This window comes from Telopea speciosissima, chromosome 11, assembly GCF_018873765.1.
Source record: "Telopea speciosissima isolate NSW1024214 ecotype Mountain lineage chromosome 11, Tspe_v1, whole genome shotgun sequence".
In the NCBI taxonomy this organism is placed as follows: Eukaryota; Viridiplantae; Streptophyta; class Magnoliopsida; order Proteales; family Proteaceae; genus Telopea; species Telopea speciosissima.
Window position 1 is genome coordinate 56,342,192 of NC_057926.1, and position 72,089 is coordinate 56,414,280.

Sequence of the window (72,089 nt, forward strand, 5' to 3'; positions counted from 1 at the left end):
CATTGTGGATTCCGGACTTGCGCTCTTGACAAGAGCCAATATTCCCAAAACCTATTGGGATCATGCATTTGGTACGGCAGTATTTTTGCTCAATAGAATGCCTACACCAATGCTGAAGAATATTTCTCCATATGAGAAACTCTTTAAGAAGGCACCAGATTATACTATTATGCGGGTGTTTGGATCTGCATGTTACCCTTGGCTACGCCCATATCAACATCACAAGTTGGATAATCGCTCATTGCAATGTGTATTCCTTGGTTATTCCATCCAACACAAGGGTTATAAATGTCTTCATCGTCCCACCGGCCGGATTTATATTTCGCGCCATGTAGTGTTTAATGAGGATAAGTACCCATTTGTGGATCCTTCCCCATTACCCACTTCCACCTCAAAACCATACTCACCAGTAATTTTACCATTACCCGTACCCATTGTGACTCAGGGGGTGCAAACAACAACCTGTTCACCATTATCTATTTTACCTAACCAATCTCCCAGCATAATACCACTACCAGCCCACCCACAATCAAATTCACCATCAACCCAGACGGATCAGTTGGAAATTATTCCTTCTCCACCATCACCTCAAATTGTACCCACTACTTCCATCATTAATCAACCATCACCACAACCTACAACCGTGGAAGCTCATCAGCCAAATCCTATTTCCACTCATCCAATGCAAACCCGGTCCAAAAATAATATTAGAAAACCAAGAGCCTTCAACTGACGAGTTACAAACTATTTGTCCACCTATATCACCCAATATCGCACCCTCGAACCAACGTGTTTCACCACGACCAATAAGGATCCACAATGGCGAGCAGCTATGGTTGCGAGAATTCAATGCATTGGTTAAAAATGGGACGTGGGAATTAGTACCATATCAACCTTCAATGAATATAGTTGGGTGCAAGTGGATTTATCGGATCAAGACCAAGTCTGATGGTACTATTGACCGATATAAAGCACGTTTGGTTGCTAGAGGGTTCACCCAAGAGCCTGATTTTGACTACGATGAAACATTCAGCCCTGTGGTTAAACCCACTACAATACGACTTGTTCTCTCTCTTGCGGTCACATACAGTTGGGACATTCGGCAATTAGATGTTCAAAATGCCTTTTTAAATGGCACCCTAACTGAGAAGGTGTTTATGGTACAACCACAAGGGTTCGTTGATAGCCGGCACCCTAATCATGTTTGTTACTTGCGTAAGGCGCTATATGGGCTTAAACAGGCACCAAGGGCCTGGTATCATCGGTTAAGCTCATATCTAATGTCAGTCGATTTTCAAGCTTCACAAGCCTACTCATCACTGTTTGTTCAAAGAGAGGCTGGTCACATACTGTTGGTACTTGTCTATGTTGACGATATAATAATCACAGGAAATAATTCAGCTAGCATCTCTTCTCTAATCTCAAAATTGGGAGTTGAATTTGCTATCAAAGATCTTGGGCGGTTGAATTACTTTCTTGGCATTGAAGTGAGTCACTCCAGCACTGGTATTCATCTGACTCAAGCAAAATATGCCGCAGATTTGCTCAACCGAACCAGCATGATGGACTCTAAGCCATGCTCCACGCCTATGGCTCCATCGGGTTCGAAGCTCACAAAGGACACAGGGTCTGAATTTGAGGATGCAACCTTGTACAGGAGCACGGTTGGTGCCCTTCAATACCTTACCTTGACACAGCCAGATCTGTCATTTTCAGTTAATAAGGTGTGCCAGTACATGCACAGCCCAACATCGGATCATTGGATGGCAGTCAAGCGTATTCTTCGGTATATCAAAGGCACAATCAACTATGGACTCTCACTTAGACCGGCTCAAAAGGTTGACATCATTGCGTTCACTGATGCAGACTGGGCAGGGTGCACCGATGATCGTAGATCAACCAGTGGCTTCTGTGTCTACTTTGGTCCAAATTTGATCTCTTGGAGTTCGAAAAAGCAACCAACTGTTGCACGCTCAAGCACTGAGTCCGAATATAAAGGAATTGCCAATGTCGCTTCGGAATTAATATGGATACAGTATCTTCTCCGTGATATGGGCTATACGCTATCCAATCCACCATTAATATGGTGCGACAATATTGGAGCGACGTATTTAGCCGCCAATCCGGTTCTACATGCCCGGACAAAACACGTCGAGATCGACTATCATTTTGTTCGTGATCAAGTGTCCAAAAAATCCCTTGATGTTCGGTACCTATGCGCCCAAGATCAAACGGCCGATGTGATGACAAAGCCGTTATCTCATTCACGGTTCAGATTTCTCAGGGACAAGCTTACTGTTCAAGAGTCCCAGTTGCGCTTGAGGGGGTGTGATAACGCACAATCTCAACGGTCACCCAAGGATTCAAAAGAAGAGTCTTCAAACAACAAAACTCTTCAAACGTCTCTCTCCTAGTTTGTAGATAACAAACTCATGTATATCTCTATCTCTTGTAACAGTCACAAAGAAGTTTAAAAATTGTTTATAAATACAAGATATCCGAAACCACCAGATAAGGTGTGAGGACAATTCAAATCCCATTTGTTTTCAAACTCTATCAATAACTACCCTGCTCCTCTAAGTGATAGATCCATGTGCCTGGGCGCAGTCTGCGCTGCAGCACAGAAAACATTCTCCCAATATTCTTAACCCTGTTGATGTTGTCATTTAAGGGTGGATATTGTATTTCTCTTTTGGATTTTAAAAGAGGGTTTTCTCAATGGGGTGTAGAGAGACAAAGAAAGGACAGACTGAAGGAGGTGGAGGAAGGCTAAGGACATGGTTGTATTATCATTTTCTTTTGACTGTAGTTAAATCTTTCTCTGTACGGGGAAAAAAAAAAGAAGCTAAATCTTTCTCTATACACTCTCATGGGGTGTCAATTCTAGGCCCGGCCTGCCCGGCCCTATCGAGCCCACCCGGTTAAAGCCTGGCCCGGCTCGGCCCGATTACTAAAATATGTCGGCTTTAAGCCCGACATGTTTAGTAATCGGGCGGTCCCGATGTGGGGTCCTAGCTTGTCGGGTGCCCGATCGGATCGACCAATTCCAGGCCTGACCTAGACCGCCCTGTTGCAGCCTGACCCTTTAACTTATAAACTCCCCCTCCCCTTCCTTCCAAATTTCCATTTTTTTGTTGGTATTTGACATTTATTGATTAGATTTAGATACACTTAAGGTAGGTGAGATGAGGCTTAATTTTAGTTTTTATTTAATTTTTAGATCTTACTTTGTTAGATGTGCTACTATTTGGTGTTGTGTTATTATTTTTTTTATTACCCTCTACTTAGTTTGTTAGAAGTGTTTCTATTCGGTGTTGTGTTGCTATTATTTTTCCCTCTACTTACTTTGTTGGATGTGCTTCTATTCGGTGTTCTACTGCTATTTTAGTTGGGATAAGTTTTATTTGATTTTGAGTTGAGGTGTACAGTGAGTGCCCAATGGTGTGATGGTTTAAACTTAAAATTCTGGTTGCATGTCAATTAGTAAGCCCACACCGTTTAGAGTTAAATGGCTCATTAGCCTGTTTTAGACCCGGTTTGAGCCCGTTTAACTCGAATAAAGCTGCCCTGATTAAAGACCGAACACCGATCGACCGAAATGAAATCGTACAATGCCCGCCTAAGGCAAGCCTGAATGTCTAAATGGTCGGACATGGTGCAACCTATAAAATTGGTGAGGCCCAGCTAGGCCCGACCGAGCCCGATCGGTTGACACCCCTCATGGATGTAGCACAATGCCAAACCACGTTAAAATTATTGTGTTATTTCTATGTTTTCATTTTACTGCATTCCCATGTTTCCAATGCATTCAAATTAAACCTGCATTGTTGGACATTGACGGCTTGGAATTTGGCCCTCAATGCTCCTTCCAATCTGGCTTTGGGTTCCTCCCCGGTTAGGTTCGTAGGTTCCTCTCATAGGGAGGACGAAAATGCCGACCTCACCCCATTCGGGCAGTGTGTTTGGGCAGGGGGTGAGGTTGACATTTTCAGCCCCTTATGAGAGGAACCTACGAACCTGACTGGGGAGGGAACCTGAGAGGAGTTAGATTCCTCTCCGGGGAGCCCAACGCCCAGGAAAAGTGCCCAATAAGGCATCCAACAGCACTGGGTTCCCTAGAATGGAGCTGAATCCTTCAATCAGACTTGATTTTCCTTCAGCCGTGGCGAGAGTGGGAGGATCCAGTCCAGCAAAAACAGAAGGGGGGAGGAGTTTGATCAGGTGGACCTGCCTGGAAAATGACCCAAACTCCCCTGTTTTTACTGGACTGGATCCTCCGGCACCCACCACGACTGGTGGAGGAGAACCGAATACCCTCCAATCTGCTAATTTACATAGGATACCTACAGTACATAGAGATTTCCATGGCTCTCGCTTGCTCTGTGATCATAATTGACATGGTTGGAATCCTGCCGGCAATCTTTTTCAAAAGGATGACATGACAGGGTATGACATTTGACATTTTTTTTCTTTTTCTTTTTGAGGAGGTTGGGTGGTGGGGGAGCTATTAACTTGTTGTGATGTATCAACATGTCCAAATTTGGTATGATGAAGTCGGTCAGATTTAAGGAGAAATGAACTATCAGTGGTTGGAAAGCAAAAGATTTTATTTCCACAACTTAATGGTTGTCCCTTTCACCAATGCACCATCCTACTCCTTGTGAAGTCTACTAAATTTACGGAAAAGTCATGATCTGTCAGTGGTTGGGAGCAAAAATCTATGTATGTTTCTACCAACCATTCCCTGATTTAAGGTAAGTTTAAATTTCAAACCCTCACGTTATGTGGAGCTTATTAAGGGTATATTAAGGTACATCCAAGGTCTCATATAATCGAGGTGGGATTATATTTTTATAACTCTCAACAGCTGCACGTTTCTTCTTCACGTGTAACTTTCAAAATATCACTTGGAATGTCTTATTCAATACCTTAAGAAATTAGGTGGAGAGATTTCTTCAAGTATATGAAGACACTAAAGACCTGAATAAACTGATATTAGACTATAATTCTATAACTCACAATACTCCTCTCACATGTGGGTGGAATGAGTAATCATCATACACGTGGAAAAGAACTGAGGAATCATGGGCTTCATTATCATGCTGAAGTATCGACCCAAAATCTTAAACCATTAAATAGAAATGATGAAGGGATATGACACATCAAAGATCTCAGATAACTGAGTGAGACTATCTTTATAATTCCCAACATCTCAATATGGTCATTTTTTCCTTTCAAACATTTTGCCAACCTTATGAACATTATTATACGAGATTTTCACTTCGAGGAGCTTCACTAGGGTGATATTGCGATATGAGTTACCAGCCAAGCCAATTTAAAGGAGTTCTAAGCTCTCTCTCTCTCTCTCTCTCTCACACACACACACACACACACACAATACATTTGACCTTATAATCCATTACAAGCTGCAAGATAAACTCTGATTTGGATCATAAAAGCATAAAATGGGATGAGCTCCAACACCAAATGATGTAGAGGATGAGTACTGTCATGCTTATTTCAGTTTACATTCAATGTTACCGAAGTGCCCTTCTAGGATTATTGGCAATTTTGCATATTCAGATTCCTGATTTTTTTTGCTTTGTTCTTTGAAATTAAACTAGACTTCCTTTGCCTTCAAGAAAGATAAAAGAAGGAAAGTGAAAATTTCAAACATAAAGAAGAAACTATTGTAATCATCACTCCACAAAATTATGTGACTAATTTCAAATCATTCCATGTTTGGTTATTAATTTTTGGAAAAAGAGTCTCTAAGCAAGCGACATAGTAGAGTGCACCAATGAGATGCATGAAAACAGTAAAGTATATTGGCAGGCAGTGAGGTCATTTCAGTTTAGAAAACCTTTTTCCTTAAATTTTAATTTACTTAGCATCTGATTATGAGGGAAATAAAGAGAAAATAAGTGAAATTAAATTAATACAAAATTAAAAAACAAAGGTTGTAATTATTACCTCCATGATGGCAATCTAACTCCAAAACATATCAAATTTGGTTATTAAATTTCACTTTACTTTGAAATCAATTTCCTTTAATTTGAAAAGTAAACTAAATTTTACATCTGAAATATATATTTAACAAGTATGAGAATAGAGTCCTACCCAAAAAAAAAATATTTATAAATAATTAAATAGGTTATATAATCATGACTCATGAGTACAAAACTTTCCTTTTTCCTATTTTAAAATGATTTCACTTTCCTCCACTTCCCTTTACTTGCAACCACACAGAGCCTTAAATTTGAAAACAAAAATAATAAACAAGGGAGAAAAAAGGACAACTGGGTTTGTGTGGTACGCTGCCCTTACGCCCAGACACAGGGGCACCCCTGAAAAATTCCACCTTTCTATGGGGTGCGGCAATCATTTTGCACACCCCTGTGTCTGAGCACAAGGGTAGTGCACTGTACGTGCCTAGTTAGCGTTCTCTTTCCCTAAAAAAAAGATCATTATTAAAAGCAAAATTAAAAGTACATAAAAAAATACCATTATTATACATGATAAAATTTAAATGTTTATACAATCATGCTTAGTAATGCTTTTGTCTTCCTACAGATCATTTGTGCCCTGGAAACTAATAAATGTAGAAGCCTCCCCAACCATTCAGGGCTAATCTACATGATTACTTGTTGGTCCCTGGTCACTTTCTACCAAAAGTCAGATCCTGATTAAACTCAACTCCCAAAAGTCTACATTCAACCTGAAGTGTGTATGGATCATTCAAAGTATACTTTCTCATTATATGAATATGTTTATTAAAAAAGCAATGAGTCACCCTACATTCCTTCCCCAATATAGTAATACACCATGGACTTTGCACCTTTTGATGACTACTCCATATTTCAGGTCTGAATGCATAGCCAAGATTAAAAATGACAATCCTAACCATCTGAGAAATTCAACAGTTGATCATTCAATAGGAATTTGTTTTGTCTGTGTGCAGTTGGTATGAAGTCAGGTGGGGTGTGTCTGAAATAAGGAACCTGCATTCAACAGCTGATTAAACGGCGTACCAAGGAGGCTCCCACCACTGCAGGGTCTTGGGAGGGTTATAATGTACGCAGCCTTACCCCTGCTTTCGTAAAGAGGATGTTTCCAGATTCAACAGCTGATTAACCAACAAAATTAAAGGAAGCTACATTTGCACAAAGAAACATTCATCTTTCTCTTTATTTTTCTTTCCAAATTGTAGGAACCTTAAAATTTCACACCAGTTCAGCTTCATTCCCCTAAAAAAGTTGGAAGTTGAATTTCAATTGCTATTGGCTTCTTGGCTCATCTATGAGGGTGGCATATTTGCATAAAGAAGAGTGTAAAAGACTTCAACTTCTGGCAACCTTCTGATGATCTGGATAAACCTGTTACTGCCAGGTTCCTCAAGCAGTAAAGGACCCATCTGTGCAACTCTAGGCAACAGCTTGGCCAGGGGAATTCCTCTTGAAGAATTGCCTCCTAGTTGTAACCCAAAATCATCCATCAAGGCATCCACCACTGTTCTCAATGATATAGTGACAACATTACTAAAATCATCACTGCAAGAAAACGAGCAAGAAAATGTATTACAAGGAAAAATAGCACAACAATCAGGCAAGCAAAGAAATTGGGGGAAATAGATTGTCAGTATACCTCAGAAGGACAGCACGTGTCTCCACCAAGAGTTGATCGAGCTTGGTAACATCAGGAAGCAGCACACTAGACGATGTTGCCATTTGATGTTTGTATGATATAGCATTTTCCGGCATTAAATAGGTCACCCAGTGATTAGGGGCCCCAACACTCATGAAAATGTCCAGTATTTGCACAATGGTTTCATGAAGTTGGGAAGTATTTAACAGATCCCTCAGCTGTTTTCTGCACATCAAGGTGACCGGAATATGTAAACAGATATCCAGTGCAGAGTCACCAAAAACTGACTTGGAACCTAAGCAACCAATAAACACAAACTCACCCCTTGAGAACTTCGGCTGCAGCTGTCTGCATGTCTGAGATCAATGTGTTCATGCCATCACCAGAAAGGTAATCAGCAGTTGCTAAAAATTCTTGCTGACTGTGTCTTTCAAATGGGTCTGTTTCTTCCTGCATACACAATCCATTCTTTTAAAAGCAATACACGATCTAATCAATACTAACCTCCTGCTAATGCTTGCCACTGCATAAAAGAATTGGGCATATTTTCATGACACATCAACACTAAAAACCTTTTTGTAATGAGTAGAATAACAAGCGTATACTGGGAAGCTTATGCCAATGGTGCATTGCACAAAGATATTAGATGGATCTGAACTTGTGAATGGGATGATGCAGTAGTAACAAAAATGATCTAGAAAACTAGGAAATGTGATAATATGGCCTCCACTCCATCCCGGCCTTGCCCCAGAAGGGGTGCAGGGTGAAGGTCCATGACCCATGAGCAACCACCAGCCAACCATAATACAACCTCGACATCAAACAAGAGCCCCCTGTAAACATAGAAAATAGCAACCCACCTATCAAAAACTGTCGGGCACAAACTACACCACAACCAACCTCCTTCGATTCTCAAAATCAGAGGCCCCAATATATATATATATATATATGTAAGTAAAAAGCACAAAATTTGGACAGAGATATATAACATTGGGGTTTCCCCTTCAAATCTGCACCTATTGCAACCTGTGACAGTAAAACCTCAACTTCCCCTTTCTTCTACACCAGTTAAGGAGTCATTGAGACTCACACCTTCAGGATAGGCAGCAGTGCTGCACATTCTCACTATATTCAATATCTTATGCAGTTTTGATGAACTTTCCAGAGCCCAAGTCTCACCAACAAATGGCGAGTGTAATCCCCTTCAAAACCTCGCCATCATCAACATCTTTAGGGATTCTATCACCTTCAACAATTACTAATGGGGGGATCTCTTTATCCAGGCATAATGGTCCAGATTTTATCAGCAGCAGTCTAAGAGCCCCTCTTTTTACAGTGACAAGAATTAAGAATTCATTAAACAGGGAGAAGGGTCTACTAGAGGTGCCACCAACACAACAGGGGAAACTGAATGTGCATTACACCAAATTCAAATGGAATAAAATCCTCTCCGGTGCCCACATCTGCCAGTGTGGTGCAGTGCGGGTGCCGGAGCTCGACACGTGGTGGATGCTAAATCCAACAGTGCCCACATCGATTAACCGAGTATTTTTTCTTTCTTTCTTTCTTCTTTTGATCCAGCCATTGGATTTAGCATCTGCCGAGCTCTGGCGCCCGCACTGCACCGCATTGGCAGATGTGGGCACAGGAGAGGATCTTTTTCCAATTCAAATGGAGATCTTGACTACATAGCTGGTCTCAATTTTCTCCATTCTCTCCGAAATAGAATTCCAAATAGATGAAGAGAAATAACTAATCCTACCAGGAATCCCCAAATAAGAAAATCAGATTACCGAACCACAACCCAACAACCGAACTCTTAAATGGTTCCCTCTTCAATACTCTTCTCCCCTTCCTTCCCCCAACCCCAAAATAATCCCACTTAAGGAAATTTTATGCATTACAATGTCAATAATGCACGCAGAAAATTCAGAATATGGATCACAGATGCAAGCAGGCCCAATGATCAAATCTGTGATCAGGTCTGAGATAAAAGAAACAACTGTATTGTTAAGGGAAGAAATCAGATCGATGGAAGGGTAGAGAAAGAGAAGAGATCAATATGCTTGGGAGGAAGAAGAGAGCAGAAGAGAAGAGAAAAGAAGACATCAGGTATGGGATACCAATCTTGTATGCATTGCTCAACACCACCAAAACTACTGAAAAAAAAAAAAAAAAAAAACTCATTCTTTACTCAAATCATCTCCAATTGATCAGGGTGTATTACATATATAAAGACTTTCTAAATTCCTAAATTGACTTATAAAAGGACTCCTAATCACTCTAACACTTAATAAAGTAAATCAACTCAAAACAAAACTCTATCTAACTATTAAGTATCCTAATCTAACCCAAATACTTATCTACTAATCTTGTACACTAATTTTATCCCCCACTTTATGGGCTTATAACTAAGGCCCATTACAATGAAACCCAAAATAAACAAAAGGCCCAACCTATAATATTACTACCCAAAAATCAAATTCAGTCCCTTGGACTGCAACCATCACCTTATGGGTCTCCCAAGCTTGCACATTGGCCTCCATACGTGATTAATGTCCAATGCAACTACATCAATTAATGCAAGATGAAAATCCAGATTATGGATCTCAGATGCAAGTTGGCCTAATGAGCAAATCTGTAATAAAAACTGAGATAAAGGAAGCAACTGCATTGTTAAGGGAAGAAATCAGATTGATTGACGAGGAGGGAAAAGAGATGAAACTGAGTAATGCATTAATGTTACCGGTAACCACTTGACAAGCCCTTCATAGGTAAGGCAGTTGCCGCTACCCACAACCACCGTTACGTTTGGTGCTGATTCCATTGGATGTCCCAAATGTCGAGCAACTCGACTTTGGATAAAATTGTGCATGCTACCTCCATCTATGAGCACCTGAATGGACGTTCCGGCAATGTGTCCGGTGAAACGAAGGGTAGTCAGTGACACCACTCCCGTTAGGGAATGATAAGACAGCTCGGTTGTAGTTCTTGGAACATCAGAAGGTGGATCATCAGGTTCAGGTTGGATTGGATCGTCAGTATTCTCTTCTCCTGCCTCATCTTCCTCGTATTCCAACAGAAACAATTGACGATTCTTGCAACAATGTCCGGGAGCGAATCTTTCGTCACAATTGTAGCAGAGACCCTTGTCTCTGCGTTGCTGCATTTCTGTGGGTGTTAATCTTTTAATTGGAATGGAAGAAGTGGGGGCCAGCAGCAAAGGAACCCTTGACGTCGGCAAAACCTCTAAATTGTGGGAGAACAGAGATACAACCCGCCACAGCCCATTTTAGCTTTCTTAGTACCATTTTCAGTGGTAACTCCTTTTCTTCAAAAACTCTCAGATTATGGGCTCGCCAGGAAAAAGATCCTGTCAATCCGGGCAGCGTGCAGCAGTGTGCAGCGCCTGGGATTGACAGGGCGCTTTTACCGCCTTACCCCCTGCCCGAGCAGGGATAAGGCAGTAAAAGCGCCTTGTCAATCCCAGGCGCTGCACAAGTGCTGCACGCTGCCCGGATTGACAGGATCCAAGTCCGGGCTCGCCATACGTTCCAAAAAGCAGCAAATGGCATCACCTTCCGAACTGTTTTAATAGCTCCTCCTACATAAGCTGTTTCCCATCTTGAAAGATGATATCTGGGAGCTCAAATGGTACATTAAAATGCTGTAAAATCTCCACCCAAATGGCTTGAGAAAAATTTGCACTGGACAAAAGGGTGGCAGACCAATTCCTCCACATTCCTCCACATCATCATATATTGCACATCTGTTTTGTGGGTTCCTACCCCTACTGATCAGAGATTCACTGTCAATATCTTCTCAAGAATCATTAATACAAAAGGCTATGCAAAATTACCTTGATCTCCCTTCTCAAAAAGTAATTAACAGAATATCCCAATTTTAAAAATAATTAATTAGAGTAGTCCTTAAGAGGGAATAAATAATCAGTTACACCTCCCCTTTCTGACTATTTCACATATAGGCATTTCTTATTTTAATTTTCCATCCCTACTTATACCCCATATTAGGGTGAGAACTTCACCTACTTTTGTCCTAGCTAGGTGACTTGCTCTTCTACTCCTTCAATTTCAACTTAGTAGCAGGGCCCCACAAAGAGGGTAGCAGCAAAGGAGTGACAAGAATTGAGAGAGAGAGGAACAAGCTAAAAGAAGTCTTAACCCCCTGGCAGGTAATTGGTTATAACAGTGGAGTGATAAACTAAGATTTTTAAAATACGCATGCCCTTGTTTCTACTGCCATAAAAATGGGGAATGTTTGGTGGTTTTTTTCTCCCCATTAAGACCCATAATTAATTATGGGAGAAAGTTTCCTGTCCGGTAGTGTAGGCTATTGGTTCAATTAATTGGGGGGGGGGGGGGGGAAGGAGAAAGATAGAGAGAGAGGGGGGCTCTAGTGGAGGCTACACTCCCGGACAGGAATCGTTTTTCCCATTAATTATTTAGAAAGTGAGGAGATTCTGTTAATTACTTTTTTAAGAAGGTAATGCCAGGGTAATTCTCGTGAAAAAGGTTACAATGGTGGGACAGGTTAAGTCTATATCATAGTTGTCACAGCGCCTAGGCGAACTAAGCCTCCTTGTCAAGGAAAATGAAACATAACTCAGGATATTGGGATTTAATAGACACTCACACTTTCCACTCCCCTTCCCCATCCCACCCCACCTCAACACATACACGCACACTCCCCCACACCATGTATCATGCCAAAACCTCACCCCATTACCCTCCGCACTAAATAACTCACACCACTAGCTTCTCTCCACCAAATACTCACACAACTAGTTGCAAGACTTTTAAGGAAGGTTACGTGAATGGTGGATTAGCGTAGGAGAATACAGACAACTTCAATTGTTGTGACAATGCATCCTAGCATGGTTTTTTAGCTTGCCACAACAAGGTAGTGTATGTGATGCAGATTCGTCATCGAAATGGGCTTATTTCTTTAGAAATAAGTCTAGGGTTGGGTTATATGTATGTTGGGCCTTTAATCCCATGGGTTTTCTATGTAATAGACCACTTTTATGGGCCTAAAAGAGGGGTACATTGGTTGCATACGGGATTAGCCCAATATTTAGTCTATTTTTATGTTTTTAATTGAACCGGTTTAAATTGGTTGGATCCAATTGGTTCAATTGGTCTAATTTAAGTGAAGTGATCCTATTGGCTAAGAGGTTCTTATATCCTATTGGCTAGTAGGGAATCTTCTTTATTTTAAGTAGTTTAAGTTGTTTGTAAGTCATTAGGACTCTATTTTGAGTCTATTTTAGTTTCCTAGTCAGTTTAAGTTACCTAATAGGTTAGGAATTGGATTAGAGCTTTCCTTTTTAGAGTAAAAGTCTATTTTTGAGTCTTTTATATAAGGTTGTAAGGGGGCAAAGCCTTGAACACGAATTTGATTAATGAAAAGCTTTTTGTTTGCTGCCATAGTTGCTGCCCTGCTCTGTTGAGTGTTGCTCTGTTGAGTGTGCATCCTTGTGGTTCTATCAAGGTGGAAAGGGACTGGTGGAATCCGGTTGACTCCTTATGCCGTGACGGCTGGGAGGATCTTCTTTCTTCGAAGGTGGCTTCATCCTTCAACCATTCAAACTGCTGTTAGAGGATTCGAGAGTGAGTTTGAATTTATTATTTTCTGTTTATCCTTTCTTCCCTTCCCCAATCAATTCCTTTTCTCTTCTGTCCTATTTTCATAAACCCTAGAAGACTCTAAACTCTGATTCAGATCTGCTCCTCCATTGGAATCTGATCAGATTTGGACCATAACTTCCCCTCATCACCATCTCCACTTGACCCTAGCTGCTGCCCATTCTGTCCATCCAAACCCTAAGATCCCTCTTCTCCATTGACCCTAAAAACCCTAATTTTCTGCTGGGACACATTCAGCCATCAGAAACCTTCCATATTGCAACCGAATCTTCCCCCTAGCCCCTCTAACAGTCGACCTTAACCCCTGCCCCTAAATCCTACTTTAAATCATAATTTTAGTTGTTTACCTTATTTACAAAACCCGAAACCTAACCCTAATTTCTGCAGGAAATTAAAACTTATTCAAATCCAGATATTTTTATACCATAATGACCCTCTAAACCTGCAGATTAAAACCCTATAAACCCCATTCCCAAATTCCCATCCTAAACCCTAATTTTGCCCTAAAACAGCCCCTAATCAGCCCTAAACAGCAGGCTTACCCTAAGCTTGGTTCTACTTGGTTCCTAGTGGGATTAATTCCTATTCTAGGACTACATTAGTATGTGGAGTTGGCCTGTCCGTGCATGCATCGGTAGCATAAGTATTCTATGTGTGGATTCCATGGGTTGGCACTCAAAGCCGAAGTGGGCAATGGGTGTTTCTCCTGTAGGTTTGGTTATTGATGGGTACCATGTTCAGCGGAAGGCACTAGCATAGCGCACTACTAGGGAGGCAGAGGTTCAAGACTATGGATGCTACTAGCACCATGTATTAGTAGTACACATGCTTCAGCAAGCGGGCTATCTCGTGTCATGTATGTGGGTGTGCCTGTCCTAGGCACCGCTTGGGTTTTGCGTGCCTTGGATGAGTCCGTGTTGGTGTCCGTTACTAGCACACATTGTGTGACACAGTGACAGTGATAACCGACATGGGCAAGTGTGCCATAGGTCTGGTAAGCCTTCGATAGGTATGGTACCATTCAAGTCGGGTTGTTACAACACCTTGGGTGCAAGCATGATAGTTAGCTTGGTGGTAGCCTTGAGTTAGAGTGGCACTAATGATGGATTGCGACGATGAGGGAGTGTTGGGTGAGCAGTGAAGCATCAGAGTAGGCTAGGTCAAGCAAGCCTTGGCATACCACTATGGTTTATGTGGAAGCCATCTCTCGTTGATTATTGTGAAATCAGTTTGGGTAAATGTTAAGGTGGCTTGAATGGCCTAAGGCTTGCCTTGGTCAAGCATCGGTTGAGGCGCCGCACGGGCAATTGAAACTCACAAAAAAATTATCTATGACAGTTGCTCTTCGCCTGATCAATTCTTTACTCCTCTTAACACTGAATTTTTGGATAATGTTGACCATTATGAGGATACTGCTAGGGAAGAATATTTGCAAATGAAGTGCTGCTCTTTTTAGAAGAAAAGATCTTGAACGGCATGGTCAGGCTATGTCTCAGAGATTTTATGTTCATGGTGGCATGGATGATCCGGATTTGAAGCAGGCATATCTAAATTCTCTCCTAGAACCTTGGAAAAAGAAGTACTCAAGCTGTTTGAAATCAAGCGATTATCTCTTCAATCAGCCAATCTGAGTGAGTTATACCAACATTCACTTCTTTCCCTAGAGAAATTATGCATCCAGAAAAGATTTTTGTCCCAAATCCATAAAACTGACCAAAAGCTAGGAAAGACTGTGACTAGCATGGTGGGGGATCCTAAGGGATCTGCACTTCAGGATCTGTTCTGGAGGACAACCAGATTGAAAACAGTTTGTGTAGGACCAAAGTAGGGTAGGCTATAAGACTTTAAGGCTGTTGATGGTATTGGTCTATTGGTAATGGGGGTGAGGGGTGAGGCTTTGAAGGGAAGAAGAAAGAAGATGTATTTTAAATTTGGCAAACTAGAGTCCCACTAGTTGCCCAGCCATAGGAGTCCCACCTGGGTTGCTGAGTCTCACAACTCTTGTTTCTTACAAGCCTTCTATAAAGAAGATTTGACAAATTCTGGAGGTTATGAGAACCCTCCCTACGTTTTGCATTTATAGACAAAATGTGGAGGTTAAAGCCTCTAGTTACATTGAGAGTACAAAAGGACTTTTGAGCTTCCCCACAACTAGAAAATAAACCCAATAAAACATTAAATAAATTAACTACAAGTTTCAAACTTCTAACTATGAAATTTAAAAGGCACCTAGGAACTTAAAACAGTCTCATTAACTCTAACTAGGAATACGAAAAGCCAACTAACTACCTAGAAATTTGAAAGATAAAAGAAATAATAAAAAAACAAGAGACTAAATAAAAAACTGTGCCACACATTGGCCCTTACAAAAGCTGCACGCAGGCTAGGCCTGGCCAGACCACGCTAGATCTGGGCTTGGCCAGTTGGGCTGGGCCGCAGGCTTAGGCAGGGGGTGATAAGGCCTGGGCCTGCACCTAAGCTGGAACCTTGAGGGGAGCTTGACTGGGTCTGGGCTGGGCTTGGCAGGGGGCTGCGGATGGCCCCGCATCATGGCTTGGTCCTTCTAACTGCGAATGCTCCCTACCAAAGTAATTGGGTTCAAAGAAGAAATCCCAATGTGGTGGCGCTCTATAAAGAAATGGCAAAAACGGTCATTTCCTCATAAGAGGCATAACAGATGCTTTGTCTGCAGAAAAAAGGGACATTTTGCAAAAAATTATCCTATCAAGCAAAAGAGAGAAGATTATGGAACAATCAGCCCCATATATTAAAGACTCAGATGCAGATCTCGAGTCTTGTTCTCTCTGGATAATGAACCGCAGCGAGATTCATTATTCGTTATTGCTTATTCTGACAGTGACTGTTTCTTCTAAAAGTGAAGATGATGATGAGCTACTTATGATTCAACATGATGGTAAGTAGCTAGTTATTAGTTCTATTTCTTCCCAACCTTTCCCTTTCTTGATATTGGAGCTGCAACATTGATTAGCAACCCAAAATTACTCCCTATAGATTCATGGAAACTGTGTCTGGAGCACTTCCAAGCTACTAATGGTGAGCATTTCACTATTACTCAAATCAATAAGCCCATTTCAGTTAAACTCTTCCCTAACCTAACAATCTAGCACAAGTTTTACGGTTCCCCACTTCCTCGAAAAATGTATTGATTGAGTTTGATATTTTGCTCAAAATCCCCACTTTACAATGGTCTTCTCAAGGCTTAAGTTACAAAAACCATGTGTATTGGACACCAATCCAAAATAAATTTTCATTATTCTCTGATATCCAAGACAACATCGTCCAGTTGTCCAGTGCAAACTCCCATTTTAAGTTTCTGTTAAAATGTTCTCCACCCCTCTGGACAAATCCAGACTTCTTTATCTTTCTTTTGTTCAATATAAGTGAAGACATCAATCCCATCAAAGCCTCCCACAAAGGAATGCATCCGGACCATCTTCAACTGGTAATTCAAGAATTGGCAGAACTTCAGTCCCAAAATTAAGACTGGTCATCAATTACCATCCTCTTAACACATTTCTGGAAGATAAAAAATTCCCACTACCTTCTTGTCAGTGTCTGCTTGACCGACTATCAACCACTAAGGTGTTTCTCCAAGTATTATCTTAAGGCAGGATTTTGGCAACTAGGCATACATCCTGATGAGCGATGGAAAACAGGCTTTTGCCTTCCAGATCATCATTGTCAATGGACTATCATGCATTCAGACTAAAGGTAGCACTCTCTCTCACCACAAAATACAAGACATAAAATCTAACAACTTTTTTTAGTCCTACCATTATTTTATGTCAATATAAAGTTTGTCTTTATGTTACAACATCTTTAAGTCATTATGTATATGAGCCCTATCTGTAATTGCAATATTATTAAGTTTGTGGTACTCTGTAATAGCATTGTCCTGAATAATTGGGGGCATAGCCAAAAGAGAAATGTCCTCACCTCCATATATAAGAGTCTTTGAGTCTTATATTCCTTCTCCTCCTTTTAATTAGTGAAAAACCAAACTGAGCATCCTCCTGCTCCCGGGTTTTTCCCTTTAAAGGTTTTATCCATCATCAAATATGTATTAATTCTCTTTTATCTATTGCTCTTGCATTGTCTCTATATTCCTCTATGAATATTTGAGTTTTTGGGATGGCTACTGTTGTGCGAGTCAGTTCGCTTTGCATGGACTATTTCTAGTATGACTTTACTCTTATATACGATAGGAAACCATAAACAATTGGGTTTGAGTTCTTCTACTGCCCCTGTCCTCTATACATAGTAGAACTTATCCTATAAATCTAATTTTCTAATGAACACACAGATTTAGCAATAGCACTAGAAGTAAATGATTTAAACCATCCTGTAATTTATATTTAAAAAAAAATCTCAGCAACCTAGCAACATTGTCAACACATCTCTTCGTGGCTTTGAAAAAAATGATGTCAAGAAGCACAAAATGATAGTTTCAAGGAACAGAAGTTCCATTTTACCATGAACATTGCGCATAGTACAACCCAGATAAGTAATTGGGATTTGAGAGATGTGGAAAAGAAAGTAGTTCTTACCAGTAGATGAGAGCTTTCCAGATCCCGGGCTGTATCAATGTATAGATGTCTGCCTAAAATGTTGACTTGTATTCTTATATATAGGCTAAGCAGTGTCATCGCCCACAATGATAACACCATGCTTGTGAAACCTGGTAAACAAAACCAAACATTTCTTAAAATGTAATGTCATTTACCTTCCCAGTGGAACGCAGTTTGATTAAAGAAAACATATAAGATAGGAAATCATAAACAAAATTTAGGCAAGGCAAATATCAAAATAAGTAGAAAAAGTCCATACTTAGAATTTTGAGTCTTTCCCATAGTTGTTGCTTCTCCAAAGACGTAAGGGTGCTGGGCTGACCCTTCCCCTGCTCAAGCTTCGCAATCAAGGGTGAATGGTCCAACTCCTCTGATATCCGGCTACGCAAATAGTGCATTGATGAAGGCAATGTTATTGAATCAGCTACTCTTTGAATGTTCCCAAAATGGGCTTGCAGTCTAGCAATAAAAAAAACAATAAGTTAGGAAGAAGGAGAAAAAAAACAAGTAATGGAAAATGAAAGCGCGGAGATAATATCCCGTGAAAAAATTTGATTCTCTTAACTGGGCCTTAATGAGTTCATCGGTTGCCCGCCCGCCTTCAAATTCTCTCTCCAAATCAAAGAGCCTCTGCTTGTGAGCATGATAAAGCTTATACATAGCATACCCACTTCCTAAAACTCCAACCGTAACAAAAAGCTTCCTTCTATGCCTTCTCCAAAAATTCCTACATACCAGAAAATGGAAGACAATCCAAAGCAAACAAAAAACAAAAATTGAAGAAAGAAAGCAGTTCCTATAAGAACAACCACGTAAAATGGAAGATATGGAGAGTCCAAATTAAAGAGGAAGGATAAAAATCAAATAAGAAAACTGACCTTAAAGAAAGCATCTTTTATACTAAGAAATCCAAAAACCCATCGCTAAATTTTTATTTGCTGCTGGCCCATAAGAACTCTGAAGGGTTGGAGTCGTTCTTAATCTTAATGATGCAAAACAACAAAAGGGTTCAGAAAGAGAATAGATAGCTGGAGATTGAATAGAAAGACAACAAGCTTTATCTTGTGGATTGGGGCTTCTCAGGCCTGACAAACAGAGATCTTGATCAGTTCGACCTTCAAATTTTAGCTGTGAATGCAGAGAGAGTCAGAGAGTGGTTGCTTCTGGTCTCTTCTCAAACCATTACGTCCTGTTTGTAAAAAATATCAACAAAGCCAAAAAAGCAGAGTCTGAGAGAATCACTCTTAGAGAGGGCCTTTCCGGTGCAACCGTTCATGTAATTTCTTGACGTGAGATTTTTATTCTATTTTTTTTTTTCACGACCATCAGTGAACATTGTTGTCATCACAAGTCTTTTATGCCCTTAAATTAAAGGGCCTAACTTGGCGGCTGGTGTACCCCAGAATTCCTAAACACGTACGGTTCTTCCAACCTGGTGTTCCTCAGGACATCAATCTCCTATGCAAATATATGGCCGTGGAAATTACAAGATAAAAGCAAAGAAATAAACAGCAAGCAAACCAACCTGTGTGTGTGCTAACCGGAAGCTCTCTTCTCATTTTACTGACCAACCCCTCCTTCATTGGGGAAAAAACCCTCGTTGGTGTTCTATCCAACTCACTAATCCTAACACGATTATTCGGGTCAAACCCATCCTTTACATCAAAGCCGATATCGAAGAATTCGATAAACAAATTTCCGAATTATTGGCTCTCCGACTTATTGAACCCTCAACAAGTCCTCACTCTTGCCCTGCTTTTATGGTACGCAATCATGCGGAAATAAAACGTGGCAAAGCCCGTATGGTTATAAACTATAAACGTTTAAACCAACACATTGTCTTCGACGGATATTTCATTCCGCGAAAAGACGTTCTTATCCACCGTGCCAAACAGGCTAAGATTTACAGTAAGTTCGACTTAAAATCTGGCTTCTGGCAAATTAAGCTTACTGAGGAATCCAAACCTCTCACAGCTTTCTCCACTCCTTATAATCGCCATTACCAATGGACGGTTATGCCCTTCGGATTATGTACTGCCCCTCAGATTTTCCAACGTTGGATTGACTCCATCTTTGGTTCCCTCTCTTTTTGTGTGGCGTATATAGACGACATTCTCGTCTTCTCCGATTCCCCTGCTGACCATACGAAACACCTTCGTATCATCAGTGATTTATTCCTCCAACATGGAATAATCCTCTCTCCCACAAAAATCGAACTCGAGAAAACTCGAATCGAATTTCTTGGTCTCATCCTTAGTGATCATGGCCTCCAACTCCAAGATCATATCCTGATTAAAATTAAGGATTTTCCCTCTGTCCTCCGCGACAAACAGCATCTCCAACAGTTCTTAGGAATCTTGAACTATGGACACAATTACATAAAAGACCTTTCAACAAAAGAAAAAAGTCTTTTAGCAAAATTGAAAAAAGATGTTGACTTTTCTTGGACTCCTTCTGACACCCAGATAGTCCTTGACATACAGGCCGAGATTACCCAATCTTGTCCTTCGGTTTACTTCCCTCTTGCTGGTGATCTCTTGATCTTAGAGACTGATGCTAGCAATGAACATTGGGGATGTGTCCTGAAAGCACGACCCCTTAAAAACCCTTCTGATGAACAAATTTGCGGATATAACTCTGGCAAATTTACCCCGGCTCAACAAAATTATAATATTTATGAAAAAGAAATTCTTGCCATTGTAAATGCTATTCAACGGTTTCGAATTTATCTTTTACCTGAGAAGTTTCTTATTAGAACTGATAACCAAGCGGTTCGTGATTTTCTTAAAACCAAAATCAAAGAAACTAATTCCCGTCGTATTAATTGGGCCAATCTTATTAACCAATATCAGTATGAAATTGTACATGTTAAAGGCACTGACAATTTTCTGGCTGATTATCTTAGCAGGCCGCCGACGTCATGAATCCTCGGCATCCCCCTGATAAAGGGAAAGGTAAAGCTCATGCGACACCACATCGCAAGAGCAAAAGGAAAGCCTCTTCTCTTGGCTTACTCCCTACCCCCCGTGGTGGTATTCTCATTAGAGAACCCCCAGTAACAGCGGCAGTACCTACCCAATGGACTCCCCCTGGTTACATTCGAGTTCCTGCCACAACAGCTGAATTCTCTCCTTCCCCTTCTCAGCCTTTTAGTCCCTATTTCTTCCCCGAAAATAGTCAAGAACAGGACAGTCAGGATCCTTTTTACTTGTGGAATATACCCCCAGCCAGCTACTCCCAGATTGTACAAAAACAATCAGCGGCTAATATTCCGCCTTCAACTTTTGGTCAGTCGGTCTCCAACACCACTGATTTCTTTCATCACGATGGCATACCTACCAAGTGGTACCATCAGTTGAATACTTTGTGGAAGACGCAGGTTGCCGGCCAGAAAAAGCCGTTTCGTACTGCTCTTACCGCCTTCTCCAAAGCTCTTGGATCTTTCTATGCCAAGCAGCTTAGCCTTCAGTCTATTGTACTCGACTCAATTAGACACACTGATTGGGACGATGTTACTTCCCCTGAGAAAGTACACAGCTTTCTTCAGATTGCAGATTGTATCGAAGACCATTTAAAAGATGCTCTCTTCCATAAAGCATACAAAATCTGTTTATATTTAAAAGCCAAAGAAATTCTCCCCCGGGAAATATTTCCAATGATACAACGTCATTGTGATCATGCCCAATACCAGCGCTATCAAGATTTTCTGCTGGAATTTCCCAAAAATATAATACGGACTGAACAACATAATCAGTACCGACTTATCTTCTACCCTGGCTCCGAACCATGGAGTAGTATTGCTGCTGTTGAATGGGGACTAGTAGGCCAACTGGTCTTCTCTGGTGATAATACTGTCGTCCTCGACCAATTGCCCATGATGATCAGAACTATGATCGCCCATGCTGTCGCCAATTGGAGATTCTCTGGTGGACTTGAATTCACCATTTGCAGCACCCTCGGCTGGCGTGAACGCGAACGCTTCTTCCAGCCCTATCAGCTCTGGCATCTCCGCCCAGCCTCCTGCTACTCCTTAGCAGAACCTTCTCTTGTTACAGATGAAGCCGAAGCTCTGCATATTGCTAATTTGCAGATACATGCGAAAAGCCTGTACAAACAGTCCTTGATCGCCTTACACAAAGAAGCTCTCGGACTCACTCATCCCAACGGTTGTCCACGATACCGTTATCTTGTCTCAGACGGAAGACGAATCTTCGTCACCCAGTTCATGATGGATTACGAGATCCCTGATGAAGTTGCTGCCGATACCTTCCAACTAATCGACCAGCTCCAGACACTCTCTCCCGTTCTCGACATCCCTGGCACTCTCCTCGCCGATGTTGCCGAAGCAGTTGAAACCATGGCTGCAGCCGACGCCGCCGAACTCGCTGCTCAGGAAGCCGCCAATGAGGCCCTCCTCTACGAGCCTAATCCCCTCTTTGCCGGTCACGAAGACGAAGATGTCAATCTCGGATCAGACTAACGTCATCCCTGACATCAGCATGGTCCCACATGAACAGTGCCGCCGCCCTACGTCACTTGACGTCAACAAATAGTGCCACCGCCCTACGTCACCCATGACGTCATCTGGACCCATGAACAGTGCTGAATAGTCCCAGCCGCCCTACATCAGCACACGTCAACAGTTACTATTCCGGAATTGAAATAAAATTTTGGAATCCGTAGCCGACCTCTCCTTCTATATAAGGCAGCTCATTTCTTCAGAGAAGGCAGACCTTGCTCCGCCAGCTCTCGAGTTCCGCCTCTCGCCTCTCTCTCTGATCATCTCCTTCTCTTCGATCTTCATTTCGATACCTTCTTTAAGGATCGACCCTCTATATGTAATTTGGTGATCATGCCCAATACCAGCGCTATCAAGATTTTCTGCTGGAATTTCCCAAAAATATAATACGGACTGAACAACATAATCAGTACCGCCTTATCTTCTACCCTGGCTCCGAACCATGGAGTATTGCTGCTGTTGAATGGGGACTAGTAGGCCAACTGGTCTTCTCTAGTGATAATACTGCCGTCCTCGACCAATTGCCCATGATGATCAGAACTATGATCACCCATGCTGTCGCCAATTGGAGATTCTCTGGTGGACTTGAATTCACCATTTGCAACACCCTCGGCTGGCGTGAACGCGAACGCTTCTTCCAGCCCTATCAGCTCTGGCATCTCCGCCCAGCCTCCTGCTACTCCTTAGCAGAACCTTCTCTTGTTACAGATGAAGCCGAAGCTCTGCATATTGCTAATTTGCAGATACATGCGAAAAGCCTGTACAAACAGTCCTTGATCGCCTTACACAAAGAAGCTCTCGGACTCACTCATCCCAACGGTTGTCCACGATACCGTTATCTTGTCTCAGACGGAAGATGAATCTTCGTCACCCAGTTCATGATGGATTATGAGATCCCTGATGAAGTTGCTGCCGATACCTTCCAACTAATCGACCAGCTCCAGACACTCTCTCCCGTTCTCGACATCCCTGGCACTCTCCTCGCCGATGTTGCCGAAGCAGTTGAAACCATGGCTGCAGTCGACGCCGCCGAACTCGCTGCTCAGGAAGCCGCCAATGAGGCTCTCCTCAACGAGCCTAATCCCCTCTTTGCCGGTCACGAAGACGAAGATGTCAATCTCGGATCAGACTAACGTCATCCCTGACATCAGCATGGTCCCACATGAACAGTGCCGCCGCCCTACGTCACTTGACGTCAACAAATAGTGCCGCCGCCCTACGTCACCCATGACGTCATCTGGACCTATGAACAGTGCTGAATAGTACCAGCCGCCCTACGTCAGCACACGTCAGCAGTTACTATTCCGGAATTGAAATAAAATTTTGGAATCCGTAGCCGACCTCTCCTTCTATATAAGGCAGCTCATTTCTTCAGAGAAGGCAGACCTTGCTCCGCCAGCTCTCGAGTTCCGCCTCTCGCCTCTCTCTCTGATCTTCTCCTTCTCTTCGATCTTCATTTCGATACCTTCTTTCTTTAAGTACCTACCCAATGGACTCCCCCTGGTTACATTCGAGTTCCTGCCACAATAGCGGAATTCTCTCCTTCCCCTTCTCAGCCTTTTAGTCCCTATTTCTTCCCCGGAAATAGTCAAGAACAGGACAGTCAGGATCCTTTTTACTTGTGGAATATACCCCCAGCCAGCTACTCCCAGATTGTACAAAAACAATCAGCGGCTAATATTCCGCCTTCAACTTTTGGTCAGTCGGTCTCCAACACCACTGATTTCTTTCATCACGATGGCATACCTACCAAGTGGTACCATCAGTTGAATACTTTGTGGAAGACGCAGGTTGCCGGCCAGAAAAAGCCGTTTCGTACTGCTCTTACCGCCTTCTCCAAAGCTCTTGGATCTTTCTATGCCAAGCAGCTTAGCCTTCAGTCTATTGTACTCGACTCAATTAGACACACTGATTGGGACGATGTTACTTCCCCTGAGAAAGTACACAGCTTTCTTCAGATTGCAGATTGTATCGAAGACCATTTAAAAGATGCTCTCTTCCATAAAGCATACAAAATCTGTTTATATTTAAAAGCCAAAGAAATTCTCCCCCGGGAAATATTTCCAATGATACAACGTCATTGTGATCATGCCCAATACCAGCGCTATCAAGATTTTCTCATTGGAATTTCCCAAAAATATAATACTGGATTGAACAACATAATCGCATCGACTTATCTTCTACCCTGGCTCCGAACCATGGAGTAGTATTGCTCTTGTTGAATGGGGACTAGTAGGCCAACCTGGTCTTCTCTCGGTGATAATATCGTTGTCGTCCTCGACCAATTGCCCATGATGATCGAACTATGATCGCCCATCTGCCGCCAATTGGAGATTCTCTGGTGGACTTGAATTCACCATTTGCAGCACCCTCGGTGGCGTGAACGCGAACGCTTCTTCCAGCCCTATCGCCCGGCATCTCCGCCTGACCTCCTGCTACTCCTTAGCGAGAACCTTCTCTTGTTACAGATGAAGCCGAAGCTCTGCATATTGCTAATTTGCGGATACATGCGGAAAGCCTGTACAAACAGTCCTTGATCGCCTTACACAAAGAAGCTCTCGGACTCACTCATCCCAACGGTTGTCCACGATACCGTTATCTTGTCTCAGACGGAAGACGAATCTTCGTCACCCAGTTCATGATGGATTACGAGATCCCTGATGAAGTTGCTGCCGATACCTTCCAACTAATCGACCAGCTCCAGATACTCTCTCCCGTTCTCGACATCCCTGGCACTCTCCTCGCCGATGTTGCTGAAGCAGCTGAAACCATGGCTGCAGCCGACGCCGCCGAACTCGCTGCTCAGGAAGCCGCCAATGAGGCTCTCCTCAACGAGCCTAATCCCCTCTTTGCCGGTCACGAAGACGAAGATGTCAATCTCGGATCAGACTAACGTCATCCCTGACATCAGCATGGTCCCACATGAACAGTGCCGCTGCCCTACGTCACTTGACGTCAACAAATAGTGCCGCCGCCCTACGTCACCCATGACGTCATCTGGACCCATGAACAGTGCTGAATAGTACCAGCCGCCCTACGTCAGCACACGTCAGCAGTTACTATTCCGGAATTGAAATAAAATTTTGGAATCCGTAACCGACCTCTCCTTCTATATAAGGCAGCTCATTTCTTCAGAGAAGGCAGACCTTGCTCCACCAGCTCTCGAGTTCCGCCTCTCGCCTCTCTCTCTGATCTTCTCCTTCTCTTCGATCTTCATTTCGATACCTTCTTTAAGGATCGACCCTCTATATGTAATTTGGTATCAAAGCCTTAGTACGCTCTTTTTCTTTGTAATCGCACCTGACCAAACAGGTATAGCATTTGTTAATGATCTCTAGATAGTATCGAGGATCTACAACGGATCATCCATCCTATCTTCAGATCGGCAACAGAGTGAAAGAGGCAGACTTATTGCCAACTACTTGTAAGGATATGCACATATATTGAAATTTCTTTCCTGTATTTCCTTTCTGTTCTTTGTTGAGACTTATCAGCACACAACCGAAGACTATCTGCGAAGTGATAGATCGCTAAGGGTTACCCCCTTTGAGTACTGCGAAGGTCGTTTTATCGATCTAGAGTTCCGGTTAGCACACACACAGGTTGGTTTACTTGCTGTTTATTTCTTTGCTTTTATCTTGTAATTTCCACGGCCATATATTTGCATAGGAGATTGATGTCCTGAGGAACACCAGGTTGGAAGAACCGTACGTGTTTAGGACCCTTGTCTCTCCCAGTATTGCAAACGGGTTTAGCCCCCAGGAAATTATCTTTTTAATTGCTTAGTGATTATGGCTTCTTTTCCTCCTTGTTTCTGTGATGACCCGCTCATCCCATATGACCACAGTATTCATGCACAGCATGATCGCACTAGCACTAGCGGTGCACTTAATTTTTTAATAGATCTCACATTAGCCGCTGATTGTTTTTGTACAATCTGGGAGTAGCTGGCTGGGGGTATATTCCACAAGTAAAAAGGATCCTGACTGTCCTGTTCTTGACTATTTTCGGGGAAGAAATAGGGACTAAAAGGCTGAGAAGGGGAAGGAGAGAATTCCGCTGTTGTGGCAGGAACTCGAATGTAACCAGGGGGAGTCCATTGATTGGGAAAAAAAAACACAGATGGGGCCACTGGCCACCTTCTCAGTTCTCCCACCATGACAGCTGCGACATTGCTATAAATATTTTTGAATTGAGACCAGATTCTTTTGTTGTCCTCCCTAAATTGTATGATTACATGTAGAGTCAAGTATGAAGAAATATGAATATAATTGCTGAGATATTGAAAGTTATAGAGGTTTAGTTTCACATTGGCGTTCATCCATTCCCCACCTCCTTCGGCCAACAATGGTAGATGTTTCTTTTTCTCTATTTTCTGGTAAAAGTAGATGTTTCTTCAGTACCACAATATCTTGACAGTTTGAGTTATGAATTTTGCCAATATGGACGAACAAGAAAAACTATGATCGGCTATCGACTGTAGTCATTGAAAAACTCATTCTTTCTCTCTTTGAAATAATTTTTTTTTATTTTTTTTGATAAAAGTGTAATCATACAAACCACACGTCAATCCCAAAAGGTTAACCAACTTTTAGCTTTTTAGGACAATGGAAAGCATCATACCAATAACATGTTAAGAATAAACTTTTTCTTATGATTAACTCCCCACCACCCCACCCATTCTGTCATTCCTTCCTCCTCTCCCTCCGCCCGCCCATCCAAACGAATTTGATCTAAAACCTCCAATGTTTTCTCTGTTTTCCCCTCTTAAAATTAAATTTCTCAAATACATCATATGTCCTTTCTCCCACCAACCTACCCTCCCTGTTGTTTTGGAGTTCTAATCAATCTCAAAAATCCCTCAGGCAAGGTTTGAGGAGGCAGAATTGGCAATGAGACCCAATTAGAATTAACCTGAATCTTAAAAATTGATTAATTTTTTTGGGAAGCAATTTTCTGTCCGGTAATGCATGTGTCTATATCTCTCCTCCTCAAAACAAGGAGGCATATGTGTCTTTTTATATGGGGAGAAGAGATAGAGACTCATAGGAATACTGGCATAGGCCACACTCCAAGACGGAGTTTTTTTTCCCAATTTTTTTATCTAATATCAGGCAAATTGATTAATTTTTTTTTATCCAATATCAAGCAAAATTGGGAATTCGATTCAGACCCGATTCCTCAAATAATGCCCTACAACTTTGATGGAAGGAAAATGGTCAGCTGACCTTTATTGTTCTAACTTCCTTGAAACTATAAATTAGTTTATGGAGAATCTCCATTGTGGGGGAGGGGGGGAGGGGCGGAGATTGCCTATTTATACCTTTCGGACGAGCGAATTATTCTTCTTTGTAATGGTTTCTTTAATTCAAACACTGCCACTACTGGATGGGCTATAGTGGTCCTCTATAACTATAAATTTCATTATATTGTAGTGAGTTGTGGTGTTACAGGACACGTGTTGGCACCGAAGGCCTTTAGCATCATGCAAGAGTTGAAAAAGTGTTAGAGCACGCCAAGGGGGTTGCTCAGTTGGCAAAGACCAACGCCTCAAAAGTAAGAGGTCATAAGTTCAACTCTCCTTGGGGCCTCCCCCAACCCACTTCCCAGTAAAATATATATAAGCTCCCAACTCCCCAAAAAAAGATAAAAAGTGTTAGAGCAAAGAAGCAATAGAGTAGAAGTGTGGAATAGTGACAAGGATCTAGTAACATGGCTGACCCAATTAGGAACTTAAAAAGAATGGCCATGGGAGTTATTTCGGATGTTGCTGAATATTTCTATCGATCTTGTTCAAAATTCAAATGAATGTAATATTTATGGGCCTTATAGGCAGCCCAATATACTACTGGACGTATTGGGGGGCTGCCTATAAGGCCCATAATTCTAAGTTAAGTGCTCATATATGGGACAATATGGAAGGCTTTCTGTTCAATGTGCATTTTGGTTTCTCATTAAAAAAAAATTGCATACCTCCAAAGGCTCATGAAATCATTTTCCTTAATGTTTCTTTAGGTTTCAAATTTTTTGTTTTACAATTAGATTGGAGGATTTTTTTTTTTATTTTTTTTTCCATTATTATGATTTCCTGGTCTCTTAGAGAAAAAAAGAAAAGATTTCTTGGTCTCTTAAACTTCCATTACAAGGATAACTTATTGTCAAAACTTCTTTCATTTACACATTATCCATTAATTCCGGTATGATGACATGTAGATCATCCAAATTGTCTATTTTATCTTCATTTTACGTCAATTTCTATCTACATCTCTTTTCACTTTAAAATATTTTTTTTAAAAAAAAAGGCCTACCTTCATGAGATATAAAATATCATATTTTGTTGAAATAACTTTTTATTTTCATAATTTTCATTTTTAAAAAAATAAAAAATGAAAGAAATTTTAATGGTAGAAAAGAATAATTTTGATTATCTGTGACATCCAAATGTAGTTCAATGGAGAGTGTAAATAAAAGAATTTATGAGGTTAATTGAGTTGTAAAAAATTATAGTAGAAGTTCAATTCAATGGAGAGTGTAAATAAAATAATTTATAAGGTTAATTGAGTTGTAAAAAATTATAGTAGAAGTTCAATGGATTGAGGATTTTTAATAATAAAAATATGTGAATCCAAGAAACATTAATTTTTCAAAAGGCATAAGTTTTTGAACTAGCATATTAGAAACAAATTCTTGTTCTGCATACTTATATTTGTCATATGGTAGGTTGGATGTGATTGAAATTCTATGGAGAGGTAGACTCCAGGATAAAAATCCTCTGCAATATCGTCGGGTGTGCGGTGCACATCCTGCGGCACAACAGAGGCCATTTGTGCCATGTGTGCCACGTGGCCTCTGTTGTGCCGTGGGGTGTGCACCGCACACCCGGCAGTACTGCAGAGGATCCTGGTCCTAGACCCCAAGATCCTTTGCTCACAAGTCAAATTTCAGCCTAGATTTTGTTCTCTCGATCCATTGAAAAATTATGAGAGATCTAATAGTGGTTGAAGTACCAATAGTCATGTATGAACAAAGGGTATTTGAAATTTGAATGACTTAGGCTATAAAATTTGACATGTGGCTAATCTTGATTTTGTCCTCTCTATCCATTGGCTAGAATTGTTGCATCACTATTTCATATGACCCAAATAAGTACACTTGACTAATATATATGTTTACCAAGGCGATATATTTGGTTTTTTTATTATTTTTTATTAAAGGTTAGAGACAGGCCACAATTAGAAAGGAATTTTTAGCAATGAAACCATTTGAGACTCGAATGGCTGGAAAATGTAAGAGAATTGTAAATAAGAAACCAAGTATAGAATAATAAGGGCAAAGAGGAACACTAAACTTTGAGATCTACTAGAGACTCACTCACCCAATTGTGAGACTCACTCGCTACTAAAGGACCTCACACACTTAAATGAAGATTCACTTACCCAAGAATGAGACTCTTTAATCACAAGAAGTTACATTGGAAATATACTCTTTTTAAACTTTACTTTGCGATAACAAATATGGGAAAAGAAAACTCATGACACCAGTGTGTAGATTCTTACGCCTACGCTCTCACATCCTACTTGCTGACCTCACACTCTCCTCTTATTAAATATCTTTCTACTAGATGATTTGATCACCCACCCCTTCAGTTGTGGAAAACTATATTCTGACGTTAGAATGATCCCTTTCCCAACAAATATTTAAAAGAAGAAAAAACCAGAGGGAGACATAACGTGTTTTATGACACAAGATAAAGACAAGAACGCATGACCTCCCTGCACTCGGTTGGCAAGGGAGTGAGGCACCAACCAACTAGTTGTCTTCATGTTGGGAAGTTAGTAATTGTGGTATCATGCCTTACTTCATCATACACCCCTTGGCTATTCCCAACCGTTTGTGAACTGTCTTGATTTGCCATTTTATGGGACCTTGATTGCCACTATTCATTATTCAATATCCATTAAAAAAAATAATGAGAGTACCATTGTTGGTTGCTATTTCTAGGTGAGTTACGTCGGATGCAGATGGAGAGATCGATATAGTCGTTCTGCTATTAAATGTTCACCAAAATAGTGCTGTTTATGCGAGGGAATCAATCAGTTCGGCTCAAATTTTTATGGGGGTTTGATTGTAATCGGTTTAGAATGCATTTTGAAGCTAAATTGAAATCGAATAATTTTATAAATCGCAAACCGAAATCGAATTTGGTTTCGGTTTCTTTTGGTTCAGATACAGTTTTGATAATTTGGTTCACATTCAAAAAGAAATTACAACTTAGTGAAGATATAGTTCCACAATGTCAAATGTGGTACGTTTCAACCATTTTTACACAACTCAACAAAGAAACTCATAGTAAGTAACTTGATACAACTCAACAAAGACACATGATTATAGGGTTTAGAATAATTTAGGTTCAATTTAGGTTCGGTTTATACAGTTTACAATTCATTCTATTGGGTTCAATTCAAATCAACGGTTTTAGTCCAAAATAAAACCAAATCGAACTGAATAAAATTCTACTTTCCCAAAACCAAAATCGGATCGATGCCGGCTTCAGTTCAGATTCTAAATTGACACCATTATCCTAGGGCCTGGGGCTGAACCAGATTTTAAGACATGGGAAACTTGGAACGGAGTGGTTGAGGCCATGGCGGCATGGCCCATGGGTTTGGGGATGGGCCAAAAAAAGCCGCTTTAAAGTAAACAAAGCCAACCCAAAACCGAATTCCGTAAGTTTTGCCGAAACCCACCAGAGCCCAACCTAGAAAAGGCCCAATTTAGATTGCATAGTCGTTTGGTTGAGCTTGATCTTGGGCTTGGGCTTGGGCTTGGGCTGAGAAAGAAACTGGATATTGACTCAGGCTCAGGTCGATGCACATGTTGACCCAAAACAAGACCAAACCTGAGTCATAGAATGGTTACAACAAGTATTGTAACTTTATTTTTTTGCCCCTTGTCTTATAAATTGTGATATAATAGAGAATGAACGACCAAACAGATCCAATTGATGCTAGTACCCCGAGCTCCTAAAAAAAAAAACAAACAATTGGTGCACTTGTGTATCTAATAACAAAAGAGAGCATGCTATGTCTCTCCCCACCTATAATAAATGCACTTATGATGGAATCACTATATTATGGATCTCCTACTATATATGCATCATTTTTTTAGATCTAACAATTTCATTGACCTGCCTGGTTTAATTGTTGCAGAAATTTTTGAACCCGCTTCTAAATTAATCAAGTGGCAATTTAACATTTTGATAGATGGTCAAAACTTTTTAACAGACGCAGGTTACTTAAGTGTTCAGGACCCCATGGAGGTGGAATTTTTTGAGCTTCTTCAAGGATGGGAAAGAGCTACAAAGGAGCAGATTCCCATTGGCCATATCTGGTTATGCAACAAGAAACTTTTTCAGCTTTTTATTTCCACAGACTCTTTACTATTCCTTGGAACCTGATACAAGCTTCTTTATTTTGGCTGAAAAAACTAACAACTTTAAGAACATTACTTTTCACTTTTGTAAGTACCCAACTAGGATATATCTTATACTCATAAAAAATAAAAAAAGAAAAAAAAGAAAAAAAAGAGAGCATGTCAATTGAGATGAATTCCACATATTATCCCCTTTAGTATTTGCATCAAATGATAAGCAGTGATAAGCATCGATGTAGGAACAGTAAGTGCAAGTAGGGCCACCATCCCAAACACCAAGCTTGGCCTTGTCTTCATCAGTTGAGTTTGTAATAGCCCTATGGCTTCAAAGATATCAGAGTCATAATCATGGTAATACCTCTTCTCCCACTCCATCCAGTGCAATGGTGGCTCATCCTTCCTTTGATCAGCCTTTATTTTCATGTCTTGAATCCGCATCCGTAGAACAATCATGTTCTCATCAACTCGCCGCCCATCAAAATCCCTATCATATCCATCTTTTCTTGCAACAAACACCTTCATAGGTGATTGTTGCTTGCATGGCTGCTCAAGGCTAGTTTTCCACTGCCGCAGCCGCCACCGCCGGAGTATCAATGAAGATGGGCGTTGGGGAAGTAGAAGAGGACGATGAAGAAGGGAAATGGATTTCATCTTTGGAAGAATTAATATGAATGGGGAAGGTCATCATGTGTGAGGTTACGTAAACATACCTATTTATAGAAGTGATTGATATATATGAAGAATACAAAACCTAGGAATTGATGGCGAAGGTGGCGAAATGTCAAGAATTACACAGTTGAGATGACACCATTTATTGACTTACTTTAGTTCACATGTTGAGTCAATCTGTCCACCAATGGAATTTTACAAATTTTATAACTAATTTATCTTGATAACCACCATTGCCTAACTTAAATTAGGCCCAACTAATTAAAACTTAAAATAAGTCTCTCGATCAGCTCATTGCCATTGCCAAGACTTTCACATCTAATCATTATACTTTAGAGTTTATCTTGTGTTAAGTCAATTGGACAAAATTGGGTGTCTACACCAAGTTGTCTCCAACTAAACTTTTCATTATATGATTGGATATTTTTTTTTTAGGTGAGGGGGAGAAGAAGGGGGTTGTAAAACCCCTAGTGGGGGAATTTCTATTAGGCCTCACCATGCAAAAGAGGAAATACAAGCTTGAGGAAATCCTCCAGGTTTCCTACAGTTCCTTAACCAGGTAATTCACATTACATGATTTGGAAAACAAGTTTAGCCTCTTAGGGAATCACTCAACCCAAGTGTAAGACACATTCACTATATGTGTGAGGGAGAGAGCCGGACATTGGGAAAGAGAACATAAACAAGGGGTTTCCACTCAAACATTTCGATTCTCGCTGAGATGAGTTTGTTCACTTACGTAGGCAATATGATCTGTGGTTCCGGAATCAAAGGAAATTACCTACGAGAATTGCAAGAGGGTGAATATTACCAGTGGGAGGAAGCAATGCCAAGAGTGGTTGCACCTGATCAGTTGTCAAAGCCGTAGAAGAATGAATGTAGTATGGAGAAGAAACAGGTTATGGCGCACCAGCACCATCAACATCAGCCAATAGCTAGGATCGAGTAAAATTCCTAAACTAATACCATGATAAGAAGAAGATAGACTGCAGAATTCTGCAGTTGTGTGTATTTTTCATTATAATTGTATATGGAAATATACATAAAGAGGATGAATGATGGAAGAAAATATTCCTAAGATTACTCTTACAATCAATTAAGATAAACATTGATTGACAATTGGCAAGATTGTTGTTGCTAATTGGGAGGAATAAATTAGGAAAGATTTGATGAAGAATCACATTCTAATACAGAGGAAATGAGGCATCTACTGTATTCGCTGGAGTGAAGTGAGGAAGATGGTCGCCGGTTGACACCGGATTGCTTTATTGCCAGAGAAGGTCTCTTCTTCAGAAGTAGGGTTTGTGGGTATTTTAATCGAAAGGGTAGAATAGGTATTTTACCCACTAAGAAGGGCAGAATTGTCATTTAAAAAATATTGAACTGCTGACGCTCGAGTTTTTTTTTGTTTTGGTTCCCAACAATTAAGGGGCACTTAACGTCATCTTCTCATACCATTATCTCTCAGAGGGACAATTGTAAGATAAAATCGGAGATTATCCAGCTCAGCAGTCTTACCTACCGGATAGGATAAGTGAGTTTGGGGCAAAGTTTATTAACAAGAAAACATAAACCCGAAGGTAACTTAACAAATTAAATCCCTTTCACTAGGAAACTCTACTACCACGTCTCTCCTTCCGTCCCACGTCTCTCTCCCATTTTCCATCTCACCTTGAAGAGCAAAAGGAAAAACAAAAAATCCCCCTTCATCTTTGTGGCAGCAAACTTATCTCTTCCTATTTTTCTCTCCTCTCAATTAATTCTTTATATATTTTAGGGAAATCGATTCTTTCTATATGTAAAAGATCCTAGCTCATTGCATTAATCTATCTTTTGGGTTTGCGAAACATTAATATATATAGGTATTACAGATCGACTACTTGAGAAGATGAAGAAGATTAATACCAGAGGTAGTCCTCTTCCTCTTCCTCTTCCGCTGAGGAGGAGGAGGAGGATTAATAGGGGTAATGATGATGATGATGAAGATGAAGATGATCTATTAATATCATCATTAGTGGTAACTGAAGATGTGTTGTTCAAAGTGTTTTCATGGCTCCCCGTGAAGGCCCTGATGAGGTTCAAGTGCCTAAATAAACGATGGTTTGATGTTATATCCAGTGATCCTCTTTTCATTAGCCTCCACCATTCTCAACACCAATCAGCAACTCTTCTTCTTCACTTTTGTGTATCACATCCAACTACACATGAACTCATAACATTACCACAATTTTACCAATATGATATGGGTCACTTGGGTTTTGGATATGTGGAGTCTACTAATGAATATAAAATAGTACATTTGGTTCGTCCTTTCTCTGATTCCCCAACAGGAAGAAAAGGAGAATCTAATAGGTTTTACCCAAGTGAATATACAGAATGTAGGGTTTTCACCTTGGGGATGACAAAGGATTCTCCATCTTCTTATGCTTCTCCTTGGGCTTGGAAAATAGTAGCTAGGAAATTCTCCATACCGAGTTTGGTATGATCAATATCCGGCTTTCGTAGAGGGATCTATCTCTTCACTGGCTCATCAATCACGAATACCACCCCGAAGTTATGATCGACATCGAAAAGTCAATCTTGTCCTTCGACATGGAGAGTGAAGAATTTAGAGTCCTCCCACGTCCTAGTGAGTGTCCCGATCTCAAAACCATTCGTAACCGAAAGGGTCTTCAATTGATAGAGCTCAGAGGGTTACTCTGCCTTTCATGTGTTACACATAACAAAATGGAGATATGGAGTCTCAAAGACTACCACCACTGTAAGGGAAAAGACTTAGTTGAATTTAGTTGGGAAAAGACTTAGTTGAATTTAATGTACTTTACAAGAATCCTTATGTTCACGTTTCATATAAGCTTTTGGTTGATAATCATAACCTATTGTATTCTGAAGTTTTTAAGATTGTTAAGATTATAAATCAACTTTTTTTTTTTTTTTTTCCTAACATATTTCTGTTCATGATATGCGTCTCTCTACACTCGGTCATTAAAGTTTTTGGTTTTTCAAACCTTCAATAAATGCTTTATGATTTCTACAATAGAGGAAGTAGAAAGATCAAATTAATGATCCGCTTCCGACCTTTTTTCTACCAAATTTTTAACACAAAAAAACTTGTAAACCCTGGACGAACTTTTCATCCGAAAATTTTCAAACGTACAAAACCTAAAATCTTGCATTCTGCTCCTCTTAAAACAGAACTGTATGAACGAACCTCTGACTCGCCATTCTCTTCATGGGTTTGGCTGGCTCGAGATTTAGGGCGGGAGAAGGGTGTTTCTTTGGGCGACCCAAAAAACCTCAGGAGGGTCTTCTTCTGTTACCATGGCTAGCTGCCTAAAAAGAACTTCAGCCTCGCTCATCAACTTCTGTTAAATCAGGTATTTATTTAATGTATTTGATTTGCTATATCTCTTGCAATAATTCTGGTTTTCCGCCATGGGGATTATTGACGCAAGGAAGAAGACGACTCTTTCCCATCCCCACGATTCCTTCTTTTTCTTTCTCTTAGTTTCCATATATGCCCTTTCCTTTCTAGTTTAACTCTACCACTCCTTTTACTCCTTCTATTACTTAGGCTTTGTTTCAATCAAATAGGGTATTGTGAGTTTGTGACCCGATTTCTGCATTAGAGAGGTTAGTATTAATGGACTGGAATGGGTTGAGTGGAGCAGGTAGCGTTGGATGTGGGTAATCCCAATTGAACTTATTTCATTTTGAATGGAGAAGATTACATGAATGTTTTAATATGATACCAAAAGAAAAAGAAAAAGAAAAAGAAATGTGACGTTGGAATAATATGTATTCCAACATGCACCCTGAGCTGTGGGAATCACACTAACACACTCTTTCATTATTCTGACCCATGCGGATGATACCATTACCTACATTGTCATTGGTGTGATATGCAATTCCTCCCCAAACTGGCGTTGTAGGGAATCTTCTTCTTATAAAAAATTGATTTAATAAACAATACATTATATATTACGTAGAAAAAAAAACCCTGAAAGGCCGCGTGGCTCCTGTGCTTAGACACAGATAGGCACAAAAATGATTGCACCGCCTTGGCTTCAATGAAATGCATAAATCTCACCCATGTTGATGCTTCCATGCATACCTCAAAACTGATAGAAGACCAGATCTGCTGGTATAAACGCAAAGACTTAAAATTTGACCATCTCTCCATGAAAACAAGAGTCTCTTACTCAATTTTATTTAATTTTAGGTAATCAATAACCTAGATGAAACCCACATAATATTCCCTTTAGTATTTGCATCAAATGATAAGCAGTCATAAACAGCGATGTAGGAACACTAAACCCAACTAAGGCCATCATCCCAAACACCAAGCTTGGCCTTGTATTCATAAGTTGAGTTTGTAACAGTCCCATGGCTTCACAGATATCAGAATCATAATTAGGGTAATATCGCTTCTCCCAATCCATCCAATGCGATGGTGGTTCTTGCTTCCTTTGATCAGCCATGTTCATGTCTTGGATTCGCATCCGTAGAACAATCATGTTCTCATCAACTCGGCGCCCACTAATATAGTCCCTCTCCCTATCATCATCATCATATCCATCTCTTCTTCTTGCAGCAAACACCTTCATAGGCGATGCTTGCTTAAATGGATGCTCAACGCTAATTTTCCGGCGTTGGCGGACAAGCAGATGAGGAAGACAAATAAGGGAAATTGATTCCATCGTTGGAAGAGAAAGACTGAAAGAGGAAGAAGGCTGTGTGTGAGGAGTTACCTACTCTTCTTACCTATTTATTGATAGACGTGAAGTGATTGATACAAAAAGGATCTAAAACTTAGGAATTTGATGGAGAAGGGGGCGAAACCGAGTGAGAAAAAGACACCATTGGTGACTAATTGATTATCTTTAATTATCTTTACTGTTTCTTTGAAATGGAATTTGCGGCTTAATTACGCATTAAAATCCTCTGCAATTTCTTTGTCTTGAGAGCTCGATTAATTTAGTTATTTTTGTTTTTCTTTTCTTGAGTTTGATACCACTGAATGTCGCATTTTCTATGTCGACACTGGAAAGGATTTTTTTTTCTTAATTACATGTATGAAGTGCCAATCAATGTCAAGAAATACACAAATTGACATGACACCACTTGGTTTAATTACCGGCGTGAAGTGCCTTCCTAGGGAAAGATTCTATATCCCATCTTTGCAACTCGTTAATTCATGAAACCAATTAGACTTTAGATTTATGTGATCTTGCACCGCCCATGTGTGCATGGTGAGACCCACTGTGCACACATGGGCGGTGCTACGCTGCACAATGCGCACAGCACCCCCAATACTACTAAGATAATAATTTTTTAGATTTATGGAGACGTGTTGGGTTTTTGTTATTGTTTACCAAAAAAATTAAAAAGTTGAGCTTTTGTTATTAATTTAGGGCTTCTTTTGGTTGAGAAAGAGAAACCAATCCATCGATTAGACTCTTAGTAGTATATCTGCGGTACTTCTGTTGGTATTTTCCTGATGGTTAGAATAGTTTTGACGCGTCGATGGCTTAATAAGAATATTACTTTATCTTTTATTTTTTTGGTAAAAAATATTACTTTATCAATATACATCAAATCACCTTTTTTTCGAAATAATTAAGATGCTTTTATTGAATGAAACGAATGGTAGTCGGTGGAAGAATGAAAAAAAAAACACTGAAAAGAGAATTATCCAAAACAAGCGTGAATTGATCACCGTACCATATGCCAAAATTAAATTCGATATAACTAATTTAATTTGCTGCCCCTTGTTTTCTTCGCAATTGGAAAATCTGATGTATTTTTCTTTATGAGAAAATAAAATATATTAAAACTAGTAAGAATATACATAAATGTAATTTCTTGTTTGAGCATTTTTAACTAGATTATAAATCATCGCAAAACAAAAAAGGTCACTCTTAGTATTAAACGTAATGTCTTGTTCTATCGTATTTATATACACAATTTTCTTGAGAAGAGGCCAAGGCCAATGAGTATGCGTTGGAGTTGGAAGAAACTAGGCAATTCATTGATTGGAGAATCACACTTCTTTCACCTTCAACCCAAGACTGGATGCATGCTCGAGACCTGTACGGATACTAACTAATTTTGGTTCCATATGATGGGACGAATTAAAGCTCCCTGCAGCAAAGAAAACAAACTTGTCATCTAGCAAAAATATATAAGACCATCCTGCTGAATTCACTCCTGGTATCTGATATTCTGCATGCACAGATTAAAACAAGATAATTGAATTTCGGCAAATGGGAAAAAATAGATAATATTAACTTCTCCTCATTATGAGAATAAACATCATGGGATGAAAATGAGGGAGGAGATAAGTTTAAATCAACTATCCATTTTTCAATACTCTTCATTATCCAGATTGGATCCTCCTGCTCTAGACCAAGCATGACCTTGTTTCTAACAGATCAAATAAAATAACAAGTGATAATAAAAACCCCAAAAAACCATATCAAGGATTTTTTGTTGAGCTTATAATTAAACAAGGTAGCAAGGCAGAAATTCTTAAGGGAGGAATAAGACAAGAATTCAGATGTCAAACCCAACGGCCCAAATATGTTTAACCCAATCATATGAAAGGAATTAATGGCAGTATGATTCGACACAGTTTCCACATAAAGCACAAGAGGGGTCAATCTGAAGCCATCTTGATAAAGTTGCCTTGATAGAAAGTCCTGCATTTAACATATGCCAGAAAAAAAATGTTTAAACTTGGGATGTATTTTAAGCTTCCAAAAGAATTTTCATCAAGTGGAAAGATAAGAATTATGACCAGGGGGTGGTAAATATAGAGAACTAGCATCTAATAATTTTCTACTAATTCTACCATTCTTGGCCAAAGTGCACACCACCCGCTATTATCATAAACAAATAAATTAAGGCAATTTTTTGAATAAAAGGAGAAATATCTAGAGGAATTGAAACATCGAGTAAAGCTGAATTCCACCAACTCAACCCAAATGCACAATTTTAAGTTGTGTTTGTTATGCATTCTAGGTTGATTTTCCATTTTTGGACGATAAAAACAACTACTTTTATCATTTGAGAATGCAAAATCGACTTAGAATGCATACCAAACAGTATTGCCTTGCAATATGGGCAGGCTATGGTTGCCATGTGGCAAAATATTTATTAGTTCAATTTTTAGCCTCAGTTAAGGTCCATCAATCCCATTCATACGTAAAATTTCAGTTTAAAAAGGGCTAGGTCTTACATGTGGCAAAAATCATTGTTAAAGCTTGGTATTAAAATATAAATTGAATGAAAAGAAGCACAACATTTCAAGGCTTCAAAATACACAAGAATATTTTAGAGGAAAGCTCTCTGAACTTGGCCGCATGATGTGTCCAAACACATGGGTGGTGGGCGAAATGACCACTCTGGCTCCCTGAATGATCAAAATGACCACAACGCCCCGCCTTATGTGTGTAGGGCAGTCAGTGCCCCGTGTGCTCCCGGACAAAGAACAATGCCCCAATATTTTAATACAAGGTGGAGTATATGATTGAATTGTTCAGTGAAATTTAACATGTGATCAATTTAAATTCTCCACAGAAACCCCTCCATGTGGTTTAAATTACAAACAACCTCTGTCATCTGTCTTAGTTGATGAACAAGAATTTTGTGATACTTTTTGCCTTTAATCTATAAGCTAGAGAGGATGAGAAAAGTAAACAATTTGTTGTGATATTTCAAAATTCTGATTAATATACATACAGAGTCTCACCTATATACCCAATTGGTATAAAAACAAGAACAATAATAATAATATTAATTATCTACAAGCTAGAGGTGAATCTCAGCTAAGATCCAATTGGCCATCTCCATCAAATGCAAGGCCACCATGAACGTCGACGTTGGAACGCTAATCGCAACAAGAGCTACCATCCCCAAAGCCACACTTGGCCTCGTTTCCATAAGTTGTGTCTGTAGCAAACCCACTGCCTCACATACGTCGGAGTCGTAATCTGTATAATACTTCTTCTCCCACTCCATCCAATTCTCAGGCGGCTCTTGATTTCTCTCCACCATCTTCATCTCCTGAATACGCTTCCTCAACACTATCATGTTTTCGTCCACCAGCTTTCCTCTCCCACTCCCATCTCCCTTCGCCGCAGCTAACGTCGTCGGATATCGATTGCAGCGGTGCCGGAATCCTATTTTCCGTCGATTGGATTTGCTTGAAGAGGGTTGTGGAGGATTGGGAAGAAACAGAGAGGACCCATTATTAATGGAGGACATGCTTTGTACCATGGCTAGCTTTCTTCTTCTTAAGTTTGAAAGGAGGGAGAGTGTCACTTGGGTATTTAAAAGCCGATTTGGTCCCACGTGGCTAAACCGTGTTTTAGGAACAGAAGCTATCCCTTATCCATGCGCGTTTTTTGTTGAGATAATTCCGGAAGTTGACAGTTGGCAAATTTTGACAGTGACATGTGGTTTACTCTGTACTTAGCCGAGAAAAGATCTTTCCTCATTCGTCGTCGCTTTCGTTGCTGTTTTATTTTCTTTCGTAGCCCTTAAGTTTCAGTACGGTGTCAAAGCTCAGCTCGAACCGATCTGATCAGACCATACTGTTTGGTCCAATCCAGACAAAATGGAATAGAACGAACCCTTATTGACTGAATACATTCATTCTTGTGTCTGATAGTAAATCAATTACAAAACCGATACAAAATTGGAATGAAATTAAAACCGATCAAAGCCAAAATTTCTCGATCGATTTAGTTTTGGGTTGCTAACAATAAAACCGAAACCAATTTAACCCGAACAAACCGAACCAAACCAATCGATTGATACCTTTTTGTCTTCAAGCAATAAAGCGTGCCCCAGTGTCTACGTCGGTATCTATTCGCTTAATAAAATGGATTTGATATATAGATAACTCTGCATCAAAAGGTCAAAAAAGGGACAAATTAAGAAGGTTCCAATCACACACAGCTCCATGTGGAAACTGGTAAATGAAGGAATTAAGGACGGTGAAGGCGGTAAGGAACGTCTTTCGTCACTTCATGGCACAGTTGCACGCGTAATGACCACGAAACTTAAGAGCAACTCCAAACGGCTTTTCTCATTTTCTACACAAAAAAAAAAAAAAAAAAAAAAAATTCCCAAACGGCCATAACGGTGTGGTCAAAGTAATGGTGGAATTGCTGGCGCATTGGTGACGAAAGTTGAGAATAAATCCAAACAGATACTCTCCAGCGCACCGGTGAGTTTAGCGCACTTCGGACGAAAGGAGTTGTTCGATTATGGCATGCGCCGCAAGCGCTGTACTCACTGACGCTTTGGAGAGGATTTTTTTCGCATGTTTTACTCTAATACTTAAAATTCTAGATTTGGATAGGTGTTGAGCTTAATAATGTAATTTAATTTGAATTGAAATTAGTCTAAATAGTTGAAACATTAGGTGATGGAATTGAGAAGAAGTAAAGATTTTCATAGATCTTCAAATTTTGGAATTTTTTATTTAAAAGTCTAGTAAATATTGTTATTAGTTGTAAATTTCATTGGTTCTCTACTATTTTATTATATTTATTAAAAAAAGAAATGATAAAATAAAGAAAAAATTACTTGGACACCCCCTAGACTATGGCCATTTTGCTTACTATCCCCAACTTTTCAAACAGTTACTTGACACCCCTTGAAAGTTGACGATGTTAGTTTGTTGTTAGTGGTTGAATGGAAAAGTTCATTTTCCCCTTATCACATATTCAATAGAAAAACAGTGAAATTGACAGATTTACCACTTCTTCCTCTTCTTCTTCTCCTGCAACCAAAAAAAAACCAGCAGCCATGGCTGTACGTGAAGATACTACGAGAGATTGAGACCTGAACTCTGCGGTTCCCTGATTTTTTATTCAATCTGAACCCAGAATAAATTGCACCAAATCCTGCGGTCCCTTCCCACTTGGCTTCCTGAACAACTGAGTGGTCAGCCGGACTTGTAGAGAACTCAGAATAAACAACTCCCCCCATTTGAAGCAAGAAATCTGTTAAAATAGTCAAATAGTTAAAGATGGAGCGAGGCAGTGGGGGTATACATGATGTCTGAATAGACTACAATGGTGTATTCGTCGTTCGCCGGTGACGTGGATTCGTCAATCCGTGGTCAAACTAGAGCTTTAGAAAGAAGAGAAGAGAAGAGAGTAGGAAACAAAGGGGACTGATTTACAATTCTAGTGGATTTGGAGATTTTGATTTCGGTGTCTCATTAGATTTCTGTTTTGAATTGGGGGAGGGGAGGCCGAGGTCGAGGGGCACAGGTGCAAGAGGCAGAGGTCTGAGGGTTCACGGTGCAGAGCAGTAGGGGGTGTGAGTGGGCTTTCCGACTAGGGTGCTCATAGCAGGGAGGGAGCACAGTAGGTGGCGGGGAGGGGGTGCTGCAGGGAGGAGGGGAGGGAGACAGCGAGAACCCCCTAATCGTTGACTATGGATCACACTTTTAAAGAGTAAAGAAATCCATTTTAATCCATCTATGACATCTTATTCCCTACCACCGACTCTATAAGACTGTAACCATATAAAACCCCAAGCATTCATTAGATGTCGAAGCTACGTACAGTAGAACCAGATGGTGTACTTCACGAAAGATCGATATCAACAAGTCAACATTCTCCGATCCACAGTAGATGAACGATTCAAAAATTGCAGCAAGGAAGAAAAATAAATTTACCTACTAAAATACTTGAAAATAGTCGAAGTACAAGGAATCGAATGGTATAAATCTCAAACTAAAAAAAGAAAATCCGTTAGTCTCTGAGTAGTTTAGATGGAATAGTAGAAAATAGATTCAGAGACGTACGAGATCTTCAAATCATTTATTGGTAGAACGATCTAAGCATGAATGCGAGGAAAGAGACAAGGAAAGCAGCGGCGACTGATGCGGATACGGCACCGAGTCCGGCACCAGAAGTAGGACTTGGAGCTGGAGCATCAACAGCGATAGCATCTCCAATGAAGGAGAAGACGGCGAGGACAACCGCCATAAGAGCCACGAACGAAGCTTTTCTCTTTGATTCCGATTCGACCTTTTGGGCTTAATCTTCGAAGATGCCCTAATAGTTTTTGAAACAGCAGCTATGGTTGCTGGTTTTTTTTTTTGATTGCAGGAGGAAGAAGGAGAAGCAGAATAAGAAGAAGAAAGAGAAGGGGGGCACATATATCACTTCACTACACCTTAAGGGTAGTTTAGGCTTTACAAAATATTTAACCCATGGTAACGGTGACTGACTAACGGACAGGGCTACTTGAAAGAAATGGCAAACTGTAGGGGGTGTTCAAGTAATTGTTTTAAACGTTGGGGAGACTAAGTAATTAGGCCATAGTATAGGGGGTGTCAAGTAATTTTCTCTAAAATAAATAAAGGGAATATGCTTTCAAAGGCTAAGGTGTACACTGTTTCTACTTATATCCTATTTTTTATTATTTTTTCTCTCTCATCCAATAAATGAATAAACAATGTTTAGGTGAGAGGGTGGAGAGTACCCTGTTTGCTCAGAGAACTCTTCCAAAAATAAATATCTAAATGTATTCATGGTTGATTTAAAAGTGTGGTTTGAGAATCGGGCATAGTCAGAATCTAAGTCAATCAATTTCGTTGATTCTTTTAATCATGCTTTAATCCCATAAATTATTAGTACACCCCCATCCCATTTAACAATTAAAAAAAAAAAACGAAAAAAGGTATGGTAGCTTGCATTGTTAGAAAATTAGGTCTACTTGGGGGAGTCACCCGAGCCAAGTAAAAAAAAATTGAAACATAATCAAGAGTTTTGAGGAGAGAGAGAGAGAGAGAGAGAGAGAGAAGAAACCACCAACATGTGGGTCTCACTGCACTTATTCCTCTCTCTCCCACTAAATTTTATCTCACCTTCATTTTACTTTTCCAAACATGTTGGTCAACTCCCCCCCACCCCCCACCCATCCCCCCACATATGTTCGCACCACTATAACAATCCTACCCCACAAGTCCCCTCTACGAATGAGGCCTATGAGAATTCCATGAATAGTATTCAAATTCCTACAAAATTTGTTGGACTTTGAACACGTTTAGGATGGGAATATGTGGGATGCCTTGTCAATAGACAACCCAAAAAGAAAATACTAGTTCAAAAGTTGTCTAATCAGATTCCCACCCCAACATAAACAAACTTTCCTAATAGTGGTAAGGGAAGAGTTTCCCACTAGATAATTTTCACACCCCACAACTTTCCCTCTAAACAAATGAGACTTTCTAGTTTGATGATAGAGTTTTTGTATGTATATTTCTATATCTATAAGTTGCTCATCTTTTCAGGTTTCGTTAATATCCCCCATGAAGCTTTAGCTAAGCGTTGTTATATGAGAAGACCATTCATCCTTCGCCTCCAAAGAGTGAAGTTCTTCTTTTCATTGAACTTCTTAATTTTGTATTTAACGCTTGAACATGTCATCATGATAGCAAACACCAAAAATGAAATAATTTAGAATCTCTGATACCAAATTGTAGGAATGAAATTTTATACATGATGCAAAAAATAAAAAGAAAGAGTAATCAAACAACCACAACACAAAGATATACGTGGTTCAACAAAGTGTCTATGTCCACAGAGAGATGCGAGCGACTTCACTAGCAATGAAAAAAAGAATTAGAAGTTTTCTTCTTCTTGTCTCTTTATGTTTATAAACAATTTCCTAAAAACACGCATTGCTAACAATTTAAAGGTAATACAATGGAATACAAATTTTCATAATTACCCCATGTAAAACATATAATACAAGACATCAACCCTCAATAAACAAATACCTCTATGGGTTATAATAGGTCTCTAAGTTTCTTTAGTCAGCATGACCAGAGTCCTGTACTTAACGTTCGAGCCTTCATGATGTCATCATGATAGCAAACATCAGAAACAAAATAACCTAGAATCTCTGATACCAATTGATAAAAATGAAAACATATACATGACGTAGAAAATAAATCAAAAGATCAACCAAACAACCAAAACATAAAGATATACATGGTCCGACAAGGTGTCAACATCCACGAAGAGATGAGAGCAGCCTCACTAGCAATGAAAAAAAGGGTTACAATCTCTCTTTCTCATGCCTCTCTGTGTTTATAAAGAATTCCCCATAAGCCTAATAACCCCGCATCACTACCAATTTAAAAGGATAAAAATTTTCATAAATACTCTATGTGTAGAAAAAAAAAATACACATTAACTCTTACTTTTGAGGGGGGTGATAGGGCCCTTAATTCCTTTACTCAGCATGATCACGTTATTGTGTTGCTTACCTAATCAATAACCTCTCAATGTCCTACTTGACACTTGAACCCTCTTGTGTCATCATAAAAGCAAGCATTAGAAACAAAATAGCCTAGAATCTTTGATACCAATTCTTAGAAACAAAAAACTTATACATAACTCATAAAATAGACCAAAAGAGCAATCAAACAACCACAACATAAATATATATGTGGTTCAATAAAATGTCTGCATTGATAGAGAGATGAGAACAATTTCACTACCAATGAAATAAAGGATACAAGCTGTCATCCTCATGTCTCTCTGTGTTTACAAAGAATTCCCCATAACTCTAATAACCTTGCATCACTAACAATTTAAAGGAAAAACAAAGGGATACAAATTTTCAGAACTACCTCATGTAAAATACAGAAAACAAGACATCAACCTTCAATAAATTGATACCTTTGTGGATTATGATGGGCCCTAAGTTCTTTTAGTCAGCATGATCAGGTTCTTGTATTACTTACCTAGTCGAATGGAAGGACGTTGCCCCTTGATTCTCATTATGCCTCTTGTCTTCCCTTGTGGTGGTGTGAGGTGGCTTTGAATGCGATACATATGCCACTATGTCATGTCCATTGCTTCGTGGTTCTGGCTTGTCTGTGTTGTATGTTCTCTAAGATGCGGGACATGTTGTGTGAGATAGTATTAAAAATAATGAACCTTAAAGTGGATAGGAGGTATGGAGTCCAATTACTCAAGGACAATGCATCTATGCAAATGGAAAAATTGTAAGATCTTCCCAAAGGGAAGTCATTGGATCTGGCCCACTAAACCACAAGACACATTTATGGGCCCATCAAACACTATAGCTTGCTTAAAAGTTGTTTTATTCAAACTACACCTCAATTGAAAATATGTCATCAAGCACTCATAAAAGACTAAACATATAATTTAAAAAGAAAAGGCACAACAAAAGTTGTGATATGTTTGGTTCATCGTTTTAGTAACCATGGGTAGATCTGGATCCGATACCAATCTAGATTGGTCCGTATCGGTTATATTTTTACTCTATCCATACAGATCCAACGATACAGGATCATCCAAGAATCGGCCAATTCGATACTGATTCCTTAAATTGAGGTATCAAATTCAAGGTTTAAACAAATATAGACCCAAGGCCATAAATGAGAGCTTATGGCCTATTGTCACTTGGTCCTTTGTGTCGAGATGAGTCAATTTATTGACTGACCAAAGAGAAGTTTGAAGTCTCCTTCAATTTCCAATGAGGTCACCTGTTATACCCGCACCCTAGGATGCAATTAAATATTATTTCTTCTCGTGACGTGTAGATACCACTGCCATGTATGCTGGTGACATGTTCTCCATGATGGTCAAACCCAGCTACAAAATCGTTGACCACAGTACGGGCTTGCCTGTGGAGGAAATATTCCTCAATCGGCAGTGGGGAAAGTTCGTCGATGGCAACTTTGTCGACTATCCTTCAAGTACCAGCCCGGGAAGCGAGGAGTTTAGGAAAGAGCACCTGGACCGTCGCCTCAGTTGGACACTTCGTTCAGTGATGAACTTGGCATTGCTGTGGCGAAGCTATTCGGGGTCATGGGTGATAAACCGTGACAAGAGAAATGTATGTTCTAACCTTTAATTTAATTACTTACCCCTCCCTTCGGTGTCCTCGAAGTGCGGGTTGGGGTTTGAACCACCCAAGCTAGTATGGTTGAATAGGAAATATTTCCAATTGTGGGTCCCATTTATTTAAGGGAGCGTGTGATGGGCTTATAATCCCATGGTGGGTGGATCCATCCTTAAGTGGATTCTTTTCTATTTGAAACCAATGGGTCGGCCCATTTAGCCCATTAGGCCCATTTGACTTAATGAACTAAAAATGGATTTCTATTCTAGTGTTACCCAACCAAACTGGTCCTAAGGTCTTTTTTTGCCTATTTAGAGCTAAAGACATTTACTTCTCATTACTATTCTCACCTAACCTTAAACGTGGAGGAGAGAAAGGAGAAGAGGTGTGGAGGAGCTTGTTAGGGAGGCTTGAGGATCTTACTTCTTGTAGCTTCAACGTGGGTGCTACTTCCTTGAGGTAGGTAAGCCTTTAAGGCCCTCCCTTTCTTTTTTATTTTGGATTTTTTGGATTGGGAGATGATGGAGAATCGGTCTAGGGTTTGTCTTGAGACCCAAAAATCGATGGGAACTCATGGCCTTGATTTTGTGGAGCTATTTGACTCCATTGGCTAACCCCAAAGCTCCCAATTCCATCCCCATCGATAGACATAGGGTTTCTATCCTATTATGCCCTAAATGAAGTTCTCCTTGCTTTCCTTTATTGAATCCATGGATTGCATAGGCTTAATGGGGTCTTAGGACCCTAATGTGCCAAGGAGAAAGCCCTCTTGGTGATTCCTTTGCTCCAATCTACTTGAAAATGGAAGCTTTGATGAAGAATCCTTTAATTTTGGGGTTTGGAGACACGCGGTTTTACTTGCGGTTTCAAGACCTATGAGAAACCGCCCCTGTAACCACCCTGAGACCATCCTCTTAAGAAGCCCTCTGTTAAAGTCGATTTTACCTACGGTTTCATATACCCTGAGAAACCACACGTAAAACCGCACCTAGCAGAACCCTTCCTAAGCCCCTGTTAAGGTTGGATTTACAGGTGGTTTTAAGTTTGGGCATGAAATCACCCATAAAACCACCCTATCTTTAAAGTCTACAGCTTAGGTAATTTGTGGGGGACCTTTTTGGGGATCCTCCCCTTTGACATAATTAACCCTAGTCTCACTCTTTCACTAGGTTAAATCTCTCATTTTTGCAACGTGTTACTTAATCGCGGCGACATCTTCTAGCTTCGGGATATAACACCTAGGGTGAGTGGGTTTGGTTTGTTTGCATAATTTTACCATGCTATTAGTATAATTAATTTGGCATGATTTGTGCATTTGCATATTTTATTAAATGATGAACATGATTATGATTGTGGTTGTTATTACATTTTAATGGGTCACGGTGCCAGTGAGTGTCGGTGCCGGTGCCGGTGCCGAAACCCTGAATATTATATATTTATGAAGTAATTTTGTTGAATGTCATATTGAACTGTATGCGCCGTGCCGTGCTGGTAACCGGGCACTAAACCAGATGAAAAGTTGATGCGCCCGGATTGCCTCTCGGGACGATAGGACTTGCATGTAGTATATCTGCGGCTAGGATTTTTGCACCCTTATGCTACGACCCTTACCAACAAGGGTTTAGGTGTTGGGTAATCAGTACACCGGATTCTGTGAAGGGGAGAGAGGCCACTCATGGTAGTATTGGTTGTCGGGGTCTGCCACTGAGTGGTCTTGGAGGCTTCGATCGGCGTAAGCCCCCTGGAGACAATTGAGAATTTATTGTGGTGATAAGATAAGTGACCCACAGTGTCTTCCGAGTTGTCACAGTTGCATATACCTGACTTAGTTGTGTGTTAGGTGAAAAATGGAATTAACATGTGCATGCATCATTGGACTATGTGAATTGCGTGTTTGTGTATCCCCATCCCCTCACTGGCTCAGTGGAGCTAACCCCCTCGTGCGCACACTTTTTAGAATATGGTGCAGGTACGAAAGAGCCGGAAGCTGTGTTTGAGGAACATGGCGACGGGTGTCCTTGTGACGATTGCGCCTAAGGCGTGAGGATACTTGGGACTTGTTCCCCTTTTGTTATTTTAGGGCTTAAAGCCCATGTATAAATATTTACTGTTATACCCTTGTTGATAGTTATTAGATGGTCTTGGAAAATGTATTAATTATAGTATTAATCATTTACCTTTGAACATCTTGTAACTATTTGATTTTATACGCTTCCGCAAAACTATTGATCTTTTGGAATGTAATATTCCCTTTCCGCACTCTGATATTATATGGCTTTAATATTGGTTATGACTGTGCGTTGGGACACTGTGTCAGTGATCCTGGTAGCTTAATGGGATGACACGCGTCGTCCTAGTCACTCCTTATATTATATTATATCCCTTGTCTGGGATAGGGGTGTGACATCACCTCTAACTATAATTACAAAAAAAAATCCTATCTCATGCATGGATTTAAAAATCAATTTAGCCGATCCAATTCATGCGGATTGAAATCAGCCGATTTGAACAGGAATCATCTTACAGATCAAAAGCGACAAAAATAATTCAATGGTAAGAACTCCTCCACTGTAGACATATTTTTTGTTTTGAGTGAGATTGAACCAATTCATATGGATAAAAACCCTTCAACAAATTAAAGGGAGTAAAATTCATCGTAGGTTTCTTTGCTCCAAACCATGTGGTTGGGTGTCTCAAAAGTGATAGAACTCTCTTAAGAGGCATTAGAAGCAATTAGAATGAGGTTAGGATGACAAAAGTCCAAATCAATCATTCCTTCTCGTAGTATGAAACCCAAGAGTCGACGCTTAATGAGCTTAGGTAGACATTGGATCGATAAAGATCCATCGACCGACTATTGGCCAACTCCAGTTGTTGTCAACAGATATTTAAGCATCTAACACATGAGCTTTGACATCGAGCAAGTGCCAAATAAGGATCGTTCAACATCGATACAGGTTTGTTCAATGCCAAATAGAGCACAATGTATGTTGATGTTCTCAAGAAAGTCTTGAAAATCAAGATCAACAAATTATAGAAATGCTTTGACGACATTTCTCACCACTACGAATTTAGTTTTAGGGTTATTTTCAATTGTTAGCAATTATTTTTCGGTTCAATGTTTTGCTTTTAGAACAATCATTACTTTCAATTTTTTTTTGTTTATTTTGACTGAACTTAATTGTCACTTCACTAAGCTGCTTATGTACCCTTAGACATTTCAAGGGATCATGTCATAAAGTAGTTCAAATATACTAAGTCTTCTATAGACATAACTAGGGTTGCAACATGGTCGGGTTGGGTCGGGCTTTTTAAAACCCTAGCCCAACCCTGAATCCCCTTAGCTAGGCCCAGACCCGCCCTGACCCTGACTCAGGGCCTAAAAACCTTGACCCTAACCCTGACCCTGACGGGCCAAGCTAAGCCCAAGCCCCCCCTGATTGACTCTGATTGGGCCGGGCCAGGCGGGCTGGCCCTGATTGACCCTGACCCTGACCTCATCTTTCCTTCTAATAAAATCACTTTACTAAATATTAAAAAAAAAACAAAAAAAAAACAGAGCATAGTGATCATTTTAAAGGGAATTCAATTCAGAGGGAAGGGAGAAAGAAGGGCGCTTAGCCCAAAATTACAGAAATCACAAGCACTACAAGCCTATAACAGAACCTTATTGAATCACAAAACAGGAGCTTCTAGTTAAATCTTGGTGAACAACTGGAAAAAAAAAAGAAGAAAGAACTATCATTGAGCCTTTAAAATCACCCTACTCTAATCAATAAAGCAAACTTTGAGCCAAAACCATTCTTTGGAAAGGTACAGAGGCAAATTCCCATATCTTCATCGTTCCATCATCGCTTGCTGAAGCTAACAGACGGGTTTCCTACAGAAAATCAAAAAGCCAAGGACATGAGTGCTAAATACTCTAAACCAACATTGGAAAGGCACCAATTTGTAGATAAATATGAGCTGTGGTGTTTAACAGTAGAGATGGGGCACTCTTCCCGTTACCATGATAGTGGTAAGGTGAATGAGTGAAGGAAAGGAAATCTGGAAGAAATATTTAGCCCTATGAAATACTAATCAGATGGAATCTTGAACCTAAAAATAATATACAAGGCGTAACAGATTGTAGCTATGCAAGATTGTTGCAATATTTAGCCCTATGAAATACTAATAAGATGGAATCTTGACCATATATATTCTGCCATTAAATAGCAATGAACAATGCGCAATGAGCAATAGACCCACATACATATAGAGACATAAAGAGAATGAGAAATGCATAGATCTAATAAGGGTTAGATTCCATCTCTTTCTTCATCATCACCAGAGAATTTTAAACGACTCTTTACCTTGTTTTAGAAACAGAACCTTCGATCGTTCAGCAAGTGAGAACCTTCGTTTCTCCAGCGAGTTAGAGAGAGAGGTGATAAAGAGAATCACTCCATGAGAGAGACGAGTTTGTCTGTTTTAAGTTACAAGCAAAGGGGTAGGGGCTTGGCATTCTCTGAGAAAAAAACTTACAGACAGAGAGGAAGAAATGAGAGATTCGCCACTGAAATCGCTGGCTGAACGAAGACAGAGAAGAAGAAGAGGAACAAAGTGTGTCCACACTCCACCGCTACAGTCACCTTGGAAATAGATACTATATTTCAACCGCTGCAACTAATCGGAGACGGAGAAGAGGAAGGGAGCAGGATATTGAGGTTTTGAAGATGACTCGCCGGCTGCAGTCAACCTAAAACGAGAACGGCAACAAAGCAGAAGGAGGCAGCAACTAGGGTTCCAAGCATTTGGGTTTTGTTCGCAAGAGGAGATAAGAAACACTTGACTGGGAGTGTGGGAAAGTGGGAATCGGGTAGGGCGAGGGTTTGTGAGTTGTGAGTTTTATTTCATTTAAAAAAAAAAATAATATTAAAAACTTAGAAGCGAGCGTATTATATCTTTTTTTTCCTGGTAGGAAGCGTATTATACGTTCGTTATGAAAAAATCGAAAAAGAAATCAAACCAAACAACATCCCAATTCATAAATATAAATCACCCTATAAAATTGAAATAGAAATCATACCAAATCATCGCTTAGGCCATATTTGGTATTATTTTTATTTCAATTTTGCATTGATTTCATGAAATAGTCAACAAATGGATTTTTGGTCAAGAATTTGAAATTGTATTTCATTGAAAATAGGTGTAATTAGGGCTGCAACAAAGTCGGGTTGGGCCGGGCTTTTTAAAACCCTAGTCCAACCCTGAGTCCCCTTAGCTAGGCCCAGACCCGCCCTGACCCTGACTCAGCCTTGTCAAACTCGGTCAAGATGAGTCACATTTTTTTATTATGCTATAAATATCATTATATTTATATCATTATATGATTTGGACAATTTATGACCTTCCTCGTCGTTGGTCTTTTGCCGAGTTTATCATGACTTAGGTAAAATATCGAGTCTTATTTGACTCGGACAATTGATGACCCAGTCTCGTCATTTTTACAGTCTCGTCATTTTTACCCTGACCTAGTCTACAGAGTACCAAGTCTACAAACTCTGCACTTCTACAGTCTACCCGACTCTTGACCAAGTTTTCCAAAATTTGACTCGACTCGGGTGACTCGCCGCCCCAAGTCAAAACCCGGTTTTCCAACTATGCTTTAAATAACTACTATGTTTTTTTAAGGTTTATGCCTATTTGATGAAGTGCCGTCGTGTAGGTTTTATGTGTGTGAGATTCTTGGGATCTTCAATTATTTAATTGATTAAAAAAAAATTTCTTGAAACAAAAAGGGGAAATGTAAACAAAATACAAAAGTTGGAATCAAATATAGTTAGTAAATCAAACGCTTAATTGAAAAAGATGGTTTTACCCATATAAAACGTTAGATATGGATCTATTATTTATACGTGTATTTTATGTTGCTTTGCATATGTACTTAGAGGTCAAATTTTTTTCTTTTATGTCCCCCTCTGGCCCCCAATACCTAAATTTGGCATTTTTTAGTTTTATTTGTTTAATGAATTTGTACATTAATCCTTCGCAAGTTGGTTATAATAAATAAATAAATATATATATATAATGTACTTAGAGGTCAAATTTATGAACCCTATTTTTTATTTTAAGAAAATCAAAATAATAGAAAAAGATTCAGGACAGTAGTTGGTGACTTGGTGTCATATTATCATATTTTGTAATATAATATCCCATATAATATAATATCATATTATCATTAATTCATTATATATAATCAGGGTCAAAATCAGGGCCAAAATCAGGGTCGGGCCGACCCTAGGTCTCAACCCTGACCCGACCCGACCTGACCCTAACTCAAGGTGAGGAATTTTTTACCCTAACCCGCCCTCAGGGCCAGAAATCTTAGCCCAGGCCCTGTTCGGGCTCAGGGCGAGCCAGGGCCAAACTTGCACCCCTAGACATAACATATTCTTTAGCTAATTCATAGTAGTTAAATATGGTAATTTGATCCCGTCAAAATCTTGTTCTCGATATTTGATCATCTACTCCTGGACATTCTTAAAATCATATTCCAGCTTCTCCATGTTTTTTGCCTTAATAATCAGGTCTTAATTGACTCAATTGTCAATGACGGTGCCAGATTTGAGGTGATGAAAATATCATCCTCTCCGATGACCATGTTTAGATTCTCATGGAGGCCTTCACGCGGACAACATGTTTGGCTATGGTCCACAGTGTCTTGTTGAGGAATTGGCTTATTCTGGTTTTAAACCAAACTCAGTAACCGACTTAATTAGGTGTTGCATTTGAGCTTGAATATACTCTTTGGCTAACAATTGGTTCTCACCATCACTCATCTCTGGTTCTTAACTGGGATAAGGAATGTGTTCAGACAACATAAAATGGGTACTTTGGGTCAATTTGGATTCAAACCTAGCCCATGAGGAAGGCGGTTCGGGTAGGTCTTGTTCCGTCTCCGTGGAATTGCCTATTAAATGGAATCCTGATTAGGCTAACTTTTCTTCATTAATTACCTCACTAATCTTAGATGGTTTAGTACCTTCAAATGTCACACTTCGAAAGATGAAATATGCAAGCACATACCAACCAGACAAAACACGCATCAAACAAGTGTTAGTGAGTGTCGATATTAAGGATCATATAGTTTGATTGGGCTTTCAAGAGTTTGATAAGTGGTTCTAACTCTTGTTCACTTTTAAAGGGCAATACCTTATTTTGACCTCTCTAGGTATTTCTTAGATATTACATTAATAAGGGTAAATTACACATTGCCTCTTGGTTTTTAAACGAAACTCAAATCACCTTGTGGTTTTTGAAAATACTCATCTTTTCTGTTGTTAGTTATTTGTATGAAAGAACTATTTTACCCTTGTATTAAAATATTAGAATTAAATTTACAATAATACTATCCTTCAAAATCTATGTTTAGATGTCAAAGGTAGTTTAGGAATATAAATTTATTATAAAACTAACGATAAGGACTAATTTGTCATATTAGGGTCTAATACATGAAGTGATTTGAGTATTTTCAAAAACTAGGGGATGACGTGTAATTTACCCTATTAATAATCTTAGATTCTTCCATGATTTCAAGACCTCTAATCACAGGCGCTAAAATGAAATCCCAAGTAAAACAGGGGAAATTTGCAAACACATAGGAGAAGGGGAGGCAGCAGGAATTCCTCCAGAGCTGCATTTTGAGAAATTAAAGAAGAGAAAGACACTCAATAATGGTAATTGGATGAAAGAATTAAGAGATCTCCATTATATAATTGTTATACTACTTGTATACAAAATAGCATCATCAGAGAGAGTCACAGTTACTCAGTTGATGAGATGAATCCCAGACAAGATTCCATTAGCTACATTCATCAACTGTAACATGATCATCACTGTGGATGTGGGAACACTTAATGCAACGAGTGCAAGCATTCCAAGAGCCAAACTGGGTCTTGTGTTCATCAATTGAGATTGCAAAACCCCAACTGCTCTGCAAATACTGGCATCATAGGTTGTATAGTACTTCTTCTCCCACTCCATCCAATCCTCCGGTGGTTCGTAATTCCTCTCCACCATCTTCGTCTCATGAATCCTCCTTCTCAGCACTATCATACTCTCATCCACAAGCCGTCCGCCATAACCCCAATCGCACTCGCCTCTTCTCACGGCGGAAATGGGTACCTTCTGTTGCCGGAAACCCAATCTCCGATTCCGTGAACCTGCAAACGAAGAAGATGGTTGTGGAGGAAGAAGAACAGGGGATGATGAACACAGAGAAGAAGTCGCTTCCATAGGGCTGCTTATAGGCTTTAAATGAGGAAAGATCAGATCTTTGAAAACCGTAAAGATCTACAGATATGTTTGTGTTGGCTGTTGTGTGTGATTTGATTTGGGATTTGGTGATTTCATTCTCTCTATTTATAGATAGAATTGGGAATTGGAGAAGTTGCAGAGGACCGTGGGTCATGTGCAGCGAATCTTAGGGTAAAAGTTAACTTCGTAACGGAGGAAACGCCGGGTGGGGTGTAACGACCATTGGCATCTTCCGCGTTGTCTTCAGGAGATTCCACATCTAGAGATCTAACCACCGCCCACCGCAGATAACTGTTTTTTAAAAGAGAAATTATTAAATTAATTGAAATTGCCAATAAAGGAATAATAATAGTTAGCGGTCCTAGAATGGATGCCACGTGGCTATGTATTGGAGGCTCTTATGAATTGTGATTGACTTTTTATAGCAATTATTGGGGTTAGGTCGGCGGATTTAATTACGTCAAGCATTTTGTAAAAGAATAAATTAAATTAATCAGTTAATTTCGGAAAATAGTGCTTTAATATTATAATTAGGTTAAAAGTTTTATGCACGGTTGTGTATAAGAAGAATCTTTGACATTGATTTTTAGTAATCGTTAAATTAAATTGTTTTAATCTGAACCGTCCAAGAATAAAATAATTGTAGATAACTCCAATATAGTTACGGTTACATTTCAATACCTTTTCAAATACTTGTAAAAGATTTTCGTATTTATCAATAATGATTAAAAAATACAATAATTAAAAAATAAATAAAAATCGAAACAACTTCTTTCTTCCATTGTTTCGTTCTCTGCAACTATTTTTTCAAATATGTTAGTCTCTTCAAACAACTTCCTTTTGTTTCTTCTGCAACTCCTTTTTTCAAATATGTGGAAGATGCAAGCTAAGAAGGTGAGGAAGGTTGAAGCAGCGGAACCCACACACAAAGAAGAACCAGCAGGGTTTGACGATGCCCACCACATTGACGAACCCCATGTCCGTTGCTGTTGTTTCTGATGTTTGGTGCTCTCCGGGAATAGCTTTCGTCGCCGATGCTGACCCTGTTGACTGCGTTGAAGCGAGGAAACCTGTGGCAGGAAGAGGGAGAACCAATAGGAAAGGATAAATCACAGAGAGGTTTGCCTCTCCCCCCTGTGGAGAGGATTCACAAAAAAAAACAAAGGGAAAATCGGATACAAGAAGAGAAAAAAAATAACAGAGTGAGATAAAACAAAAAGAGAAAGGAAAAAAGAGAAAAAAGGAACAGAATGAGAGAGAAAACAAAAAAGAGAAAGGAAAAGAGAGAGAGAGAGAGAGAGAGTTTGGTCTGAGACAATTCATCGCAGGCCCTTTCTGAGCCGGGGAAGAACCAAGCTTGTTGCCGCTGCCGCTGACGCTGACCAATGCTGCTGCCTCCTTTTCATCCTCTCTTATTTTTCCTTTTGAACTAAACCCCACGAATCTCTTCTTGTTCTTCTTCCATTCAACTGAAACCCACATTCCATTAGTCTATCACCAAAACCATCCATTAATCCCACTTCTACCATTTTTGTTTTACCCCACCAACATCAATCACCGATCCATTTCTCCATTCATTTTCTAATCTTCTTTCATCTTTCCTATCTTCTAAAATCCCGACCCAAATCCACCGAGCCACTTTCTCTTCCATTTCTGTATTTGATTTCTTGTCTTTGGAATCGAAAATACCCCCACTTCTCCACTTCCATTTCCGGTTCTTGTCATTCCATTTGGGAGGTATCTGCAACATTTGTGAAGAAGGCAATGGGACAGTTCGTGAAGTTTGCTGTTGTTTAAGCGGTTCTCCTAGTATCACTTGAAGTCTCAGTTTCCATTTTTGTTTGGTTTTTATTTGTTCAAATCAGTTTGTAATAATCCTTTCCCCATTTTGATTCCCTGGCTTGTAATAAATCCCTATCCCTGCTTCCAAAGTTCATTGATCGATTGCATCGTGGAGCTACAAGTACCTTTCGTGTGGTCGATTGAGAGTTGAGATGGAGATGAAAGAAACCGGTGTTTGAACAAGAGTGGCAGAAAACGAAAAGGAGTTGCAGGCCAAAAATTAAGTATTTGAAAAAAAAGAGTTGTAAAGAACGAAACAACTTTCCCTTTTTTTTTTTTCTCTAATTGTTCTAGTTCTCTTTTTTTATTTATTGTTGATATACACAAACGTATTTGAAAGAGTAACCGTACAGGAGAAGTATATATCATTACTTTATTCTTGGACGGTTCCTATTAAAACAATTCAATCTGACGGTTACTAAAATCCAGTGTAAAAGATTCCTATTATACACGACCGTGCATGAAAACCGCCCCCTTATAATTAATTTCTTATAATATTGAAATTCAAAGTATATAACGGGGAAACACCCAATCATAGTCGATGGAACTGATCCAACGGTCAATGACACATCTTCTGAGTTAGTTCGATTGGTGGACCCTAGCACACTTCGAGGAAGGCATCCGGACAACTGAACCAAGTACTCCGGAGTCTGGAGACCCTGGACAAGCTGGCCGAAATCGACAGGAAACGACTCTGATCTTGATCCAACCAGAATTGAAATCGGCAGGTAACGAAACCGTTAATATATATAATTATGAAGGGTGGGTGGTAGCAGGACGTACGTCCTGCAAACTTATTTCTATGTACTTTAATATTAACCGTTGATTAACCATGAGATTAATCTTAACCATTCAACAAATGTACATCTTGTCACCTATTACTAATTGTGACAGTTTCTAGATTAAGCGGTCTGTGCTCTTCCCGTCGGAAATTAACACCAAGATTGAACTCATTCAAGAAGAAGAAAAGGTAGAAATGAAGGTAAGAGAGACTCCAAGACGACAGTTGGTGCGAGGACCAGAATGATGATGAAGGGATACGGGAACTTAACACCAAGATTGAACTCATTCAAGGTGGTATATTCCGGAGAGGGGAAGGTGAAGGTGAAGGCGGGAATAGTCGTGAAAGAGTTGGCTAATTCTTTTGCTGCCTTTTTTTTTTTTTTTTTCTCTTGGCGGTGAAAGTTTTGCAGCTCACTTCACACAGCCCAATCGAATCCATTACTAAGTCCCTTTGTTTGAACTTTGAATGATGTGTGTGTGGGAGTTTGCATTTCTTTTGGACTCCAGAAAGACGAGAATTTGAAGGGTTCGTTCCTTAGATATCTAGGCAGGTAGAAGAGGAATGGGTTTTCGAGGCCCTTTGAGAGAATTTTGAAAACTTTTCTCATATAAATGTTCAGATATACAATTTAAATTTATTTTATAATTACTACAATTAGTGGATGATCCTGTTTTCTTTTTCATTGGTTTACTTCTTTTTCGTGTTTTTCCTTCTTCCCTTACCTAAAGCTTCTGTCCCATAGTTATGTTTAGAAATTTGGGCTCTGATTATCATGAACAACGATTTGCTAATTTTTCAATGTTCGAAAACCATACTTGATTTGTGGAGTTATCCGCCATGGGTTGTCTCTCGCTCTCTATGCTCCTCAATCCTCTAAGAGATCCGAATCCTTGTACGTCACTTACATTATTATTTCAAAGACTTTGATTACAAGAGAAACCCGCTAAAAATTAAGAAACAAAGTTTGATTGGAACTTTGGCTTTTTTCTTGGAGAAGATCCCAGAGAAGATAGGGATCTTTCCGGACTCAAACATTTTTAGTAGAGAGTCAGAGTTTCAGTCTGATGTTTCCACCGCCGCCCCTTAACAGTGATAAAGATGGTTGAAGATTTACTGAAAGTCTATAACTTTGAACTTCTCCATCACTTCCACTTTAGAATTATATTACCACAAAGATTCAAGAATCATTTGGATTTGAAGATCAACTACAAAAGATACAGTGCGTTTGAACTTTAAACCCGCAATCTGAATTGGTTAGTTGGCTTCTCTATTTTGTAGCCAAATTGCACCCCTGTATTTTTAAGGTTGTGAAATTTTTGAACGATCTGATGGGGAAGAAGCTCAAGCTCAATAAATTCCGTCAAGGATATCATAGTAACTCATAGTAAGTGGGATCTCTCTCTTTGTGGTACACTGGTGCAGATGGATGGTAAACGTAGGCAACGAGAGCTAGATCCATTTGTACGATGAGTTGCAAGTTGCAAGTTGCAAGTTGTAGAAAGGAGCATAGCGAGAGAGAGAGAGAGAGAGAGAGAGAGGACAAACCCAAGGAGGTGGGAGCAGAGGGCGGATGTAGGGCCGAGGACGAGAGTATCGTGAGAAGGGAGGGAGGTAATAGGTGGATCAAAGAGTCCCAATAAGGATGTCGCATGGTAAGATATAGGAGTTGTAAAGGATGGATGACTTTAAGATAAAAACGGTAATAGATTGTTTTGGTTAATTGATAGAAAAAAGTTTAGTGACTCAGATTTAATTTAAAAACATCGACGGTTGAATTTGATCAACGTCCTATGAACTAATTTTTACCCACGTCCAGCAACCTTTTAGCCAATTATGAAATATCGAAAGTTAAACTTAAGAATATTGAATTTATTTTTTCAATTAATGCTTTTGGCAGCTTTAGGCATTCAAAAGATAAGACTCACCGGAAAAAAAAAAAAGGGAAACAAGGAGAATAATTTCACTATCCAAAAAAAATAAAATAAAATAATAATTCCAGGTTTTCTTCAAAACAGATCGGTCAAGGTAGTATCGATCTCCACCGATATTGATATAAATTGACTGAATCGACTGATCCAATGCCAATACCTCAAACCATGGATCCAATAGGCAACTGGGTTCCAAGACAATACATACATCACCAATAGAGTATACATTGACAACATCTATTGAATGAGGAAAGAAAGAGAGTCTTGGAGACTTGAAGATGAAGTGATGTCCATCAGTAATGGTGTCTTTTCAGCGAAGAGAGAGAGAGAGCCTTTTGAACGAAGAAAGAGATAGATTCCTGTTTGGCATGCTGAAGGCAATGATCCGCCACACTACTGGAGAACAGCCTGTAACCAGTTACCAGCCAGTCATGGGTTTGAAAACTAGGAATCGGCATCTGAATTGGTCAAAATCAAGAATTAATCCTTTAATCGGAGTAAATGGGGTCAGATCAATCGGTGTGGATTCTGACTCAGCCGATTCCCAATTCGTCACCGATTTTTGAAACCCTTGCCATTATACAAACAAAGAATGAGCACAACTACCACTCAACCGCGCTCTCTCTCTCTCTCCCTCAAAACGAGAGCATCTGATTTGGATCATTCCCACTGTTCAAGAATCCAGGGAGCTTTGGGAATTAGGGCATATGGCTAATTACACTGAACTCAGGTTTGCCCTATTTTATCCATGTTAGGTATTCCATGTAAAATAAAGGGAACTGTATATGGGTAACCATTCCTATATGAATCTTATATATTGTTTTTTTTTTTTTTTGGTGCAATAGACTTCAAACCCCTTTAGGCTATCTTTGGTATAGTTTTTATTTTTGATTTTTGTCTATTTAACAAAAATCATTAATGAAAATTATTTTTGATCAAAAATTAAAAATTGTTTGATAAACATTAGACATAATAGAATACAGAATGAAAATGGTTTGGTTTGGTCATGTGTAGAATAGTTTTTGAAAAAATGGTGTGTGAAGATATTCTTTCGTCACCCGTCTTCCTTCCTGGAAAACATAAAGGGATGAGAAGAAGCTCATATTAATCAAATTGATACGGTAAATTCGATTAATAAAAGAAGAGAAAAGAGGGAGAGAAAGAGAGAGAGGGTTAGTGGAAGCCGATAGAGTGAAAAGGAGAGGGAATAGAGCCCAAAGAGAAGAGGAGAGGGAGATCGTGGAACAAAGGGGAAGAACCAGAGGGACAGCAGCTTGGATTCCAAGTTTATGTAAAAAAGGAACTGGGTTTGGACTGAAATTTGAAGAAAATCAAAGCAAGAGGGCTATGATTCTTCAAGAGAAAACTTCGAATTTGTGTATTCCGGGGACTGAAGGGTATCAAAAGGGTGGGCTGAGCACCGCGGAGGAGTGTGGAGGGTAACGTGTGGTCCGGGACTCCGGGAGGGGATTGAGATCGATGAGTCCAAGTTTAGGAAAAATACTTAATTAGCTCTTTAGTTCCCTGTTTTTTTGGCACTTTGCTTCTGTGTTTTGATGGTCAGTTAGATTAGATTAGGTTAGATTTAGGGTTTTAGTTGCAGTAGTAATGCAACAAAAGGAGTGGTGTTACAGTATGCTTTGTAAGTTTCAGTTCTCCGTGTGTGTTTGTATTTTGTTGTTAGTTCGTTAGGATTATGGAAGCAGCAAAATCCAACGTCTTTTGAGAACTTGTTTTGTTCCAAATCGTTGGGGGCTCTTATGTTTGTTTCTGTAGTATAATGGTTCCTTTCAGACATTAACTAGTAGACTAACGTTTGAGTATCTCTCTCTCTCTCTCTCTCTCTCTCTGTGGTATGTGTTTGGCGTTTTCATCGTTGAAGCAGAACTTTAACAGCAAAACCCCATTCTCGCTTTTGATCGAGGAAGAAGGACAGTCGGTGCTTCTTTTGAAAAAAAAAGTAATTTACTAATTTATCCATCAATTTCAGGGTTTATGAGCACATGTTCATTAATGTGTCCGCACAAATAGAGATAAACAGTTTTCAACGAAAAATCATAAATGACTTTTCATATGTTATTTATTTTTTATTTTTTTCAATCTTTTTAAAATAGAAATAGGCTCCATAAACAATACCAACCAAAATCAAAAATATTTTTAAAGGCAAAAATCAAAAACAAAAACTATATCAAAGATGGCCTTAGGTAAGGGAGAAGGGGGAATTTATTTTATAAGAAAAATGCCTCTATCCAGAAGCATGGCTCTTGCGTTCAGACACATGATGGGGCAAAATGATCGCTCTATTCCCTATAAATGATGGAAACTCTGCCTTTCTTGATGTATCTTCACATGTTCCCATTGGATTTTGCGTTGGCGTAGGGGCCATATTCCCCAAAAAAAAAACTCTTCCCCTTATTTTATTCTATTTCTAACAAAAGTAATTATATACTATATAAGAAAGAAGTTTCCCAAATCCCTTGTTGAGGATAAATGATAGCCAATTGCCCGGCCAACTTAAGTTCACATGCGTGAACGTACGAGAATGGCTCACAGCCATTCAGATGGAATCCATTCTGTGAAACCCACATGGAGTTGATTCCATCTGAATGATTATGAGTCGTTCTCGTACATGAACGTGAGTCCAACTCGATAGGCAACTTAAAAATAGAGTGAACTAAAACATTTGAAGATCCATTTAAATGTCTAACACATTATTAACCAAAATCAGCCTTCAACCTCAATATATAAGTAAGGTGAAGGGGTTGAAAAGAAAGGCACATACCAAGCAATCAGTGAACACGTACACTCACCTCTGTCAATCCAGCAAAATAGATAGGCAGATATCAAGGCCAATCAATCTGATAGCAAGGGCCCACCCAGCAATAGTGGACATGACATCTACATGATCACTGGCAATCAATCTGAAACTTGTCGATGGAGCAAGTAGAGGAAACCCAGGAAATGCGGGCATTGGAAGAGTCTGTCACAACAATTCATCATCTTTTATTTGTGGTTTTTCGGAGGGTATTGGATGGAACTTTGTACTGGTGGTTGAAGCTCATCTTGCAGTTAGAAAGGCTATGACATTGGCAATTTCTCTCAATTTTTGGAATATAATTATTGAGAGTGACAATCTTCTTCTGATCCGACTATTGAAAGGTCCCTCGATTGTTGTTCTTTGGAGGATTTCTTCTATTCTATCTGATTGTTTTTGTCTTGTTCCTCGCTTTGAGGATGTCCAGTTCTATCATGCGTTCAAGGAAGCAAATTTTGTTGCTGACTCTCTTGCAACGTTGGCTGCGGATTCCCCCCCCCCCCCGGTCTCCTTCTGTCTCTCCATTCTTGTATGCTGATGCTTTTGGAACTTTGTTCGCTCGTTAATAAAAATCGATTAATTTGACACATCTCATCAGATCGAAAATACAACATCTGATCCCCATGGCTTTTTGGCATGATGAAACTGCCGAATTGATGAAGATAATGAAGGACACACCAAAAGCTACACAAGGGCCCCCATATGGGATCAAGGAATCCCGAGTAGAAGAAGAGACTGAAATCAAAGAAGGGGCATCATCCACTGTCCTCACCTCTGTCAATGATTGAGATCAATACTGTGAAGGGTGGAACGGTGGTTCTGAAGTTTATAGCTTTTCTCATCTTTCAGATTTCTCAAGTGAATACTCTCTGTTGCTCATTCTTTGTAATACCATGTACCCTACCCCATTTGATGATCCATCCAAAGAACGACAATATTTTATCTGATCATGATCTCATAGAAACTCATGATACAAAACCAAGCATGCTGAGCCAATGAGTAATAAAAAATTGCAAGAGTTCCATTAATTAAAGACCTTAATTAACCACAACCATGACAAGTATCAGTTGGAACAATATGCATATGTTGTAGGTTGGCAAAAACCCTAGAGCACCAAAACATGTTTTCCGAAGAAAAGACTTCACCTTGGGTGGGGTCTTAGAATTCCACAAAATTTTCCAATTTACTTTTGCAATAGAAGAGGTACCAGTAGCCGACTGGGAGATTGGGGGATCTATGCAATGAAATTTTAAAGTGTTAAATAAAATTAGGGGAAAATATCTCTAATTGGTAGTGTTTTCTATGTCTTTTCACAGGGTACCGTGAGATGACACCTCTGTCTTTGGATAGATACCCATGTGTACTTATTCATTGACCCAAACACTTGTATAAAAACCATGCAACTAAATAGAGATCTCTTATCCAATTTTTTAAATACTTAATTCCCCGGCCAACGAAGGCCATCTTCATACAACCCAAACATTTATGACATGATCAGACATCAAGTTCCTGTCTTCTATTGTGCTTGATTGCACTTTTGCTTGGATTTCTAGGGAAGCCAATGGTTTGGTAGATAACCTAGCTCGGAAGGCCTTGTTGGTGCCGTGTTCGATAGCTTGGCCTCTTTTCATTCCATGATTGAATGAAAATTGTAATTCATCTTCCACGTGCTTTTCGCGTGCTTATCAATAGATTTCTCATTACCCAAAAAAAAAAAAAAAAAAACATTTATGACATGACAAGTATAAAAGGTTAAAATTTTATGGATAAGTAATGCCCCAAAGTCCTATACTCAGTTGTTGAGTTATAGGTTAAAAGAACTTGGCCGGGATGGCGAAGTAAAGCTTTAAAATTACCAACAAAGTTCACATTCATGGACCACCGATATGGTATTAAATATTGGTATTGTATCGATGTATCGGTTTTTACATCTCAATATCGTCGGAGATTGCCAATTACAATTGATATCTATTAAGGGTAAATGGTTGAAAAATCTATTATTTTTATCCAAATTTGAAGGTGAATTGATCTGACACATCTGATACGATTGATTCCATGATTTAAATCCATGCGATCGAGATGTGCATGGCAATTAGGGTTGCAACAGGGTTGGATTGGGTCGGGTTTTTTAAAATCCCAACCCAACCTTAAGTCCTCTTAGCTGGGCCTAGGCCCAGCCCGGCCTGGCCCGACTTTAACTCAAGACAAGAAAAATTCAACCCTAACCCGCCCTCAGGGCTGGGCCAGTCTGACCTTGACTGACCCTAAGTATGGTGCCACAAGTGATGGTGGAAGTGGCTTTAGTGGTGGAAATGTTGTTGGGTAGGGGTGCAAGTTTGGCCCTGTTGGCCCGAACCCGCCCTGGCCCGTCCTGAGCCCGAATATGGCCTGGGCTAAAGATTTCTGGCCCTGAGGGAGGGTTAGGGCCAAAGTGCTTGGCCCTGAGTCAGGGTCGAGTCGGGTCCGGGGTGAGGCCTCGGGTCAACCCGACCCTAATTTTAGCCCTGATTTTGACCCTGATTTTGACCCTGATTATATATAATGAAGTCAGAATCATGATATTCCGGTGTCCCTCCCCCTCTCCCCTCCCCCCCCACCCAAATTTTACAATTTAATCAAATCAGAGTTTTGGTCACACTATCAATTATATACTCTGTAGGATTTCACAATTTCAGAGTTCTAACCATAATAAAGTTCCTGATATAGGATGGAAAGAAAATCTCACTCTAATGCATTTCCACAAACATGACATAGGTGCTAGTGTGCTACATTTGTAAATGGAAAGCAAGGGGAATAATGGAGTGCATCTAAAACCTGTTGCATCCAAGTTCAATATCTTCATTTTAAAGGAAATCAAATCTGCAACTGTTACTCATGCAGGAACAATCCTATATATTATCCTAATTCTGCAAAGATGTATTTATCCTTATAAATATTTAATGTTTAATCTGGTATAAGAGCTTGATCAAAACCTCATTTTGGATTCTCTATCTTCTCCAAGTTCTTAAAAAACTGATTCACATTTTTTTTTCTTTCTTTTTTTCCTGTTTCCTAAACTCTTGTCCTCACCATTAATCTGAACCCAAATATCTCACTGGCTTATTCATACCCCAAGGTAAAGGCCTACAATTTTCACCTCTCTCTAAAACACCCTAATTAGAAAACTCTCGATCTTAATGAAGAAATCCCATATGTCCCAACAGCATCCCTTGTTTGCCATTCTTTTTCATCCTTCCAACTTTCGAGTTGAATACAAATCTGAAAACCCTCCACCTAGCATCTCCAGTTTCTCTAATAAGACCTGTCTCAAAATCTTTCAATTTTCAAATTGAATACAAATCTGAAAAACCTCCACCAAGCATCTCCAAATTCAAAATAAAAAGCAAGATAGATTTTCATGGAAAATATTAGAATAACCACTTTACTGTGAAGAGCATAGGAAGAAGAGGGAAAAATCCACTGTTACAAGAATCCATGGTATTGCTATGTAGTTGTTGTTGCTGCTGCTCTCACTTTCTCCAACTTCTGAAAGGTTGGTGAAGAAGTGAGATCAATCAATTAAAGGCAAAGAAAAGATAGAGAAATGAAAAGGACAGAACGTTTAATTTAAAGGTAAGAGTATTCTCAGAGCTGCAGAAAGATTTTCATACTTACACCCAATCAGAGTCAATCAGGGCGGGCTTGGGCTGGGCTTGGTTCGTCAGGGTCAAGGTTTTTAGGCCCTGAGTCAGGGTCAGGGCGGATCTGGGCCGAGCTAAGGGGATTCAGGGTTGGGCTAAGGTTTTAAAAAGCCCGGTCCAACCTGATCCTGTTGCAGCCCTATTGTTGGGTTTGGAGGCAACGCCAATGGTGGAAGCTATGATGTTTTAAGCAGTGACGGTGGTAGTGATAATTTTGTTTTTTAATTTTTTTTATATGAGATTATTTTTTTAGTGGTGCTTCCTCTATGAGTGGAGATGTGGCACTTATGATGGTTAGTATGGTTATGAATTTTGGTTGTGATCAGTATGGTCTCAATCAAAGCAACAAATTCAGGTGCTGCCAACCAGGACGATCCCGAATAAAATAACATGGATAACGAAGAGCCCTATCGCTATACTAACAAGAAGAAGAAAAACACGAAGAAGAAGATAAAGTTGAGTTCAACCCGAGGCCTCAACCTTGGCCCAGCCTGACCCTGACTCAGAGTTAGAAATTCTCAACCCTGACCCGCCCCCAAAGACCAAGGTATCTCAGCCTAGGCCCTATTCTGGCTTAGCATGACCAGGCCGAGTTGGGGCTATCAAGGCCAAACTTACAACCCTAATGGCATTTTAATGGTGAATGGGCTATAATTGACTGATCCAGAGTCGTCGATCCAGGGCTTGCCCTGAGGGTTCGCTACTCCCTTGGGAGAACTGTGTCAGGTGCTTGATCGATGGTTCAAGTCTTCTTAGCGACACCTAGTCCACATTTAATTGCTTTCCAAGAAGTGGAGCCTTTGGGTACCATATTTGACCCCTTGTGGGTCTCCTCATTGCCTCCTTGCGGGGTCTTGTTAACGTTGATGGGCGGTGGGCCCTTGAATTGGACCCAAAAAAAAAAAAAAAACTGATCCAGGGTCCAGACCATGGATTGTTATACTTGGAATTATCACAATCACCCGATTCACATCATCACCCCTTAACGCGCGGCAAAAATAAGCAAGCCATTAAAAAAGGCTAAGTTTTTTCTTCACCATTTAAGAAAGTTGAATTGACGTTTTGATTGGACTCTTTACAATTGTAAATATCATCATTAAGTCCTCTATTGTACGTGAAAGGTCTAAAATATCCTTTCTAAGTTCATCAAGGGTCATATAAATATGGTTGGCTGAGCCTGAGATCTGGACCGCAAGCCTCGTGCACTCCCAAACCCTAGCTTTCGTAGACAATTGGACTCTCCTCTGTACTATAAAATGCTTCTCTGGTAATTAGGGTTTCTCTGCATCTTACTCTGTTCTACCCCTTTCTCCAAGCACAAGCAGCAGCAATAGTCGTAGGCTCGAAGCCAGTAAAGAGCGAACAAAGAGAGAAGAAACAAACCATGGCGGAATCTCTGATGTTTAGGGGGTTGATGAAGGGTCACTCTGACATGGTGACAGCGATCGCTACTCCCATCGACAACTCGGACATGATCGTCTCTTCGTCTCGTGACAAATCAGTCCTTGTCTGGAACCTCACGAAGGACGAAAACCTCACGAAGGAGGAAAACACATACGGTGTCCCTCGTCGCCGTCTCACTGGCCACTCTCACTTCGTCCAAGACGTCGTTCTCTCTTCCGACGGTCAGTTCGCTCTATCTGGTTCCTGGGACGGTGAGCTCCGACTCTGGGACCTGAACACTGGTGTCACCACTCGCCGATTTGTCGGACACACCAAGGATGTCCTCTCCGTTGCATTCTCCATCGACAACCGGCAGATCGTCTCTGCTTCCCGTGACCGATCGATCAAGCTTTGGAATACACTCGGCGAATGCAAGTATACCATTCAAGATGATAACAGCAGCCACACCAACTGGGTTAGCTGTGTGAGATTCAGCCCTAACACTTTTCAGCCTACCATCGTTTCTGGTTCTTGGGATCGCACCGTGAAGGTCTGGAATCTCACCAATTGTAAGCTCCGCTGCACATTGTCCGGTCATGGTGGGTACGTGAACACAGTTGCCGTTTCGCCTGATGGGTCTCTGTGTGCCAGTGGAGGGAAGGATTGTGTGACGCTGCTATGGGACTTGGCTGAGGGCAAGAGGCTTTATTCGCTCGATGCTGGGGCTATTATTCATTCTCTATGCTTCAGCCCGAATAGGTATTGGCTTTGCGCTGCAACTCAGGAGAGTGTTAAGATTTGGGATCTGGAGAGCAAGAGCATCGTTCAGGACTTAAAACCAGAGCCAACCGCTAACAAGAATCAGGTATATTTGGTTTTAGAGTTGACAATTATTTGTTTGACCATTTACTCTGTTGGGATTACATATTTGACTTTCTTTACTTTTAACTTTGGGTTCTTTTACTGGTAGGCCAATCAAAGGCATACTAATAGATAGTTTCAGCCATAGATTTAAATTATTTTTTTAATGTCCGACAATCTGCACCTAGGAAACACATACTAATCTGCACCTAATTTACTCTAGTTTCTTTCTTGTGATTTTATTGTCACTTTGTCAGATGAAAGAATCACTGAAATTAGATGGGGGGGAAATTCTAATTACTTCATAGCAGTGTAGTTGATTTATTGAACAAAGGTTAAAATGTCAATTCACAATCTCTTTTTATTAAGCCATGAAAGAATGGATTTCATGTATCTGTTTATGATTGAATAGGTCATGAATTCTAGATTAGAATACCCATCAGGAGATTTCCCATGATCATAAAAGCTAAATCAGTATATTTCCCATAATCATTCTTATGAAAAATAATTGTGTTTCTTATGAGATTTTTTTTCTTGATGTCCCCATTTTGGGTTGTACTTCTATTAATTCGCCAATACTCTATCTTTGATAATTAAGCTGTAATCATTTTTTTCTGACCCCTAGTATCTGTATCTAGTATCATGACACTTTCATTTGAACCATCTCAATTGGACTCCGCATTATACATACACTCCATTGTTTCTACTGAAGCATGATTTTCTGATTTAGTACTCTAACTCATCCTTCTTAACCTTTATCTCTGTTCTATATTCTTTTTATGTTGGTGGATTTATGTAGGCCCCGTTTGGTAACATTTCAAAGAAGTATTTCTAGTATTTTTTGTTCTTCGATTACAGAAAAACACTGAAAAGGCATTTGTATGCCTGGGCATATTGAACTCAAAAAACACAGAAGAAAAAAATTTCCCTTTTTATTTCAGTAACAGATTGGAAGAAACATAAAACTCAAAAAAAAAAAAAAAAAACCCTGACCATCTTCTCTCTTCCTAAACCTTAGAGCCTCTTTCTCAACTCAACCTCACAGTGCATGCCATTGGTGGTGCGCTGGGATGCATCACCATGGACTGGCTTCAAATACCATTGCTGGGACTGTTGCAATGCCAAATACATGGCTGCCACATAATCGGCAAAAGCTCGGGGTAGTTTGCATAGTTCACCAAGGCAGTATCCTTTGATACCGTAAAGAGAGCTAGTTGGATCAGCGAAAAAGCGTTTTCTCTTTCCCCTTCCTGACATATACGGTAGTGGTTGTGTCAGTGGATACAACTACAGCCACAATTTGAGGAGCTCGAGTTTTAACAGCATTCATGGAGGTCGCTTTGGGCTGGAGCAACAGTATATATATGTTTTCTTGTTGCATGGACAACCTTGGTAGTGAAATTTTTTCCCTGTCGACCAGTGGCCTCAGGAGGTGGTTGCACTGAATTTAATCATTTTAAATGTTACTGGCAGAAATGCCTAAAAGTTGTGCGCTGAAAGTTTTGATTGATTGAAGGTGATTAATGATGTTCAATTTAATGTTGTTCTAGATTGTTAGGAGACCAACTAGAAGCCAGACAACCAGGATCTTACTTGAATGGTAGTTTGGCTAGGTAAAAAATAGGTAAAAGTGCCAAATTAGGATTAGGGTTTGAAAGGACCCAGGGTTTGATGGTAGTAGGTAGTTCCTCTATTAGGGAAGATTACAATAAGTTTTAATTGTTGGAAGTGTGCTGGAATGTAAGAGCAGCTGGTTAGGTTTAGGATTTTTGTTTTTTGAAAGGATGAAAATTGGGCATTTCTAGGGTTTGAATTGGTGGAATGGGTCCAAGTTTGGATAGAGTGTTCCTAATGGGGAATGGAGCACTCGGTCAGGTTTTGGTGGATTTTTGATTGGCAGGAGGGTCTTGGGAGGATTTAGGTGAAGGGAATATTGAAACAAAAGGGGGAATTGTTAGGGTTTGGCTGTGAGAATGTTAGAAGAATTGTGGGGATGGGGATTCTTTAAACTTACAATTGCAGAGGATACTTGGCAGCAGCAGCTTATTTGAATGCGAAAACTTGAATAAAAACAAAAACATGATCTTGAACTTGAAGAGTGCTTCGAAGAACCATCTAGGCTTCACACCACAAGGTGTCAATTGGATCAAACACTAATCCCACCAGCCTTTATCAGACGCACGACCTATACTCCAATGGAGAAAACAAAGTTGCAGAGCAACTTCAAGGAGTTTTAAATTTCAGAGGTAATTTGCCCTCTCCCACGATTTTATTTGCTTATATAATGGCCATAGGCCTTACTCCTTACCAGCCTAGGAGAAGGAATAGGCCCCCCTAGCTGAGCTATACTCACCTCTTTTCAATTCTTGATTGATTCGGTCATGGATGTATGGAACCCAACAAAGACTAACAGAAAAGAAAATTCAATACAGTAGCATGGTAAATTTTGTTCTAACTTGATCATCCAAAGCATTAGTTGTTTAGCTAAACCTCATCAGGGTCGTTGGGCCCTTCTCCCTCCGCACTGTTTCAGGGTATGCAAAGAGAAACAGAAACAAAGAAGATGAGGTGGAGATTGAATAATTAGAAGGGGGGGGGGGGGCGAGGGGCTGGGATAGAAGAGGTTATGGAGAAATAGTAAAGCCTCATAACTGGTAAAAGATTTTAAGACTTGCTGATCATCCAAATTGTCAAGTTCCTCTTGTGCTCGAGTAATTCTTTAAGTTCCCCCCCCCCCCGGCAGATTTCTTCGGTACTGTGTCTTTTCCAATTTCCCATTAGCCCAACCTGAGTTTTTAATGGGATGGAGTGATGAACGACTTTGTTTTCATGACCGAAGGAAATATTTGATCTGCTGTGATTCCCTCATTTCAAATGTGGATGAGTGCCATATGGGTTGCTCCATTGCAGGAAAGACACTGCATAGAAAAATCTGAGTTATGGTGGTGGGAGTTGCAATGTCATGAGCTGAAGTTGAAGGCTTCGGAAGGACTCTTTTACTCCAAAAATTTAATAATAATTTAACTTATAATTTGGTATTATAGAAGTGCTTTCAATATGTTGTTAAAG

At 39.9% G+C, this 72,089-nt stretch overlaps 6 protein-coding genes across 7 annotated transcripts in view; 1 reads left to right on the forward strand and 5 right to left on the reverse strand.

Moving 5' to 3' along the window:
* Positions 1-7,123: 7,123 nt before the first annotated feature.
* LOC122644608 (peroxisome biogenesis protein 3-1-like) lies at positions 7,124-18,901 on the reverse strand. 2 transcript variants are annotated; one of them, XR_006330422.1, is made up of 8 exons: positions 18,778-18,901; positions 18,465-18,626; positions 18,159-18,358; positions 17,879-18,009; positions 7,967-8,094; positions 7,645-7,869; positions 7,241-7,550; positions 7,124-7,209 (listed from the first exon to the last, which is right to left on the reverse strand). XR_006330422.1 is itself a non-coding variant. In XM_043837987.1 (7 exons), the coding sequence occupies exons 1-7, from the start codon at positions 18,789-18,791 to the stop codon at positions 7,298-7,300; spliced, it is 1,113 nt and encodes a 370-aa protein (XP_043693922.1). In that variant the 5' UTR covers positions 18,792-18,888; the 3' UTR covers positions 7,216-7,297. The 2 variants fall into 2 exon arrangements, 1 of the variants encoding a protein (XP_043693922.1); XM_043837987.1 differs by lacking the exon at positions 7,124-7,209 and having other exon boundaries at positions 7,216-7,550; positions 18,778-18,888.
* Positions 18,902-32,012: 13,111 nt separating this feature from the next.
* On the reverse strand, positions 32,013-32,501 carry LOC122645412. Its single transcript, XM_043838719.1, has one exon. It carries the CDS (start codon positions 32,499-32,501, stop codon positions 32,013-32,015), a length of 489 nt encoding a protein of 162 aa, XP_043694654.1.
* A 4,244-nt stretch (positions 32,502-36,745) lies between these two features.
* On the reverse strand, positions 36,746-37,219 carry LOC122645413. The gene has a single exon (XM_043838720.1). It carries the CDS (start codon positions 37,217-37,219, stop codon positions 36,746-36,748), a length of 474 nt encoding a protein of 157 aa, XP_043694655.1.
* A 3,112-nt stretch (positions 37,220-40,331) lies between these two features.
* Positions 40,332-40,799, reverse strand: LOC122645414. Its single transcript, XM_043838721.1, has one exon. The coding sequence runs from the start codon at positions 40,797-40,799 to the stop codon at positions 40,332-40,334; it is 468 nt and encodes a 155-aa protein (XP_043694656.1).
* Positions 40,800-55,238: 14,439 nt separating this feature from the next.
* On the reverse strand, positions 55,239-55,706 carry LOC122645416. The gene has a single exon (XM_043838722.1). It carries the CDS (start codon positions 55,704-55,706, stop codon positions 55,239-55,241), a length of 468 nt encoding a protein of 155 aa, XP_043694657.1.
* Positions 55,707-68,002: 12,296 nt separating this feature from the next.
* The window catches only part of LOC122646164 (guanine nucleotide-binding protein subunit beta-like protein A), a 5,850-nt gene continuing 1,763 nt past the window's right edge, over positions 68,003-72,089 (forward strand). The window contains exons 1-2 of the mRNA XM_043839657.1: positions 68,003-68,100; positions 68,149-69,024. Coding sequence (XP_043695592.1) covers positions 68,161-69,024 — 864 coding nt within the window. The 5' untranslated portion in view covers positions 68,003-68,100; positions 68,149-68,160. The remainder of the gene's footprint in view (positions 68,101-68,148; positions 69,025-72,089) is intronic.

What these genes read in the sequence shown, in the direction of transcription:
- LOC122645413 (XM_043838720.1), bottom strand. Translation starts at nt 37,219, where the DNA reads ATGGAATCAATTTCCCTTATTTGTCTTCCTCATCTGCTTGTCCGCCAA.
- LOC122645416 (XM_043838722.1), bottom strand. Translation starts at nt 55,706, where the DNA reads ATGGAAGCGACTTCTTCTCTGTGTTCATCATCCCCTGTTCTTCTTCCT.
- LOC122645414 (XM_043838721.1), bottom strand. Translation starts at nt 40,799, where the DNA reads ATGGTACAAAGCATGTCCTCCATTAATAATGGGTCCTCTCTGTTTCTT.
- LOC122645412 (XM_043838719.1), bottom strand. Translation starts at nt 32,501, where the DNA reads ATGAAATCCATTTCCCTTCTTCATCGTCCTCTTCTACTTCCCCAACGC.
- LOC122644608 (XM_043837987.1), bottom strand. An exon ending in TGGAAAGCTCTCATCTACTG is followed by an intron (nt 8,095 to 17,878) that starts GTAAGAACTACT and finishes TTGTGTATGCAG; the next exon opens with GAAGAAACAGACCCATTTGA. An exon ending in ACACGTGCTGTCCTTCTGAG is followed by an intron (nt 7,551 to 7,644) that starts GTATACTGACAA and finishes GTTTTCTTGCAG; the next exon opens with TGATGATTTTAGTAATGTTG.